The sequence below is a fragment of the Marmota monax genome, unplaced genomic scaffold (assembly GCF_021218885.2).
Source record: "Marmota monax isolate L192 unplaced genomic scaffold, Marmota_monax_Labrador192_F-V1.1 WCK01_AAM20220418_F8-fsc00024, whole genome shotgun sequence".
In the NCBI taxonomy this organism is placed as follows: Eukaryota; Metazoa; Chordata; class Mammalia; order Rodentia; family Sciuridae; genus Marmota; species Marmota monax.
The window spans coordinates 33,022,281-33,091,787 of NW_026695224.1; the positions used below are offsets into that span (position 1 = coordinate 33,022,281).

Genomic DNA, 69,507 nt, shown 5'->3' on the forward strand with positions numbered 1-69,507 from the left:
TCAGGTAGCCCTCAGCATCTGGGAATCCCTGGGGTTCAGGGCGAGTCTGCATCTCCCCCCCCACCGTTCCCCGAGGGAGAACCCCCAGGCCAGGAGTGACTCTGAGGGCTGTGATGGTGGCTAGCGGCTCGGCCCCCAGCAGCCCTGGATGTCACTCGCCACTGACTTTCAGGGTGGGCTGCTTGCATCTATCAAGCAAGCTCCAGGCTCAGGACCCCCAAGTGTCCCCCACATTTGAATTGGCAACAGAGTTGCTACTTCACGCCCGTGAGCCCCCATCTGCTCACGATTCAGGTCTGTAAAAGAGCCAAGAAAGGCAGACGCAGACCATGACACGCACACAGTGGGGACCACAGCGCTGCAGCGCCCCCTCTCCCCCCTCCAGCGCCCCACCCACCCCCGGCCGGCTGTGCCTCGATACACAAACATGCTCCTGCCCGAGGACACTGTCCCCACCAAGCACCGAGATTCTCGCCCAAACGTCCATCTGTTACCAGTCAAAATGGACCATCAAGGCACTAACTGGGATGGCCTGAGCAGAGGCCAAGCGGCCCCAGTGGGGGAACTCCTTCCTGCAGGACAAGACATCCCCAAGAACTGCGAATTCCAGCCGAGTTCCAAATGTCTGTGTCTTTGGATATCATTGATGAGAAATGAACAAACTTGAAGACTGAGTTGCTAATTTGACACTCAGGTTGAGAGGTCATCTCCCAGAAATCTTATCTGTGGCCGCAGAGGGACCTTCTTGGCACGGCGTGTTCTGGTCAAGCCCGTCCAGGGCTCCATGGAGTTGCCCGGCAGGAGAGGGGAGGTCCGAGGCTCACACCCCGGGGAGGGCCGTACGCGCTGCACCAGGGATGTCCGTGTCCAGGCTCTGGAAGCCCCGCCGCCTAGGCGTCGTCCTCAGGGGCCTCACGGAGCCCTTCACTGTGGCGAGTCTGCCCAGTGATCTCCAGCAGGGCCCTGGCCTCAGGATCAACGTCGAGGATGCTCTTTTTGCCCTGGACCTTGGGGAGAAGGGGAGAGGGAATTCATGATGTGCAGAGAGGCGAGCAGCTCCCAAGAACTGGAACCGAGCAGTGGTTTCCGGCCCTGGGTTGGCTCTCCAGAGAGGGACCCACGCTCCGCCATTGCTGCGGAAGCCCTGAGGCCCCGCCCAGGGTGCTGCAGTCTCCAGAGTGATGAGGGGCTGCGTGGGTGCAGAAGGGCCCAACCAGGCAGAGCCAGGCAACCCCAAGGAGCCCAGGCCTTCTGGTCTCACAGATGGGCAGGGAGGACAAAGGGACACACCTCGGGCAGGGCCCTGCTTTCCGGGACAGGGCCCAAAAACCAACTGTGCCGTGCGCCTGCAGCGTCCCCAGAAACCAAGCAGGACCAACCACCCCCGTGGGGAGGAACAGAGGAGCCCCACCTTCGAGACCCTCCACTCACCAGCTGCGACTCTGGGGGGTCTCCCACCGCCCACACCTCCATCTTGTCAAAGCGGAAGTTCTCCTTGGAGGACAGCTGTGGGCTGTTGTACGTGGTGCACGTGGGCTTGGCCTTGCTGTGTCCCTTCCCGAAGTCAGCATCTACCCAAAGCCCGAAGTAATCGTGCTGTCCTCCCAGGCCCTGCAGAGGAAGCCCCAGGGCGTCAGCGACTCGGGGTCCCCCCTCTAGGCACGGCCCAGCGCGCAGCGGGAGGCCAGCCCGCCTTTCTCCCAGGCTGGGCCCACCCCTGGCCGACAGCCTCTGCTTCTTCCTGCAGCTGCCACACTGAAGCAAGGACAGCCAGGAACCGTGGCCACCCCAGTGTGGAGCCACACGCTGCTCCATGAGCCACCGGCCAGCCTGGCTATGTGCCAGCCGAGGGACAGGAGGGCAGGGTGCCTCGTGACGGGTCTGCCACCCTCGTGGGCCACCACAGGAGCCAGGAGAAAAGGGCACATTCACCCTTTGCACGCACCACCGAAAGCCCAGCAGAGGCCACAGCCTTCCTGAGGGGACCCTGGCCCCGGACAGGACAGACAGACACAGTGCACGTGAGCACCAAAAGGCACAGGTGAGCATGCCTGGTGGCAGAGGTGACGCTGCGTGTCAGGAGGGACCCACCCACCCCCACCCACCCACCCCCACCCACCCCCACCCCACACACTGCAGCGCTCACCAGTCCGTTCGGGATGGTCTGCTGCCCGCAGTTCAGGTACATGAAGTGGTCGTTGTAGCCCGTGTGCCGGTACACGGCCATGCTGGGGGAGACGGAGAACAGGAAGCACCGCTCGTCCCCTGGAAGCCACAGAGCAACGGACACCAGGTCACGGTGTGCGCCAGGCACCAAGAGCGGCAGACACATGGCTCCTGCTCAGGAAGCGCAGGGAAGACCTTCCCGCCACCCTCCAGGGCCCCAGACTGGCACACCCCTAGTGCTTGGCCTCTCTGGACCAGACGGTGGGTCCAGACCTCGCACTCGTGGCTGTCCAGGGACCCAGCAGGCTGGGCTGGGGTCCAGGGACTAGACTGGCACCGAGTAGGATCATGATTTCTGCTTTGGGGACATCCTTTAGCTCCTGCCAGGGGGACCCAGGGAGGAATTCTGCCGGCTGTTTGCCAGGATTGGTTCAGGCCGGGCAAGGACCCAGAGTCGGGAGGCGCCTGCCTCAGGAGCAGGGGCAGGTGGCCCCCAGGACGCTGCGGAGCCTGCTGGAGTGTGTGTGTGACGGCGTGGGGCCGTCCCCACCTAAAAGACCTCCATCCTGGAGAGAAGAAAGCTGCAGACAGAGCCCCCCACAGCGCAGGACCTCGGGGAGGGGAGGGACAGCAAGAGGCGGCACAGGTGTGAGCACACGGGCCATTTAAAGAAGCGCTGGCCGGACATGGTGACACAGGCCTGTAATCCCAGGGCTCGGGAGGCTGAGGCAGGAGGATTACAAGTTGGGACCCAGCGGCATCAACTTAACAAGTCCCTAAGCAACTCAGTGAGACCCTGTCTCTAAGTAAAACATAAAAAAGTGCTGGGGATGAGGCTCAGTGGCAAGCACCCTGGGTTCAATCCCCAGATTAATAAGAAGCACTGGTCAAAACCTTGGAAGTGACCCCTGCCCCACCAGCACTCAGCACTGGGGCGGGATGAGGGGCCTGCCTTGCCCACAGGAAGCTCTGTCAAGGGACCACCCCAGAGCTGCCTGCCACGTCCCAGTGCTGGGCCCAGAGACTGCACCTGGACACTGGACCCTGAAATGCCTGCGACTGTGAGAACCACCGCCCAGGCCTGGGGGGAACAAGCGCTCGGCAGCTTGGAGGGAGGGGTGCCACGAGGCGGAAAGGGGTCACAGGAAGCACGTGGACGACATAAGGGGGCATCCAAGGCCCAGGGGACCATGGGATGAGGACATTCTTGAGCAGGCCGAGTGCCAGCAAATAATGCCCTGACCGCCAATCAGACAGACGGTGGGGGCCTCAGTGGCCAGGGTCAGGGCCTCAGGCAGCACATCAACAGCCAGCAAGGGCAGGAAGGACGTGCTGGACAGAGGTGGCGGGGCCACAGCCACTCATGCAGGAAGGACCCCACACAGGGATGAGCCTGGGGCACAGCAGGGGCCAGTCAGTCCCCCTGAGCACCTGTGGGTGTCCAGGTGGGGAAGGAAAGACTGAAACGGCACCTGGGACCACACAGAGGCCTGGTAGGCGCCTGTCCTCGGCAGTCGGGAGGCAGAGGGCCTGGGGCACTGGGAGCTGCCTGGTCCCCCCGCTCCTGCCTCCCCTCCTGGGCACCGGGCTTTAGAGCAACGTCACTTTGCTTTGTGGTCCTGAAGCTGTCCCTCGACTGACACTTACTGGGCCCTGCTAGGAGAGGTGCCGGGGCCACGGCGTGGGCCATAGCTGCAGGGACTCCCCCTGGTCCAGCTGGGGCTGCTGACAGGGGAAGCCACGTGGAAACAGTGGCTCCAGCTCATGGGGAAGACCCCAGGGTCGCTCTGCCTGCTGGAGTGGACCCCACAGGAGGGCTCCTTTCTGGTTCTCACCATCGAGCACCCGGCCGAGCTGTGAACACGATCAGTACATGACCGTCACGGGCTTCTGGGAACTGAGGCGCAGAGACCCAAGCACCTCCCCGAGGGCCAGAGTGGGGACCAGGCCCGTCACCCAAGCCTGGAGTCTTTCCAAGAGCACCACAGAGTGATCCCAAAGAGAAGTGCCATTCGGCCGCTCCCCTCTCAGAGCTGGAGGTGCCCAGGTGGACACTGCCCTGAAGGGGACCAAAGCCCAGGGCAGGGCCACCGCAGGCCTAGGCTGCCCTGGGCTGGAGCTTCGTCCCGCGTTCCAGGGCAGAACGAGGTTGACGTGATGCCTGGTCTGTGTAACTTCCGGCGTTTCCCCCACGTACCACCCTGCAGGGCACGAGGCTCTTCACGCCCCACTGAACCTGGGGGACAAAGTCAGCGTGTGTGGACCACTGAGGCCCAGCAGTGGACCTGAAGGTGTCCTCATGGCTCTGTGGTCATCTGTGGTCCCGACTCTTGGCCTGTTCGTGTCCTAAAGCAGAGCCTGAGCCACACAGTCACCGGTGGGAGGACACCCCACCCCAGATGTTGAGGTACGGAGGCTGTTGTTTCCAGAAAAGTCCATGTGGGGAGAGTGCCCACCAGTGTCAGAACTAGCACTCAGAGATGAATCAGATTCTAAAAACAACCAGATCCAGGGGACAGAGGCACCAGCCCTTCACCTACTGGTTCTACCCCTCCCCGATCCCAGGGACACGGCCGCTGGCCTCTGACGAAGCTCCCTGGGGATGCTCTCGGCAGGTTCTCCCGGGGAAGGGGAAGGTCTGCCCCAGCCTCTGGCACTGGGCGAGCAGCTTCAACCTCCACCAAGTCACAAGACCAGGAGGCAGCGCCCACAGAAGGGAGGAGGGGACAGGAGGGCGGCCAGTCGGTCCAGGCAGCAAAAATGTCCCTCTGAAAGAAGAGTCACCTGTGGGTCCCTCCCAGACATCCGCAGCCCGACCTCTCCCACGACCTCTAGACCTGGTGGGGTGGGTGACACTGGGCCTCTGTGTCCTCTCCTGGAAGCTGGCCCGGGGCTGCCCCTGCGTACTTTACCCCATGGCCAGGACCGGAGGAGGTCTGCGCACCAGAAAGGTGTCCTGGCTTGTCAGGCCCTCGTGTCCAGGACACCGGAGAGGCCAGGAGAAGGCCTGCCAGCGCCCCGCTCCCCACGGCGCACAGCCTCCAGGGCAGCAGCAGCAGGCGGGCGCCCCCACAGCTGGGCTGCCCCGGGGAGTGCGGTCACTCAGGCTCACCTTGGAACTGAGGCTTGACCTCCCAGGGGCAGGAGGCAAAGCCACCGAACACGTGTCCGTCCTGGTCCTCGAGGAGAATGAGGCAGGGCCCCCGGTGCGTGATGTGCCCGCACAGCTGCGAGAAGCTCTGCCCGTGGAGCTGGGAGGAGAAGAGCAGGCGCCAGTGGTGCCGCTGCTCCCGCGCCAGGTGGGAGTTGAGGTAGATGACCGCCAGGACGTCCAGGACGCTGTCAAACTCCTGCCCGGGGCCCACCTGGCACTCGGGCACCAGCGTGGCCAGATCGAGGGACGAACACAGGACCAGGAAGCCTTGGTGGATGACCACTCTCAGGAACGTGGCCACGTGGGGTACCCTGAACACCCAGTCCTCGACCGTGGCTCGGTCACAGGCATGGTCCAGCCAGTGAGGCCCCAGCGGCCTGCTGCCATCTAGGAGGGGGAAAGTGGTGTCACTGGGCCAGCACGGCACCTTCCAGCGACTAAGCCACACAGAAACAGGAGCTGGGGACCGAGCGTGACCCTGGACACGGGAGGCGGCTCAGCTGACTGGAGATGAGCCCGAGCACCAGGCACCCAACTTCAAACCCTGGTATGGAAAAGACCGGAAAATAGCTCACAGCTTCTTGTTTACATTGATTACATGTCGGAATCCACTTGTCCTTCCCACTATTTAAATGTGGCTGCTATAAAATTTGGGAATTCCACGAGGGGCCTGCTTTATTTCTTCAGTGCGTGGTCTCAACGATTTGAGTTTGAGACCCCTGTCCTCTCCTTCCCCACTGAGCTGCCCACCAAGCTGCACCTCAGCCGCCCACCTCACAGCCAGGCCCTTACAAGGAGGCCGCGTCCCCCGTGCCTCAGCAGCTGGGACCTGTGAGGGCTTCAGCCCCAAGGGTCAACTGTCCAGGGTGGGGTGGTGGCTGGTCACTCACGGGGACCCTCTAGTTGATCTGGGAAAAGCTAATGCTGTTGTCCCTCTCTCACCTACAGAGTGAGGTGACACGGTGATGTCACAGGACACACCTGGGCCTGAAGCAGCCTCGGTTTCCCTGTGGGCACAATGGACGTGATACCAGAACACCCCTGTGTGGTCACCGCCAGGTCCAGGGAGCTTTGTTTTTAAACTCACTAGTGCGTGTGAAGCCTCCGTTCACAGCTATCATCACTCCCAACCCAGGGGAACGTGGGGTCTAAACTCAAATAATGGTTTTCCTCTAACTCCTGCCCATTTTACTTACCAGGAAATGTAGAAACCCAACTACTTAATCATCCTCTTCCCAACTTGTATGAGGCTGCAAATTCCTATCATTTCTAATCAAACTAGTTTTCAAATACATTTCTCATTACCTGTTCATTACCGAAATCTTAAGGATAATTTTAATTGTTTGATTTAACTTTTTCTAGTTAAAAGACAACTTAAGTTTTCTCTTTTTATGATTCTTCTTTTTAAAACTATTGACTTTGAAATAACAAATAATTGGGCTGGGGATGTGGCTCAAGCGGTAATGCGTTCACCTGGCATGCGTGGGGCGCTGGGTTCGATCCTCAGCACCACAGAAAAATAAAATAAAGATGTTGTGTCCACGAAAACTAAAAAAATAAATATTAAAAAATTCTCTCTCTCTCTCTTTAAAAAAAAAACAAATAATTCACCCACAAGATACTGATATGTATATCTTTCCACATTCCAAATACCTTCCTAAATATTTGCAACATGACTTATTTTTAAATTGCATTTTAAAACCTGGCTTTATAATAAAAGAATAACATATTTATAAAGTAAGTCTACTTTGCAGAGAGACTTCACCATGAAGTTTTTTAAAATCTCAAATCCCAAGTAAATCTAAATGTATACTGTTTCTCACCCAACGGTAGCAGAATACATGCTTCTCAAGTGTATGATGGACAATGCCCCAAGTAGACCATATTCTAGGCCAGAAAAGATGCCCCCAGTAAATCATACAATGTATGTTCTCCAACCATGAAGAAATAAAATTAAAAATCAGGGGGCTGGGGATGTGGCTCAAGCGGTAGCGCGCTCGCTTGGCATGCGTGCGGCCCGGGTTCGATCCTCAGCACCACATACAAAGATGTTGTGTCCGCCGAGAACTAAAAAATAAATATTAAAAAAAAATTCTCTCTCTCTCTCAAATAAGACCTGAGGATGAATGTTTAAAAAAAAAAAAAATCAGTAGCCAAAGGCAATTTGAGGAATTCACAGCATGTTAAAATCGAATGACACTTCTAAATAGCCAATAAGTCAAAGAAGAAATTGTAAGGGACATTAGAAAACACTTAAGATGAAGGAAAACAAAACCTAAAACTCACAGGTGCAGCTAAAGCAGTGTTCAGAGGGAAATTCATAGCTGCCTATGCTGACGCTGCCTACAGTGAGGAGAGATCTCAAATCAATCATCTCTACCTGTAACTTAAGAAATCAGGAAAAGACGACGAACTAAACCTAATGCAAACAGAAAGAAGGGAACAAAAGACTAGGGCAAAAATATATGGAATAGTAGAAAAACAGCAGATTTTAAAAAAAAATCAATAGAATCAAAATCTGGTTCTTTGAGGAGATCCACAAAAAAAAAAATAAGAGAAACATTGTTCACATCAGCAACAGAGGTGGGGCCATCGCTAGAATGATACAGAAATCCCACGACACTCAGAACACACCCAAGGGCTCACCCACCCTGCAAGGCCACAGCCCTGGAGACCCCCAGTCTACCACCAAGGCCAGCGTCACTGAGGATGGCCGGGCACTTGCCTGGAAGCTTCATCTCAGACAGCAGGTGAGCAGCCAGTGCCTGCACCCTGGTGGGGGTTCCGGGGGCCTTCTTCCGGGTCCAGCCCTTCAGCTCCTGCCTGTGGGCCAGCACATGCTCCACAGAGCCAACCAGATCCTCTGTGAACTGCAAGCCCACAATTCCACCTTTAACAACTGTCCACCACGACCCAGACCCCAACCACACCACTGTGGGCCGGCCAGTTCTCTCCAACACCCCACATGGACTGCAATGTGAGGCAGTCACCAACTGACACAGGTCCTCATCCTTCTAGTGGCACACAGGGCTGATAGGAAGTCCCCAACCGAATAGGTCCTCATCATTCTGGTGACACACATGGCTGACCTACAAGTCCTGCCCCAGCCTTTGTCCAGCAGTTCGGACCCTGGACACAGGGTACATGGCCTAGGGTTCCCCAGGAGCAGAAATCTCAGCCAAGTCCCCACCCTAGTTCCAAGCCCACGGCCAAGACCACTTAGGGGGCCTGCGTCCTCTACCTTCTGGAGGTCTCTGGCTTTCACGGGACCTTCCTTGGCAGAAATCATCTTCAGAATCATGAGACTCCTCTCCTCAGAGCTGCCCTTCAGCATGTGGGACAGCGACACCGTGAACTGCTCCTGAGAGACGCCCTTGCTGGGCCCCTGAGCCCTCCCAGTCGGGTGGACTCTCTGCATACCGTCATACAGTCTGGTGACCATCTCTGGGGGAAGAGCCTCCCCAATGCGGTTCTGCTGGGGACAAGTGGGAGAAAGGGCTGGAGGGGCACAAGGTCAACTTGGTAGTGTCCCAGCGCAGTAAGCTGGGGGCTGGGACCCTGATGCTCCCAGCAGCTGGCTCCCCCCTGCCCAGGGCCCACCCTCACAGGGCCCGGCGCACGGCTGCCTTGGCCACCAGACTCCTCCACTCTGCTCCTGCCCTGCCTGCCATACTGTCCAGTGTCCCCGGTTGGCCACGTCTTTCCTGCTTCTGCCCATCACTCCTCCTGCTTGTCACTCCCTTAGGAGATCATGTTGGTTAGAGCCTTGTGCTGCTACATCTGAGCTTATTCACCTACGAGGCACGTCTGTGCAGAGCCAATCTGGCCTCCACGCTAGGGGTTTCCGAGTGCCTGGGTCCGCTGCACTAGCCCAACTCTTGTGCTCAAGATGCCTTTCTAATCACTTCCACTAGACTTTGGATTTCTCAATCAGCACTTTAATGATGTCATTGTACAAATACTGTTTTTCTTTTTGGCTTCGACATCAAATGTGATTTGACCAGGGATGGCAAACAAGCAGAAAAGAGCACAAGTCATGAACAGAGTCACAGGGTCCAGCGCAGGGTCGGAGTGCGGGGCTCCCACCAGCCCCAGGAGCACGAGCCGTCTGTCACGGCGTCAGTGCCTGCAGCTCTCCTGGGCGCTCTCAGGAGACTCCTGTTTCTGTCCACTTCCAGAGTTCTGTCGCAGAGCACTCTAGGCCCTCCCCAGACATGGCACTCAGTGGCCAAGGTCTACAGGTCAGCTCTTACGGCTCACCACCTCAGCCGTCCACTACGGTCAGGTCCTGGCCTGCCTAGTCCTCTCAGCTCCATCCGCATGTGCCCAGGCCCACTGGGTGCTCCTGGTCTGGAGGAGACACACAGGCACACAGGTGGGCTGCGCCATGAACTGGAGCCGCCAAAGCCTCCCTGGCCAGCCTCCTCGTCTGCAAAATGTGGGTGGGCCCAATGCCCATGAGACCCACACTGCCCCCCTCCCGGGGAGACGCACTAATGCAATCTTTGGTCAGTGTCCTGCCCAGGTTGAGCACTTGAGGGTCCTACGGAAATGGCCAGTTTTACCTCCCTGAAGGAGACCCTGGACCGTGAGTCTTCAGTACAGCGTCAGGAGCACTGTAAGGGGCACAGGTACACCCGAGGCACTGAGGCAGCCCTGTCCCCAGCTGCCACCCTGTGTCGGGGAGGGCGGCCAGGAGACTCGGCTCCAGGGCAGGAGGCAGTGGCTCCCCTTGCTCAGGCTGAAACGCCCCAAACTCTGTGGAAGTTCCCATCTACTCCTAGTTCCTTTCTTCCATACAAATACGACTATAGTGACCTCAACAAAAGAGGAGGGACCCTTTAGATGTGACCAATGGCTGCTCCGCAAGGCAGGGCAGAGGAGCCACAAGGGACACCACACAGCCCTCCGCTTTTCAGAGGGTCCACTCCTTAGTGCTCCCCTCTGCCCCAGGACCAGGGTGCACAGACCCTGGGCCCAGCTCAGCACGGGTGCCAGCAGCCGTCCTTGCCTTCAGCGCCTGCAGTGAGAAGGACCTGGGCAAGGCCTCAGAGCTGTCCTTGTCCAACGACAGAGTGCCAAACAGCGCATCGACCTCCGCCTGCTCCTCGGGAAGGAACTGGGAGTAACACTTCTGCTCCGCGCGGCTCCTGCTGTTCCCCATCTCTCCTGGGACCCAGTGGGTTCTCTGCAGAAGGACAGAGACAAGTTAGGGAAAGGTCAAAGTAATCATCGAGGCAGTGACGACTCTGGGTCCAGCCAATTCTGCTGGAAAACGCAGCTAAAATGCACTGGACCTCGAAATGGGGCTTCCATGTGGTAGACATTAATAGTTGGCACCAGCCGTGCCCAGAGGATCGCTGTGATAATGCACTGGGTCAGCAAAGCGAAGGGCAGGGACGGTGCCTTGTGTGGCCGGGCCCTTCAGGTCCCAGCCAACAGGCCTCTTTCATCTGAGGTATCAGAGGGGCAGAAACAGAGGGGCAGATACTGACACCCAAAGGCAGGTGACCCGGGGGCCTGGTTCATTGTCACAGGCCTGGAAGAAGCCAGGTGCCAGGGGGGTCCATAAAAGGAGCAGTTAGAGGGGGCTGGGCTGGGGCTCAGTGGCAGAGCACTCGCCTCGCACATGTGAGCCACTGGGTTGGATCCTCAGCATCACATAAAAATAAATGAATAAGATAAAGGTCTGCTTTCATCTATAGCTAAAAAATATCAAAAAAAGAAAAAGAGCACAGAGAGGAAAACACCTCTTGAAAGGTGAAGTAGGTGACATTTATCCCCTGTCCCGGCTTCCTGGGAACTGTATTGGTGAGACCGCCAAGGTGACAAACCCTTCACCAGCACAGGCAACTTGGTAAGCGGGGTCTGTGCCGCAGGAAGCAACCTCCCAGGAGGCTGGGCCAGGAGGAGGCCATCCCAGCGGCAGGGAGCATGACGAGTGTCCCCATCAAGATGTGACGGCCAAAGGTGGGTGCCCAGGGGTCTCTTTCCTTTTATTGAGGTGAGAGCCCCACAACGCGACGCCAACCGTGTTAAGGAGATCGATCCAGGGGCACTTAGGCCATCGACGGTGTCGTCAGCCCCCACCTATGGGGGCCCCCACCTGTGGGTGCCAAGGCACGCCCATCAGCCCCGCGGCACCCTGCTCCTGCCACTTCCCAGCCCAGGCAACCACAGCTCTGCCCCTGTGGCTCCCATTCTGGATGGTCCCCCAGCAAGTCCCAGCACGTGGGCTTCCCCGCCTCCCACTTTTCACCCAGCCCTGCTGACCTGCCACCCAGCCAGGACTGGTGTCTGCCCTTTACCCCTTCCTAGGGCCAACTGGCACTTCACCATGTGAACAGGTCCTCGCTCGTGCAGCCGGGCCCTGATGTTCTCTTGGCCACTGTGAGTGGGCCGTGGTGAGCCCGCATCCGATCCAGCCATCTCTCACAGTCCCAAGGTGGACACCGAGCCCTGGAGCTGCTGGCTCCTAAGGTGACCCTGACTCGGAGGAACTGCCACACGGCACTCCACTTCACAGTCCCCTGCAAAGCGCAAGTCCTCCATGTCCCTGCCATGGTCCTCTTTTGACTGAGGTCGTCTGTCCGCGGGGGGCCTGCCTTGACCAGCTTCACTGCTAACACACCCGCACGAGCACGCCTGGGGGGGGGGGGGGTGCCTCCCCAGAGTAGGACTCGCGGGGCTTGCCAAGGCAGGCTGGGAAGGTCGCCCAGCCCAGTGTGCGGTGCCACTCACGTGCCATCTGATCTAAATGCTTCTGCTCAGGTTTCACAACAGCAGAAGAGCCAAGAAGGAAAACATCCGGCCTGGCCCAGTGTCCAGTGGCTGGAAGCTGGCCCCATCTCTGAGGCAAAGGGGCTGCTTCAGAGGAGTCCCACCCCAGGGCACAGCCATGCCAAGGAGACCCCAAGGGCCAGGGGGCAGGCCAAACGTCCACACCCAAGCCCCAATAAATAACACAACAAATAAATAAATAAATCCAGGGCTCAACCAGGAGAGGGAGCACCGTACCAACTTTTAAATACCCACTGAATGTCAGGGGTGTGCACAGGGAGGTTGGCCAACAGATATAACGTTGCTGACCCAAAAGGTGGCCTCCCACAGCAGGATGATTGCAGCAACCGTTTGTTTCAAATATCCAGAAGAGTGGATTTTGAATGTTCTCACCACAAACGTAACAGGACAGAAATCTCCCAACAGTGTCCAACCTCCCAACAGTGTCTGGGAGGAAAAGAAGGCTTCTGATATGCCCCTTCCAAATGCAAGCTCCCGAACTTTAGTCCCAGACAAGCTTTCTCATCAGACTTTCATAGGTTCACCTTGGTATGTGGGACAGCCACCGTCCTGCCACGTTGACCCATGTCAAATCCTCTTAGAGAAAGAAGCTTGCGGCCTCTCAACTGGAGGTGGTTTCTTCTCCCAGGGGACATGTGACAACGATGGGAGACATTTGGGTTGTCATAACTGGGAGAAGAGAGTCCTGCTGGCATTTGGTGAGCGGAGGCCCAGGATGCTGCTGACCATTCTACAGCGTACAGGACAGCCCTCACACCAGGGAGCCATCCGGCCCCAAAGCCCACAGGCTGAAGGTGAGAAGCTGTGGCTTCAAGGACGTGAGCAGGGGCCAACAGGATGGTGTCCCTCCCACCCCAAGGACGCTGGTTCACACCCTGCCCCTCTCTGCATGGGACTCCAGGCCCTGCCGTTATAGCATAGGCAAAGATCTGAGTTCAAATCACAACACTCCGTATGAGGACTAGGGGACAAGTCAATAAGCTCTTTTCAACCCTTAAAATGGAAGAAAGTCCAGTAGCCCACAGGTGACAGATTGCTCGCTTGACCAAATTTTAGTCAGGCTCTGCTCCTATCTGTGCTCTTCCATGTAAAAATCCACCTTTCACGAGGACCCTATCCTCATAGCCCATTATCCCTGTTAATTAACCAGGTTCTTCATCCTCCACCAACCCCTGGGTAACAGCTCATCACCCCGGCCTGTCTTCTGCAAAAACCTGGTTAGGTCAGGCCAGCCAGAATCCCCCTCCCTCCTGATGTTGCCTCTGGTCATTTTCTGTCCACTGACCCCTACCTGTTCCTTGGCTGTAAATTCCCACTTGCCCATGGGAGAAGACCCCCGTCTTGCCCCCTCTGCCATGTCCCTGTACCTATGGCCAGGCTCTTGAATGAAGCCTGGCTTGGCGTGCTCTCACAACCATCAGTGAATGATTTAACACAAGGTCAAAGGATTGAATAAAGCAATCCAGGGACTGGGGAAGGCCAAAGACGGGAATAGCTGGGCCCGAGACAAGCAGAGGCAGCTCCTTGGGTCTTGGTCTGGGAACAAGGGAAGCAGTCCCACCCTAAGGAACCACAGCGGGATCCCACGCCTCGCTAGAGAGACGACGGGGCCTTTTCTGGGCACACTTCCTGTTGGTGTCCCAGGACGCTCTGTGGACTCCTTTCTAGGCTTCTCAGGACCAGTCCTGTCATCATGAGGAGGCTCCACCCTGGCCGGCCAACCTCCAACCCTCTACCTCTGAGGAGCCATCACCCTTAAAGCCATGAACACGGCTCTCCCTGTCCCCTTTCTGGGCACACTCCAACCACTCCATCAGAACCCACCCACTTTAGGTCCTGTTTATGCCCAGAGTCCAGCACCCCTCTGCAAGGGGCAGCTGAACCCAAGCAAGGCGTTCCTCTGGCCCAAGGCTGGCTTCCCTCCCGCCACCCTGGGCTCAGAGGGCTGTGTCCCGGGGGCACTTTGCTTTCCTCTCCTAAGCTATCATTTCAGTTATCGGCTCCAGGCCAAGAAGATCCCCGCACATCCTCCATATATCCCCACTCCTGCTGCCTCCACAGATGCTCCGCTTCCTTCCTGTGTCAATGCCAGCATTCTCTCTCGTGGCTCTCCCTTCCGGACAGCTGGCCTTGACCATGGGGAGGGCACTTCTAGGGACTTCTTATCTGATCGCACAAAGGGCAGAAGGCCAGTGTGCTTCCGTGCTCAGAGGACCACACCGGAGGCCCTCCCTCCCTCTGAGCTGTCCCCGGGCACCCTCCAGGGGCCTGGACAGGCCCGGGCACTCAGGGAGCGGCAGGGCTCAGGCCCACTGGGGACACGCTCCGCACGCATCCGCACCCCAGTAGAGCCCGGCCCGCGCTCCCGCTCAGCTCACCGACCTGAAGGACCCCGCCTGCCTTCCGGTGGGTCCGGTGGGTCCGGCAGCAGGGGTTTGCTCGGGGGAGTCTCCCCTGCCTTGTTCCCTGGCAACGGCGCGGACAGGCGGTCGAGTGCCCCAATCCAGGAAGCAGGATCTGGAGGCGGAGCCCAGGGACGAAGTCAGCCAATGGCGAGGCGTCTCAGGGGAGTGGGCGGGGCCGGGCTCCATGGACCGGGTCCGCAGGAAGGAGCGGCTGCGGGCGGTCACTGGGAATTGGCTAGCAAGGAGAGGCAGTGCCCGGCCCGCAGGGCTGCTGGGGAGGAGAGGCCCTGGGCGGGGCGGAGCGGAGGAGCTGGGCGAGGGAGCGAGGCTGAGCTGGGGGCTGAGCACATTCCCGGGAGGAGAGAGACCCAAAAGGGGACCCAGCTGAGGACCTTGCTCTGCTAGCCTCCGAAGACAGAGTCCCCTGTCCTCCACACCCCACCCTGCTGGTCCTGAGGGAGGCTCCTTCCCGAACTAGAGCCGTCCCCGGGCCTCCTTCCACCTTTTCAATTGGTTTTATCTATCATCCCAGCTTGGTGAGTAGCCAGGAAGGTGTTCACAGTCGTCACTGATGTGGCCTCACTGTCCAGAGGGCAGGACAGGATCTGTCCAGTTCCTCCCGGTGGCACAGTTTGGTAAACACTCCCTGACCTGTGTGTGCCCTTCTTCAGCTTCACCACCCCTTCATCCCAAAATGTTTTGACACATAGCCTCCATTTCTTCCCCTCTGCCCATTTCTTAAGCCTACTGAAAGCCTGTCTTGGGGACCCTGTCACTGACTCCAAGGGGCACTGAGCCCTGGCATGCAGCATGGCCTCTGGGCGTTCCTGCCTCCTCAGCTCCCCTTTCCTGGGCTTCCGGGGTGCTCATTCCTTGCTCCCATCTTCTCCCAGTCCTGCTGGCTTCAACTCCTTCTGCTTCTTCCTTCCCCTCTTTCCACCCCCTGCATCCTCCTGAGATAGCACCCTTTCCCCCCCTACCTCTGTGTTGAGCACTAACCTGCCGGTCCAGCAGGTTTGCTCACCTGGACTCTGACCCCATAGGTCCACTGTAGGCATCTCACACTCAGCCTAGCAAGCCCGGTCAGCCTAGCAGTCCCTAGACTGCATCTCCTGTTTACTTCCAACCACCTCCCATGGCCCAACAAGAGACCTGGAGGGTGCCTCCTCCTCTCCCAATTTGATTACTAAATCTGCTTTACCTCTAAGATATGGCCTGGTCTGCTCACTTCCCAAGGACCTGGTGGTTCAGGCTGGGCCTTGGTAATGGCCTCCTTGCCTCCTCCAATACGCCCTCCTCCACATGCTGCTGCCACTGGAGCACTTCACACTGAATCCCAGATCCTGTCCTGCCCTCTGGACAGCGAGGCCGCATCAGTGACGACTGTGAACACCTTCCTGGCTACTCACCAAGCTGGGGTGACAGATAAAACCAACTGAAAAGCTAGGAAAAGGAGGAGCAGGACTGACTTCTCCATAATGACCCCTTTGAATGACAACACTTCTACAGAGGACTCTGCTCTCTAAAGTCACCCACCAGCAGAAAGTTGCTGTTTGAAATTCTGTGGGTCCAAATGACCCAGCGGCTCTCCCTGGAGGACCGTGGTAGCAGTGACTGGAGTGGCCGCCAGGGTTCTAGCCCAGAGTGACCCCTTGCAGGCAGTTTCTGGACATCCTGAACCACAGCATCTTAACTCAGAGGTCCACTTTGCAGAGACCTGAGGCTGGCCCTTCGCACACAGCCTCATCTGAACTTGACCTGAGCTCCGACATGTGGAAACTCTTGGCCTCTTCAGGTGAGTGGCCCCAGTTAGCACACCTGACAGCATAGGAGCAACCCGGGGTGCCAGGCAGTTTGGGCTGGGACAGCTGTAAGATCCACGGAGGCAGCACTGTCTTCTAGTTTACTTGTGTGTGTGGCACTCCCACCACGGTGCAAGGGGTGACGAGCCAGAGGTAAGCACCACTGCCCTGCCTGGCACTCACATGCCTCCTCCATCGCCCAGCCCCCACCTGCTGAAGGAGTGGGAGGTGCTGGTCCCCTCCTGTCCCAGTTCCACCTGGCCTGGCTCCAAGGATATGCCTTCTGCCCCCAAGGGCGTGCCCGCCCTGGCCACCTGGGAGGCTGCCTGGCTCCTCAGCGCCTTGCTTTGCCCTGCTGCCCTCCGCTGCCGATTGCTTTTGCTGTATTTATTTCCTACGTCTCCCCAAGAGAATGCAGGCCCCCAGCCAATGTTCCTGCCAGGTCTGCTGGTCTCCTTAGCAGAACCAAGGCGCGGCCATTCAAGAAGTAAAAAATGGGGTGACCTCAGGAAGCCAAAGGACTCTGGCTGATGCCCATGCTTAGCCTGGGCCAGGCTCGGCCCTCCTGTGACTAGGGCAGGAGAGGTCACCAGAGACCTGCCATCCCCAGCACTTGGGCAAAGCCTAGGGGGCCCAACTTTTCCTGCGAGATCCAATGAAGGGGCAACCAGGGATTGAAGGTTTGCCTGCACTTGGGGTGACACTGACACCAGTGGGCGGTCCTCGGGGACATCAAGCAGAGCTTTACAGTCAACAGTGAAGCATGGTTTTCCATCCTGCCACCTGATCACTGCACACGGGATGGAGCGTCCTGTGGGGGGCTCCTAGTCCAGCCAATCAGCTGCTTGGGGTCGGCTTGGTCACCTACCCAGGCACCCCTGCTGTCTGGCAATCAGATGCTTCCAGGCCATTTAGGTTAGAACAAAAACAGAAGCCCTTCCTGCCTGAGGGCTGCAGGCCTGACTGCCCACCACTTACAAGACATGGCCGCTCCTGGAGAAATCCTCTGACCCAGGAGCCCAAGGTACCAAGAGAAGCAGAGTGACACGTCCCCAAGCCAGCCAATGCCATCTCACGTGTGCCAATGACACAGGTGAAGAGCCCTGAGTCTTCCCCTCTGCTGGCTCCAGATAGGTGTCTGTCACCTACACACAGGACTCCTGATGTTCAAGACACCTGGTACTGGAACACGGATCAGGTCCCTGAGTCCTGCCTCAAGGCTCTCTGCAGTGGCCCCTGGAGCAGCTGTGGTGCAGATGAAGAGACAAATTCATATAAGTGGAGATGTGCTGTGGGGGCGGGGAGGAGAGAGTAGTGGCCTCTCAGGTGTGGACAGTAGGGGCAGGAGCTTATGTGGAGGGAGCCATTGCCAGCTGCGTGGCCGTAACAAACAGCTGACGCACCCTCCGAGGTCTTTGAATTGGGAGAGCTTTAAAGTATTTGAAATTTTGCCTATGAAGACTGTCTTTTTCTTCTTTTTTAATAGCCATTGCGCTATTCCAGCCACTCCCAGGGGAGTCCCCACATGCTGTAGCTGCACACGGGGGCTGGCCCCAGGTAGGCTGACTTTGAGCACTGATCTCTCCTTAGAGCCCCAGGGTCCTGGCTTCTGGTCCTGCCAGCCATGGGGACGCCCCTGCTAGCCAGCCTGGCAGGTGAGACAGAGTCCAACTCAGAAGGGCTGAGCCACCCACTAGAACCCTCTGCAGCTGGGCCCCTGCCGTCTGTCCCCACACGCCCTCCGTGCCCATATCTGGAGCCATCCTGGGATCCTCCAAGTTTGGGCTGGCAACGCACTTGGGAGACCCTCACCCAGCAGGAAATACAGGCGAGGTTGCCTTCCAAGGGAGGGACCCTCAGTACTGCCCCCCATGAACTTCTGCGATGGCAGAAGTTACCCACAGCTGTGCCATGTGAGCTATAGAGAGAGAGCAGAGAGAGACAGATGTTTTCATTTCATTGGAGGTAAGTTAGTTTTGATTCAGGTTTAGATAACCACATGTAGCTCACAGCAAATCGCACAAAGCATGCTGGACCCTATGCAGCATTTCATAGTAGAAAATAAACATTGAAAAACACACACCCACCCACTGGGACGGCTAATACTTAGTGGGAATAAGTGTTAGTGCAGAGACGGAGAAATGGGAACCCTGACAGTGGGAATGTTACAACGAACAGGAAAAATCTGGCAGTTCTTCAAAAAGCTGAGCAACTACAGCGTGACCCGGCAATTCCTCTCCTATGTTCACCCAAATCTGAGCCCAGGTATTCAACACTGCGTAAGGAGGGACACAGCACGGGCATAGCAGCCCAAAGGCGGACTCACACTTTCCATCAGATCTGTATGGACTCTCTGTGCACGATCACGCCTGGCATTCAAAAGGTGCTGAATGAAGGACAGACAGGCAGGAACACAGATGCACCTGGGAAACAGGACACTGAGAGGGGCCACACGCGGAGGGCCACTCAGGGATCATTCCACTCACATGACCTGTCCGTCACACAGAGCCTTGGACAGCTGACTGGTGGCTGCCCAGGGCCGGGGGCGGGAGGAAGAGTGGGAGCACCTGATCCTGGTGGGGACCCTTGGAGGTTAGAATGCTTCCCGACTAGATAGAAGTCACCCCAGGTGTGAGCGAGCTAAAGTCACTGAAGTGTACATTTTAAAAGGGTTGATTTTATCTTATGTGAATCTCACCAAAAAATCCTTAAAGAAGAACACAATTTTTTGAATCCCTCCCCCAGACAGTGGTGCAAAAGGCCTAAGGCCATGGAGACGAGGGGTTCCTGGGAGAGATTCAGAGGTGGGATTCCATGTCCCCTGAGGCCTTGGTGGCACCTCTCGGGGGCTCCAGTCAGCGTCCATGGGTCTTGTGAGGCAGCTGAGGGGCAGGGGCAGCGAGCAGGGTCTGCTCCTGGAAAGTGCCCATCTGTCCCCCAGCATCTGGCCCAGGTGGGAACCTGGGACAGGAACCGGGACAGGAAGGCACGGGGCCTGGAGTCAGCACAGAAGGGGCCTCCAGGGCCTCCCGGGTGACAGGAACCCAGCCGCGAGGCTGCAGGGACCTTCACGCAGGGCGAGCAGGGAGCTGCCAAAGCACCAGCATCCACAGCAAGGGGACCTGCCTGGGCAAGCCCGGCGGGAGGGGTGCAGAGGACGCAGGGAGGTGGCCCTGAGCCTGGTCAGATGGAAACAGGCAGCTTGCCACCTGAGGGACGAGCTCCACCCGAAGACCCAGAACCCGGCGGTGTGCTCACGGGGCAAAAGGGGCGGTAGATGAGTTAAGGACCTTGACATGAGATTGTCCCAGGTGACTCAGTGGGCCCCGTCACCACAGGGGTTCTGATGGAGGGAGGGGACAGAAGGGGGACGGAGAAGGAGAGGTCCAGGTGGAAGCCAGACACAGAGGGACGGAGACAGTGGAAGATGCTGCACTCTGCAGGAAGACGGAGGAGGGGTCCCAGGTGGGGCTGGGGCGGGGGTTCTCTAGAGCTCGAGGGGGAGTGCGGCCCTGGATCTGAGGCTTCTGACCTGCGGAACTCTAAGAGAACACCTTAGCATGTCCTCTGTCACTAAGCTTCAGACCCCACCAGCCGTCAGAAACTGACATGCCCCAGAACCAGGCAGAGGTATTCTGCCCCCACCGCCTCATCTCCCCGTCACTGCCACAACCCAGAGGGGTCGGAACTGGGGCTGGTAGAGAATCGGAGTAAAGCCGGGTTTGGTGGCACAGGCCTGTAATCCTAGCACCTAGGGGAGGCTGAGGCAGGAGGACCTCCAGTTCAAAGCAACTTAGCAAGACCCTGTCTCAAAATTTTAAAAAAATAGAAAGGGCTGGGTATGTGGCTCAGGAGTTAAGCACCCCTGGGCTCAATCCCTGGTACCAATAAATAAATAAAAGAATTGGAGCAAATAAAAACACAGGATGTCAGCGAAGTTTTATTTCAGTAAATAATGAATTTTAATATCAACAGTCCCAAACATTTCATGAGACATAATTACACTAAAAATATGATTGTGGTTGTTTATCTGAAATTCAGATTTAAATATATGCATCCCGGTTTTATTTGGCAACCCTAGTCAAAAACAGCAGCTGCTGGAGAGGAGGGGCACAAGGAAGAGAAACCCCCCAGCCTCCCACTCCCCACTGCACCCCATCGCCCCCACATAGTGGAATCCAGGCCCAGGTGTCACCCTCTGGGACCACACTTTTTAAATTAACACGTCAAGGTCGCTATCAAGCTACAGTGACCCTGGGACCTAATTTCCTAAGAACAGACAGGGAAAAAGTCATGGGGAGGGTCTAAGCTCTTCCCAGGAGACAAAGGGCCCCCCCCCCCACTATGCCCAAGCACCATGGGAGACAGCAGGAAATGCAGCCGGTGCCCCCAGGAGGACGTCTTGGGCCACGTTCCACAGGATTTGTCACTCAGACCAACTGAAGACAAAGGTGCGGACTCTGCCTCTGATGAGCCGCCCCCGGTGCCCTGCCTGGGTCCCTGCCCGGATTAGGGGCCACTACAGGGCAGGAAGCAGACCCTTTCCTTTCTGAACCACAGGGCTACGCTTCCTGACCCTTCTTCCTGCAGAGGTGATCAGGGCCATCGTAGCCATGTGGCCACAAGGTGGTGCTCGTGGTCACCACAAGACACAGGGCTAGTGTTCTAAGCCAAATACAACTAGTAGACGTGGTGGCTGTAGATGTGATACAAGAGCCCCTGCGGGACCCCCACCCCATTCCAGCTGCCGTGCACGTCTTACGTCACCCTGACTCGTGTGTCACTGTCCGTGAACCAATGCTGATACATTGCCAGTCACTCAAGGCTGCGTCCTCTTCAGACCGCCTCAGTTTCCCTCTCCTGATGTTCTTCTTCCGTTCCAGGATCCCAGATGTCATTTAGTCATTCTGTCCCCTTACGCTTCTCTGGGTTGAAGTTCTCTCAGAATGTCCTTGGCTGTGGTTGCCTTGGGGGCTTTGAGCAGTCTGGTCAGGTGTTTTGTAAAGTGCCCACCACTGATGGTATGAGCTGGGGGACGAGAATCGCGGAGGCGAAGTGCCTTCTCATCACACATCAAGGGTCAGCATGGCAGACGTGACTCCCCCCCATGAGCACTGACCTTGATCTCCGCGGTGACACTACTCCCCCATTTCTCCCTCTGTGCTGCACTCTGGATGCCTTTTGAAGGTTTATTTTGTCTCTTTTGAAAACAACTTCCCGTCCCTGGCCCTAGAGCCACCAGCTCCGTTAGGATGCGGGGGAGGGGCTAGGGCACGGGGTGCAAAGAAGAAATGGAACCTGGCAGGAAGGGCCCAGCCATCTCAAAGTTCAGAACCTAAAACAACCTGGCGATTTCTGCTTCCTACCTAAAATTACCCAACGCAAAACTCAGCCAGCCTCCTTGCAGGTGTGATGGGGACTCCAGGGAGGCAGCTGGGGAAGGCAGAGTGAGAAAGGCACAGTGTCACTGTCCTCTAAGTAATCAAGAGGCAAAGCCGTCAAGATGGGGGCCGCCTCTCTGCGCCTGCACTTGGTGGGGACCTGGGCCACAGCAGGTGCTCAGCCCAGGGGTGAATGGATGGCGGCTCTCGCCCTGCCCCACCCACATCAGCTCAGTTCTGCCAGGCAAACCCAACAGATCCCGCCCACGGGGTTCAGCACTTTCTGTAATTGCCCACTGTCTGGGGCAGACCCCTCGCTCAGGCCCCACGTTCTGGCCCAGGGTCTCCACCACCCCAGGATCCCAGCTCAGCTTGGCTGCCCTTCCATTCTGCCCAGAACAGGCTCCCACTCTCTTCCCGCCCTTCCCCGTCAGACTCGGTTTGAATGCCACCCACGCCTGACCTTCCTGCCCACTCCCCTCCACAGAGGAAGAGGTGAGGGGAGAGAGGCGGAGTCTGTGGCCGACTGCACAGGACAGGAGGGCAAGACCGGCCTGTAGGAGCAGGGACAAGCCACAGGAGCCCAGGCATGGAACACGGGCCCCACCTGGAACCCCTGCCGACTTTGCTGACTCCTCTGTGTTCCTCTGATGGCAGCCACACGGTCACTCAAGTCTGTGTCACTCAAGCTGCCTGGCAATGGCAGTGCCACCTCTGGCTTCAGGCAAGGCTGGCTTTGTGCTGAGTGTCACCAGGAGTTCAGGCACGTCTCACAGGCTAAGGCTGTTTCTGCTTTTGTGGTGTGCGGGTCCTCCGTCTTCCTCTAAAGCTATAAAAGGTGTCAAGATCTCCCGTGGCTCATGCCTGTGTGCACACACTTGCTGGAGGAGCTTGTGTGGCTTAGCTGAGCCAGGCTGCTGCTCACCTGTGCCCTGCTGGGCGGGGGTGGAGGAATGACCTTTTACGGCGACAGCAGCCCAGGGCTCCTGAAGGAAGCCGGTTTCCTAAGAGGCTTTGTGCAGCTCTTTCAGGTCTGCCCTTCAGGCAAGGCTGGCTTTGTGCTGAGTGTCACCAGGAGCTAGGTCTTTCCAGAAGGACCAGTGTGTCTAAGGCAGCAGAGTCAGGTGCCCAAGCTAACAGGAGCTCATCCTCCTTCCTGTCCACCATTTAAAATGAAGAAAGACATCAGGGAATCTAATCACTCGGGAAGATGAGCAGAGAGGCAGCGGGCTGCATGACATCAGGTGCAGCCGGATGCAGCTGCCGTGTTGGATTTCAAATCTGTAATTAGGGAACATCAGCTCCCAGCCACCGATCCAGGCTGGGTGTCAGCCTGCGGGACCTCATTTACCTCTTCGCTCCGTGGGGCACCGTCATCCCCACTTAACAGATTCAAACCAGGCTGGGAGGAGGCACCCCTTCCCCTTGATCAGCAGCTCATCCACAGAGAGGCACAGCCCCTGGGACTCCGCCCTCGGGAACTCGGGGCTGGAGGGGTGGACGCAGCAGCCGCGCGTGGCTGCTCTGAACTGAGCCAGGGAACATGTGTGAAATACACACCAGAGTTCAGTGACTTCTTTTTCAAAGAATGTAAACTGTGTCAAATGTCAAAGCTGTTTCAAAACTTGAAATCATTCTAAGTTCATGGAAAGTGGCAAGAGTTTGCAGAGGTCACATATGCCCTTCATCCAGCTTTGCCCACAGGAATAGGGGGACAGCTTATGTGTTTGTCACACAATATCCAAACCAGGATGGGGTGGGACACATGGCTCTACCCCTAGGTCATTCCATCATGAGTGTTGAACTGCAGGACCACAGATGCAATAAAGATATAGAGCTGTCCCACAGACAGATGAGCCAGCCCTGGATACACTTAAAACAAATTATATGCTAAAATATTACATTGAAAATACTGGGCTGGGTCAGATAGATTATTACAGTTAATGCCCCACATTTCTTTTCCTTTAACTGTGAGTAACAGCAAGGTGAGGCGCCCACAGAGAGCTTCTGTCTCCCCCAGAGAGCTCTGGCTTAGGAGTCTAGGTCCTGCTCAGCCAGGGTGGACAGCTGCTTGACCTCCCCAGCGTGGCACCTCAGGGATCAGGCCTCTCAAGTCACAGCACGAACATCTGTGCATTCAATGCATTTATTGAGTACCTACTATGTACTAAAGGTCAGGAACACAGAAGAAGGAGACCCTGTCCTTGTAGAGGGAGCAGAGGTGTCCTGTGTAGTCCACACACAGGACATGGAGAGGGGTGTCTATGGCCCAGCCAGGTGGGGGGCCTGGCAGCGAGGCGAGGCCCGGCTGCAGCACAGCACAGACACACTCACAGTGGCCCCGGTGAGACGGCCCCTGCAGATCAAAAGCAAAGGTAAAAGTGCTGCTCAGGAAACCCAAGTTGTCCTGTCCCCAAGCAGGGGACCTGCAATCCCACCCTCAATGCCTACCAGTTCTCATGCAGAGGACACCGGAAGGAAGTGACTGTGGCAGAAAGAGCCCAGCCCCCAGAAGGTGCCGCACCCAGGATGACTGTTCCTGGCAGAGCCTTTGAGAGCCGCCACAGAACCCAGCACCCAACCCCCAACCCCCAACCCCCAACCCCCAGAGCAGGTCGCCCCAGGGCTCAGCCCAGCCCCACCCCAGCTCACCTGGAGGGCTGTTTAAAAAGTTTTGACCTGAAGTTTTGAACCTGCAGACAAGCAGACCAACAAGACAAAGCCACGTGCACAGCCTGGACACCAGGCCCCTTAGCTCCTTGGAGTCTGTGTGGGAGCAGCTGGGCCTGGCCTGCAGCCTCAGCATGCGGGATCCATGGCTTAAAAAAAAAAAAGAAAGAGAGAAAAGAAAAAGACACATTCTTACTAACCACAAATCACGCATCATCAGCACCCCATGGGGGTGCTCAGGGGAGTTCCAGGAGGGAACTTTGTATCCAGTCTCTGGGCTAAATCCTGTCCTCTCCAACCAGCACCTCAAGACAACACTGTTTGGAAAAAGGGTCACTGCAGTGGGGGTGGGCCCCTACCCCTGTAGGACTGGTTCCTCATAAAAGATCAGACACAGGGGAGATGACGCCAAGAGTCCCAGGCAAGCACCATCTGCTCTCGAGGACAGGGGCCTCGGGGGACTCCAGCTGCCCACGCTTTGCTCAGAGCTGGCCCCAGAGCTGAGAGGGGGCAGGTTCCGTGAATGCCAAGCCCCAGGGCTTCCGGGGCTTCGGTGCTCTGTATGGCCCCAGGAAGGAGAAGGAATGGGGTCCATATCCAGAGCTCAGCTGTGAGCAGCTGGGGTGGGGCCCAGCATGGGGGCTTCAGGCTGTCCCAGCCCCACTCCCTGCTCCCCTCCCCTAACCCTGAGGGAGGTGGGCAGGTGAGCCCCACCTGCCACTGGGGGAGGGCGGACAAGTGTCCTCCTCAGGGTCCTCTGCAGGGCTCCTGGCTCAGTCAAGGCACCTGGGAGCTTGTTAAACCCAGACACCTGTGCCCAGACCTCCACCCAGAGGCCCTGGGGTGGCATCTACCGTCTGGTTTTTTTGTTGTTGTTTCTGTTTTTATTGTGTTTTTTTTTTGTTTTGTTTTGTTTTGTTTTGTTTTGTTTCAGTTGTAGTTGGACACAATACCTTAATTTTATTTGTTTATTTTTATGTGGTGCTCAGGATGGAACCCAGCGCCTCCCACATGCTAGGTGAGCCCTCCACCACTGAGCCACAACCCCAGCCCCGCACCCCCACCCCCATGGTCTGTTTTAAGGAACCTCCTGGACCCTGGCCCCCTGTGCACTCGATGGCCTCCAAACTAGCCCCTACACCCGTGGCCCGAAACAGGGCATCTCCTTCCTGGCCCACAAACGGGTACAGTCTCCAAAGCCTGAAAGAAGATATCAGAAAAAGGGAATATCTCCGCCACCCCTGGTTCTGCTCCCCAGAGGCAGCAGATGCTGCAGGCTTTGTGTGGATTCCCCGGAGTCCTGGGAACACGGTCTCTCCCACCCACAGCCCTTGAACACAGACATGCTACCTGACAGGTCGGTGGTGTTGACTTAGAACAAAGCAGCCCGCCCAGGAAAGGAACATCAATCGGGCACCCACGGAAACACCTGTCAATCAGCAGGATCTCCTGACTAACGCCTGTCAATCAGCAGAACCCCCTGGCCAATCCTGAAGTTCAGCCAGCTCTCTTGACCAACTCCAGCAGGACAAGGGACCAAGCCCTTCCCTTCCTGCCAGGGGTATCAGCAGCTGGAGACGGGGTGGTGCCTGCACCAGGTCTGGCCTTTCCCACCTCCTGAAGGGCGCCTGGTGTTCCACGGCTCCTGCATATTTGGAGACACATCTGGCTCCAAACCTGTGTGGACCAGTGCCTGGTCCAGGCCACAGTGTGGCACCCCCAGGGAGCCAGGTCTGCATCCAGGCCGGGTGATAGGCATCGGCATTGAAGTTTGAGAAGCACTGGCCCAAACAGAGCCGCGCAGGCAAACGCATGCGCCACCCTCCCAGCCCATCTGCCCACCCTCCTCGGAGCAGAGAGGAGAGGTAGGCGTCCTCCTCTGGGGCTGAAGTGTGGTTTTCTGGGGTCAGTCTGTATCAGCTTCCTATAGCTGCTGTAACAAAACACCACAAACCAGTGCCCTGAAACAACAGAGACTTCTTTGCCTCACAGTCCAGGGGGCCATGAGTCCAAATCCAAGATGTCCACAGGCTTGATCCTTCTGAGGCTGGTGAGGGAGACTCTCCAGGCTGGGCTCCCAGACACAGTGCTCCAACCTCAGTGGTCAGGGCCTCCTCCCGGCCTCCTGCAATCTCCGCCGGCCACCACCCCGGGCTGTCTTTTCTTCCCCCAGGAGCATAAGCAGATTCCATGCAAATCCCCACCAGCACAGATCTGCCCGTCTCAGCCCAGCCCACCCGAGCCGCCCCACACCGCCAACAGGAAGGGGCTCTCCCAGGACTCCTCAGGGAAGGCCGAGCAGCACTGCCCCAGCTTAAGCCCAGAGAAGGCCACGGCCTCGGAGAGCACAGTATACTGTCCCCTTTGTTAGCACTCAGAGCTCCCGAGGACCCCTTGATACGCTTCCGGCAGGACCCCACCACCAATGACAGCCGTGGCCCCTCATCATTATTAACCACTCCCAGCTTCCCACGGTGGCCCGTGGCCAAGCACAGGCGGTGCCTCTCTGACGCGTGGATCTTAAACCCATTGATTATAAAGAAAAGAATGGCCCTCGGGTTCAGCCATGGCTTTGGGGCCAGGGCTTCTGTGGATGCTTGGAGGAGTCTCCGGAGAAGCTAAACCTGCTGCACAGATGTGAGCCGACGCTCAGAGAGAGCCAGTGACCTGGCCACGGGCACTTGGCCAGTCAGGCGGGGCCAACTCTGCAGCCTGGATCTCCTGACCCTAAGCAAAGCCAATCGCAAAGCCGGCCACCCAGGGGCAGATTAGAATTCCCCTACCACCTTCTGTTCTTTGAGAAAATGTGGATTTGTTGCTGTTTTAGACACAGCAGTGCACAGAGAACTGTGGGCCATGCACTGTTCAATCACCTGGCCAGCAACGACTCGCTCAGTCTCCCACACCAGTCCATGGGCATGTTCAGGTTCATCCAAGTCCCTCTGCACATGCAGACCCCAGGTCCAGGAAGGCTTGCAGGAAGGGCCAGGAAGGGCCAAGCTGGGATTCACACCTGGGCACCGGATTCCAGAATCCCCACACTTAGCCACTGCCCCAGGTGGCAGGTAAAAGAACGGAGACACCAAGGAAAGGGACACGGGTTGGGCCTGTGGTAGGATCAAGACTCACTGAATTAAGGGCCCAAAATCCCGTGGAGCACAGAACACCGTCAACCCAAGCAGCAGGCAGGGCACGAGGAGCCAATGATGAGGACCACGCGCTGCAAACCCACAGGGACTGGGTTACTGCTCGTCTTCAGTTTTCCCATCTGTAACATGGGGTTGATGATGTGGTACCCCCCCCTACCTGGGGGGGTGTGTTCCCAGACCCCAGTGGACACCTGAAACCAAGACGTACCAATCTGTAGGTACTCTATACTTTCCCCATACATACTTACTTATAACAATGTTTAATTTATAAACCAGACACAGTAAGGGAGCAGCAGTGGTAATGAATAGTAAAGAAAATAATCATAACAGTAAGCCATAATAAAATCTGTGTGAATGTGGTCTCTCTTCTCAAAATGTCTTCTACGGTACTCTCCCCTTTTGTGGTGGGGAGAGACGTTAGGATGCCCACAAATGAGGTGAGAGGCCAGTGGCGTGGACAGAGAGGCTACTGAGTCAGGGTTACCAGAACACAAGCACCTCGATGCGTCAATCTGATAAAGTCCGCTACTCAGTGACTGACGGGTGGGTAGCAGATACGGGTGTGGGTCCACTGGACAAAGGAATGGTTCTGTCCCTGGTGGGACGAGCTGTCTTCGTCATAGTACTCAGAACGGCATAGAGTTTAAGTTATGAATTGTTCATTTCTGGAGTTTCCGGCCTGCAGTTGACCTCAGGTACCAAAATCACAGGCACCAGGGTCAGGGTAGGCGAGACCACGGCACCTCCCTCCTGCTGCGTGCCGAGTGGAGCGCCCGGAAGGGCAGTGGTGCTCCGCCAGGGCTCCACCCAGGTGGAGTGGAGCCTCTGTTAAGCCAACGTCCCCCACGACAGCCCGACCACCCTCTGAAAGTTGGGGTGAATCTGGGATCATTCAGGGCCTGGACCGGCCTCTGCCCAGGCGGAGTTAGTGACATCCACCCGGGACCACAGGGCTCCCGGTGACGACCTCGACTTCTATAAGAAGCCACCTAGAGGTCTCGACCGTATCTGTGCTCATTTCTGTCATCTCAGCACGACAGGCCTCCCTGTGCCTCACAGGGACAACATGGTATCTCCTCTGTGTCAAGTAACGGGCCTGAGGCCGAGAGCTGGACACGTGGGGGCTGGTGGGGAGCCTCTGCGGATCCGTCTGCTGGCACCTGGAGCCTTCAGGGGCTCTGGGCACTCAGGAGAGGCCCAGGTCTGAGCCCAGCTCGGGGGGCCCCCTGCATGATTCTGAGCGCAAGGTGACCTTCCTGGCCCGGGTTCCGCGCCTGACATCTAGGTAAACCTGGACTTGCCCCCATCACAGGGCTGAGGAGCGAAGCCCAGCGGGGGCCAGGAGAGGGCCACAGTGCAGGGCCCCGGGTGGGGGCTTCCCTGAGAAAGGGGGTTAAAGGAAGCAGGTGTCAGTGGGAGCAGAGGAGACGGCCACAGGCTGGGCCTGGCAGTCCCCTGAGGCCCTGTCCACTGCCCAGAGAGCAATGGAAGTCATTCACAGAGGACACTGCGATTTGCATTTTGAAAGGTCACTCTGCCTGCTGTGAGAGCCACAGAGAAGGGACAGCGCAGGAGGTGGGGGGTAGGGGTGGGGTCTCAGGGGCCAGGAGCCACATCCTAGCAGCCCTCTGAGGAATTCGGTGCAGGGACATTCTGAAAGCCCTGCCAGCCTCCTGCCAGCCTCCGAGGGATTCTTATTTGGATTAAATAAAAGGTAAAGTTCCAGGTGCCTCAGGGGAAGCCCGAGGAGGGTTGCTGATAGGGCCCCCCCGCACCCGCAGGGAGGAGCAGCCTCTCCCTGTCTCCTCTCTGCCCTTGGGAGAGGAAGTAACTGTCACAGGTTGGAAGAGGAATACCTCTGGGCACCCCGGCATGACCTGCCCAGGTCCACGGTGTCCGCAGGTCAGGACCCGAGGCTGATGCCGCCCGCCTACCCGGGACTCTGCTTCCTCCCCTCAGACCTGGCCGGGTCCTGGGCATCCCCCTCTGTGCACCCACCCCCTCGGCCTCCGCCCAGGGCTGGGCCAGCCTTGACCCCAAGTGGACAGAAGCGGAAGAGAGAAACACAGACAGGACAGGCTCGCGCAGGGGAGCGTCGGGCTGCGGGTTTGCCGGGGCCAAGTGCCCCTTTGCCCACTTGGCCTGCCGCTCATTCCAGCTCCGCCAGGCCATCAGCAGGACATTGGGCAAGGGCAAGTGAGGACCTTTCCAGAAGCCTGGGTGTTCCTGGAGGACCCTCGACAGCCGAGAACCTGGCCCGCTTCTGACAGTGACTCTGCTGCTTGGCACTGAGGCCACCTGCGAGGACTCTCCCCTCCTGTGTTCCTGCCCAGTTCGCGTCCGGGCCAAGGCCTTGCTCCAGGACATCCTGGCCGTTTCCTGTCCGAAGCTCCGCTCACGGGGAAGCTGGTGGACACTGACGATCTTGTCTGAAGGGAGGGACCGGGGCCGGAAGGAAGCCACGTGGTCCAGAGTGCAGGATGCTGCCTGAGGACAGCACGGGGGTGTGGCCGGGCAGCAGGCCCTCCGCACACCTTCAGTCCCTGCTTACTCTCTCCCTGAGAGACCACAGCCTCCACCCGGGAGGCCGCAGACCCCCGGCCACAGACCTGCTGCAGCAGCGCGGTCTCCACACAGTGTGTCCACGCCAGGGCCCATCGCAGCACACAGTAGGAGCACATCTGGCCGTGTGGGGGCTCCGTGCCAGCAGAGCCCGGGGATCCCAGGAGGCCCCTGCGCCCTCAGCACACCTGGCTCACGGCTCGCCAGCCGGTGCCCTCCCTGGGCTCGCAGCTCGCCAGCCCAGCAGCGCGTCTATCACGGTCCCTCCAGGGAAGCCCCTCAGGGACTCGGGGGCTCTCACCCAGGGTGTTCCTGGGGCTCCTCCCGGGAGCACCCTCTGCCTCACAAGCGCCAAGCTCTGGGACGTCAGGCCCTGGCCCGGCCACACTGTGCTCTGGGCGCAGCGAGCCCCGGTGCCGTTCAAGGAACCCAGGGGCCTGCTTCCGGCACCAGCTCTGCACTCGGGGCCTCGGGGGAGAGCTGCCCGGCCTGCCCCCACCTGCCTCCCTCCACTGCCCGCCTCTTCCTCCCCTCCTGGGACCCTGGGCATGAAGGGAAGCCCCCCAGGAAGGCCGGATTCCAGGCTTCTCCTTCCACACCACGGGTAAGGCTGGGTTCCCTCCCGCCTCCCGCCAGGGTAGCCAGCGCCTGCCTTTAGTAGATGTTCCGAAGCTTGTCACTGCGCACGGGGGTCTCCTAACGGCACTTACTGTGGGCAAGCCTGAAAGACTGGGCGGTGGTGACGGCTAAAGAGTTTGAGGAATGTCATCACTGGGAGAGAGACTGACAGATTAGCTGGCTGCTGACCACAGGCCAGGCTCCAGAATGGACTCCCAAACAGAGCAACTGGAAACACTGGAAAGAAACCGTGCTCACTGGGAATAGCGAACAAGGATGAATGACGATAATCGGCATTACTACACCCCAGATAGCATGTCTGACTCTCTCCCTTAATCCTCATCACTAACTTGGGAATAGAAATATCATTCTCATTTTAAAGCTGAGGAAAGGGATTCAGAGGGGTTAAGTGATTTTCCCAAGGCCACACAGCTTTCAGTAGAGATGCTAGGACACAGATCCAGATGTGTGTCCACTCAGCCCGATGTCCTGTCACCCCAAGAGCATTAGGACAGCTCAACCTATCACCCTGTCCAGCAGGGACACAAGCCAGGAAGCCAGGAAGGGGTGACAGATGCAGGAAGCCTGGTGTCCGAGATGACAGACAAAGGGTCTCATGATTCCTTGTCACCTCGTCCCAGCCGGTGGACTCCAGGGGGAGAGAGACCCCGGGGGACCTGCTGACCAGAGGGCAGGACTGAAGGCAGCCAGGAGCACGGACTGGCCCATGGCCTGAGTGACCAGGAAGAAGGTGGGGCACAGGCAATTCCCTCAACCCCCCACCTTCCACAGAGCCCAGGGAGGAGGACAGCAGCCAGCTGGAATGTCCACTGCTGGACACCACACCCCAGCCCCGGCACTTAGCCCAGCATGAGACCCTCACAGACACACTGACACACACACACTCAGACACACACATGCAGACACACACCTCACAGAACCCACACAGAGACACACAGGCACACACACTCAGACACACACATGCAGACACACACCTCACAGACACACACGTGCATGGGCTTTTCCTTCCCTTTTTAACTGCGGCTCATAATGTAAGGGTCAGGCGAAGCGTCGGAGAAAGAGACCACCAAGTGACCACTCATGCAATTGGCAGAAGGGGATTTATTGAACCAGCATGCTGGGGCTCCGTGCCCACTCAAGAAGGGAAAGCAGCCCAGAGCCCCGAGCAGGGGCTGAGCACTGCTTAAGTACACTTTTTGGGGAGGGCGGAGGGCTTTGTATACATCAGAACAAATCATCATGAGGCGCGGGAAAATTGAACAACTCCTAAACATGATTAGTTCATTCATTGGCGGGAACAGGTCAGGCGGGAGTGATAGGTCATTTCTAAAGGGAGTACACATTCAAACTGATTGGTTTTAGGGCCTAAAGGACTACGTGACCAGTTACACAGAGCCCTTCAGTTATTAAACAACCAAACAGTCAGGGGAAATGTTTACTGGGCGGTTCTAAGCATTGTCTTAACAGCTACAGAAATTTCAGGTGTTGCAGGTAGCATAGAAACCTAACAATACCTCCTTTACATTTTAACTCAGACCTTGCAGCTTAGAAACTCTTACAACACCCGGTCTTTTGCCCTTTAACTTTTACGCTTTAACTTCAATTTCTTTTACCCTTACAATAAGGGACGGGCGGATCATGAAGGGCACTGGCCCATGGAGGACAGAGTGGCCTCAGCTCATCGGTGAGCGAGCTGCACCAACAGAGGCCTCCGTGCGCAGGGACCTCTCCACAGGGTGCCAACGGGCTTCTCAGCACCCCTCTCTTGCTGCAGATGGGACCCCTTGCTGCGACCCCAGCCCCAGCCTCACACCTGTGCCAGGCCCCCTGGGCCCTTGGGCTGTCAGCTCTGTCTGGCCAGCTTCGTGGGGTACTCCAGCAGAGGCCCAGCCCGCCCCGAGCTCTGCCCTCACAGGGAAGCCCCAGGATGTCTTGAGAAGGGGTGTGGCCACTGCACCTGGCACTGAGCCCCACCGTGCGGCTGGCTCTGTGTGAAGCCACTCTGCTGACCCGGGTCCCAGGGTCACTGGGAGCAGAGAGGGTGGAAGATCAAGGCCAGGGTCAGGGCCGGGCAGGGCCCGCAAAGCCAAGAGGGGCCCAGGAGGCGCCAGCCCCGCTTTCCCATCTGCGCTTCTGTCTGATTCTCTCTCTCGAGGCTGGTCCACCCAGGGCTCCATCTCCCCTCTCACACCTCAGTCCCATGGCCACGTCACAGGACGGAGAATCCTACTGGCCCCGCTTGGGGCAGCTGTGCAGTGCAGGTCCAGGGGATTTGGTGGAGGGTCCTCCGTATCAGCGTGGCCCCACGTGGAAGCAGCAACTGAATTGGCCCAGAAACCCCCAGGAAGCGCCCCCAGGAAGCGCCCCCAGGAAGCGCCCCCAGGAAGCGCCCCAGGAAGCGCCCCCAGGAAGCGCCCCAGGCCCGTCTCGCAGCCTCCCACAGGAGACCCCTGGAGTGCAGCGAGGACTGCCGGCCAACCTGGACCTGCAGCCTGTCCTGCTGAGCTGCCCACCTGAGCCCTGGCCCTAGAGGAACCCCGTCCCCCTTGTCATTCCTGTCTCAGTGGCAGACAGAGTCCTCACGGAGCTGTCAGGACACCCGACAGGCATCTGTGCGTGGCTGGCCTGAGAGGAGGCCTCCTGCGTCCCTCCGCCGCTCCGTCTCTCTCTGTCTCTGTCTCTTCCTCTCCCCTTTTCCCCCTATGTCTCTCTCTCTCTGCGGGTTTCTCTCTGTCTCTGTGTCTCTTCCTCTCTCTCTCTCTCTCTCTTTCTCTCTCTCTGCCCGCCCCCACACACACACCATGGACATTTCCTAAAACTCTTGGCATCAAGCCTTATCTCTTTGGCCCCTGAAAATCTGACTCGCCCCGGGGAATTCTCCCGGGGACACTCAGAGCTGCAGGTGACAGAGAGTGCCTCCCCGGAGGGAGCTGGGTGGCCGGGAGCTCAGTCTTTAACACTTCCTTCCGCCCCCAGAGGACTGCAAGGAGAGAGCTCCACAGTCCTCAGGGACAAAGGCCCTGTGTCCAGCCAGGGGCCCCAGCGACCTCTCGCGCATTATGAATGGCGACCTCGTCGCTCTCCGAAACCACTACTCCCCGATTCAGGCTCCCAGCTGCAGGAGACCCCCTCGGCCCCTTCAGGATGCTGTGGCCCCCCTTCATGCCACTTCATCTCAGGCCCTTTGGGCCAACCCCAGGGAATGGCCAGCATCCCACCATGGGCTGTGGGTGGGAGTACAGGGACGTGCCCATTGTCCCACCAGTTAAGCCACCAGCAACTTTAAGCAGCTGCAGCGTTCAGTCCCAAGCACGGGCCCTTCTGCACACAGGGCCCTGGTGACGGCGCTGGGAGATGGCCACCCACAAGGCCAGGCCAGCTGCAGCTGTGGCCACCACCTGACCCCCAGCACTGGGGACTCAGCCCAGGGGTGCTCACCACTGAGCCGCACCCCCAGCTCTTTCTATTTATTTTTATTTTGACAGAGGGTTTCACTGAGTCGCTGAGGCTGGCCTCAAACTTGTGATCCTCCTGCTTCTCCCAAGCCACTGGGATTACAGGACTGTGTCCCCACGCCAAGGCACCCTGATTCTTTGACTTGGGAAAGATGTGCATTAAGTAAACACTTGCTAATGATTTCAGGCGTCCACTGAAGCTGGACACAGAGTCACCACACCCCAGCTCCCCCACTCCTCACGTCCACCCACAGGAAAGTGCACCTTCATGAGAGAATGTTCTCAGCAGCCCTCGCAGTCGCTCCACCTGGAGAGCTGCTCAGTGCCCATCCGCAGTAAAAAGGGTGCCCAAGTGGGATCTCCCAAGACAGTGGAAGCCACGCAGAAGGACTGACACCTGCGTGTGACAGAGCTGCTGACCCAGGACACGGCCAGATGCAGAGCGAATGGCTGCCAGGGGAAGACAGGCAGCTGGCCTGCCCTGCCCTGTCAGGAGCTGACTCGGGCACGGAGAGCAGAGGGGGCTGCTAACGCTCCTCCTGACCTGATGGGGACATGGTTGCGGTCACCATGGCCGGGTCTACTGCACGCTGCACTGTGTTCCCTGCCCTTGATCCAAAGTAAAAATGATGGTAAGCCTTTCCCCAGACACGGGAGGGGAAATCTCAGCAGGGACAGCATGGACTCAGTGCCCTGCCCCCGAGGTCTTGTCCTCCGCCTTCTGGCCCCAGTGCCAATGGGACTTTGGAACACTTGAAGCCTGAGATGACCAGAGAGAGCCGGCAGCTCAATGCCTGGAGTCATGGGGCCTCGGCATCCTCTGGGTCTTATTGAGAGTCGCTGTCAGGTTCAACCACAGTGGACGAGCCCTACTGTGTGCTGGGTTCTAGGGGTCTGGAGGGAGGAATCTTCACCAGCGCCCAGGGGGTGGGCGCTCCCAGGAAGAACCAGGAGGCTGCGATGGGACAGGGCAGTGGCCACGTGCAGAGGCCTTCCTCTGTGACCCCACAGGGCGGTGTGGACACCTGGCATCCAGAAGGCAAAGGGGCCACGAGGTCATCCCTGGGGTGGGATCAGAAACTGAATCTGGGGCCCAGCTGCTGACGCAGAGTGAAACCCGAGGACACAGGGCCCATGGCCGCTGGCATTCACTTTTTAAAACCTGGGGAAAAGGGTGAGTCGTGAATGATGGACCAGCCACCTTGTCCTTCCTGGCGCTGGGCTCCCAGGGCCCCCAGAGCACTCTGAGATCGCGGCCTGGGTCCTGGCTGCTGGGCGCCCCGAGACGCGGGTCCTGCTGTGGCTACCCAGGGGGACACAGAGCACAAACAGGTCCTGCAGACCTGGCCCTTCCGCCTGCCGTCCCTGGCCACCCCTCATGGGCTCATTAAACACTCTTTCTACTTTCGCTCAAGTAACAGGTAAAACTGCCAGTTTGGCCTTGGAGAAGCCTCCGGACCACCCATCCATGTTCCCCAGTTCTGATGTTACAAAGCCCACGCAGAACACCCCCTGAAGCTGTCTCCACACTCCCTCCCCGGCACTGTCACACTGCCACTACTTGGTGGCAAAAGTGGGAGGAGCGCTGATTTACTGCACACTGTCTGTGACCCCAGTGCCCCAGACCCGGTGGGGAGGTGGACACCGGGCCTGTCCGCACAGAAGGAAACAGTCCAACCGCAGCAAGGAAAATGAATCCCCACCACCAGGGCAGGGAGGCGGGGCCTGGACGGGGCGGGGCCTGGACGGGGCGGGGCCTGGACGGGGCGGGGCCTGGACGGGGCGGGGCCTGGCGGGGTGGGGCCTGGCGGGGCGGGGCCTGGCGGGGGCGGGGCCTGGTGCGGGCCAGCAGCTGCCCGCCCTTCCACTACCTGTCTCCGCATTTCCTCCCAACTGCTGAATCCACCGGAGGATTTTGCTTTAAATGTGCAAAAACAAAATTTGGTCTCTCCCTAACTGCGCCCCTTTTTGGAGATGGTAGAAAACTCCTAACTGGGGTCGGGGCTACAGCTCGTGGCAGCGCGCTCGTCTAGCGTGTGCAAGGCACTGGGTCTGATCCTCAGCGCCACATAAGATAAATAAATAAACAAGTAAAGGCGTTTTGCCCACTTACAACTACAAATAAATAAATAGATAGATAGATAAATAAAAGGAAACTCCTGACCGTGCCACTCGAGGATAATGGTCCTGGCTTAAAAGCCTCCCTGGGGCTGCGTCCAGGCCAGCTCCAGACTTGGCCTCCACCAGGGCTGCTCTCCCTCCCCTCCCCTCCTGGCTGACCCCGGGCCTGGTGCTGGAATGACTTTTGAAACGAGGGGGGTGAGCCCTAAAGCCCGGCGCTGCCCTTGCCGCGGACCCTGCGGCTTCCCAGGTGAGGATGGGCTCTCCACACAGACTGCATCCTTGGCAGGAGCCCAGGGCCGCCGAGCGCTCAGCTCCCAGGGGCTTGACAGGAGTGACTCTTGGGCTGGGCGCCATCGTTGGCTGATTTCACAGGTGGAGAACGTGAGGCTCCGGAGGGTAAAACCCTCAGGCCTGGAAGTGGCAGAGCCAGGATGTGAACTTGCTGTGCAGCAGGGCGAGGAGCCGGCACAGAGGGTGCCGTGTCTGTGGGTTTTCTCGACACTGGCACATGGACACTTGGATACTCTGGGGGCATCCTCAGCTCTGTAGGCTGGCCAGCAGCATCCCTGACCTCTCCCTCCCAGAGGCCAGCAGCCCCTCAGCCCTAGGTGTGACTGTCACAAATGTGCCCAAACATTGCCCAGGGCTCCCCAGGGCTGAGACTGCCAGGGCTGAGACCCCCCGGTGGTGGTGCTGGGGCTTCCCAGACACACCAGTGAGGAAGATGGCGGGAACGTGTGCATCCTGATCTGTTTTGTTTTGCAAATGCTAAGCTATTTCTTGGCATAGAGATGCACTCCATGGTTTAACTGAGTACCTACTCCATGCCTGGACTGAACCCAGGGCACTTTACCACTGAGCCACATCCCCAGCCCTCTTTCTTTTTTTTCATTTAGAGACAGGACTTGCTAAATTGCTGTGGCTGGCCTCTAACTCGTGAGTGATCCTCCTGTCTCAGCCTCCCATGTTGCTGGGATCACAGACGTGCACCGCCTGCCCGGAGGTTTGAGGACCTACCCCAGGCCTGCAGCTGGTCTGGGAGCTGGGGAGATACAGTGAACAAAACTCCTGCTCTCCCGGAGGCGACTTTCTGGAGGGAAAGACAGGAAGTGAACAAGTAAATAAGCACATGGTGTCAAGTGGCGATAAGTGGCATGAAAGAACAAGCTGAGGGTCACGGGGTGCTGTCCTCTCGAGGGCCGTGAGCCTCCGGCCGGGGCTCTCTGTGACACTCACTCCCCTGGCACCAACAGCAGGTGTGGCCAGCCGTCCCCAAGACCGGGCTTTGTGGTGGGGTTTCTTTCTCTCTCTCCCTCTCATCCAGCGGCTGCCCAGCCCCCAGCGCCCCGGCTGGACGGTCAGGGCCTCCCACAGCATCTGCTCAGGGTGCTCATCAGTCCAGGCCGGCCCCAGGCCCAGGGTGCCTCCATTGCAAGGGTGGGGTGCTCAGCTGGAAGGGGCTTCGCGGGGGCCCCAGGAGGACAACCCCGAGCTTGCTCAGAGGCTCCACGGCGCCACGGAAACAGGCACAGGGACCCGGGCAACTGGAGAGAATGTTCTGGACTCTGCCAAGGGCCTGGCAGGAGGGAGAGGCCTGGAGATAGCTGGGTGCGCGGGTCTCCTGCAGCCACCTGGAGCCCGGCTGCCTCCCACGCACCTTGTTCCCTGGCAAAGGGCCAGCGTGGGGCGGGGGCTCCTGCTCCCCACACCCCCTCCTCTGCGTCGGCAGAACAAGGGAACGAACGGGATGAGATGCCACTCACCTCCCATAGATACCCCAACCTGGGATTTCGTTGGGGACACCCGGCCACAGCAGCTGCCAGCCTCAGAAGCACTTGCCCCTCCCTGGGTCGAAGTCCCCACATCCCCCTACTCTCTCCTTGGCACCCAGGCACCTCTACTTGCCAGACCTGGAGGCCCTGGGGAGGCCAGCACAGGGCAGGGCAGGGCAGGCCTCAACTCTGCAGGGAGGCAGAGACAGGGAAGGGGGCAGACACATGCAGGTCTCAGCCAGAAAGGTTGGGGTGACCATGGGACTTGGGGGCTGAGATGCGTCCCGTGAGGCAATGGGCACGAGCCCCACCAGGGGAGCCGGCTTCCCGGAGCCACTGCTGAGCTGCAGAGAAAGCCGGGTGCTGTCCTCCTGATACCCAGCCCGTCCACCAGCAGGGAGTAAAATGAGAGCGACCAGCAACAGACCGCGGCTATGACTGCCAGGGCCAGGTTGGCCAGTGCCGGGATAGCTGGCTGGCACCAGGCTTCCTTTGGGATGAAGGGAAAGTTCTGGAACCAGATATTGGTGGTGGCTGCTCAGGGTTGTGCATGGACCAAATGCCACTCACACCCACCTCAGATGGTCAAAGGGCAAATTTGTGTGACTCGTATTTTATCACAATAAAAAGTTTAAATAAGGCAGCTGATCTCCAGCCCAGGGCAGGCCTGGGGACACCGTGCAGCCCCCATCAGAGCCTGGCCTCGGAGGGCAGTTTGGCAGGTCAGATCCCTGATTTGAATGGTCGGCCCTGAATCTGTCAGAAGTCCACTCACGGAAACTGGAATGAGAACGTGCCTGCCGGCAGGGTCCAGGCAGAAATAAGAATTAAAAACAAACAAATTCTGGAAGCAATCCAAATGCCCTGTTAGTTTTCTATTGTTGCATAAGAAATATTCACAAACTTGGTGCCTAAAACTCCATCTCCCCGAATCACCGGTACCTGCCCTTCGTGAGGCCACAGTTCTGTGGTCAGAAGTCCAGGCAGACACGTGGGGTCTCTGCTCAGGGCATGGAGAGGACAGGCCCAGGAGGTCATCAGGTGTGTCCTCACCTGGGCCCCGGACCTCTTCCCAGCTCACCCAGACTGTGGGCAGAATTCACTTCCTAGCAGTCGTGTGACCACTTGGCCAGGAGTCGCCCTCAGCCCCTGAAGGCCACTCCTGGACCCTTTCCTTGTGTTCTCCACCACAGCTGCGGAGGATCCCCCTGGTCGGCTCCCTCCTTGAATTCCCCTGATTAAGTCAGGCCCACCAAGGATAATCCCCCTTTCTTCAAGTCAAGGCCACGCAGCATGCCCCAGCCACATGGTGTCGAAAGGCTCCCTGCACACCTAAGGGGAGGGCAGTGACCCACACGAGGCGATTGTCATTATGAGGTATGACAGAGGTCTGCCTGCCACAGTGATGGCACACACAGGCGTGAGCAGTGGGCACATGAGGTGAAGGGAAGGACCTTGAATGGGACCCACTGTGCCCACCATGCCCACCATGCCCACCCTACGTGCCTTCTTCTTTAAAAAGCACTTCACTTGCAGCCTGCCTGGCTCAAGTCCGCAGGGTCTGATGCGTTCCTCAGCTAAAGACCAAAATGCAGATCTGACTCCGGAGGTGGGAGGTTGACCCTCACACAGACCAGATCCCAGAGCTCAGGGAGACAGGGACGATTCCCCAACCAGAACATTTGTGAGAACAGGTTCCAGTTAAACCAGCATGGCAGCTGGGCATGGTGGTGCGCACGCCTGTAACCCCAGCGACTCGGAAGGCTGAGGCAGGAGGTTCACAAGTTCAAAGCCAGGCTCAGCAACCTAGCAAGGCCCGAAACAACTTAGACGTTTCTGTGTTTGCACATGAGCCGCTGGTGGTCACGAGCGCCCAGCCGCGCCCTGCATACACCACACGTTCTACAGCAATCTTACAAGAGGCAGGCTGTTGGTACTGCATTATTATAATGAAACCGAGGCTCAGAAGGGTTTCATGGTCTGTCCGAGGTCACACAGCAAGGGAGCGGCAGAGCCAGGCTTAGAACCCATTCGCTCAACCGCTATGACACACTGGCTGCTGCTGCTACTCATTTTGGTTTTCTTTTAAATGAGAAAACACATCTGTGCGTCCTAAACGCAGCTAGTTTGCAATTGTCCTACCATGTGGACTCCATGGGGAGGTAGATAACAGGAGGCATCCTTCCTGGGGAGACCGAGTCTGCAGAACTCACGCCTCCTGTGTGCATGAGCTGTTCTCCGGCCACCTCTGCGTTCACGTTCACTCGACAGCACCTGGGACCCAGCCGTGCCTTTGGGAGGAGGCTCTGTGACCCGCCCTGAAGCAGGCGAGAGCACGTGCTGGAGTTGCCATAGCAACCCCCATCTGGTCGGGATGCAGGAACCAGCTTCTGTCTCCAGACTATTGTGATTTGGAAGAGCCTCCTCTCCACCCATTCAACGGATACCGAAAAGCGTCATCCAGCGGGGACCAACTCGGATGCTGCCAGGACCCAGCGACCCAGCGGAAGGATGGAGTCAGCTCAGTGCATCCCTGGGGCACCCCATCTGTTCAGGCAGCCATAACTCAGGCCTGGCCTCGGGGTACTCTGCAGGAACATAAACTCCGTGTTATTTGAGGTCTTCACATTTGCCACATAGACACCAAAAAAAGTTGAGAACTGGATTTTTATGTGAAAACTTTCCATTTTTAAACATCTAGAACCAATGCAAAATTTGAGGTGGGGCCTCCGGGCACAGCTCCACAGGTGGCACCCTGCACTACTTCGGGACACCAGTTTCGTGTCAGTTGTCCTGCATGACGCTGTGCAGCTCACACGTACAGTCCTGACTCCATTCCTGCCTGACTTTTGGCTGACTCTTTGGCCATCTGTACTTCCTTTCTTCCTTTCTTTTTTGGGGGGTGCTGGGGATCGGACCCCAGGGTGCTCTATCACTAACATCCCCAGCCCTTTTTATTTTGCGACACGGTTTCATTACGTCCAGGGATGGCCCTGGACTCCTGTGCCAGCAGTCCTCCTGCCTCAGCCTCCGCCTCCTGGGTAGGGTGCCTCCACGCCCAGCAGAACAGGTGTACCTGACACCAAGTTCCCATCCCAGGTGAGCAATGGGACGGGCCTCCCTCTGGTTGCTGGGTGTTTGTTTAAAAAAGCACCTCGACACCTCTGTGTTCTTCACAAAGGGAAAACAGAAGGAAACCCAGCAAACTCCCTCCCACGACATCACATCGCCAAGGACTCACCGCACGTGCCCCTGTTGGCTCCTTTACACATGAGCGAAGTCCCATAGGCAGAGCCTCCACACCCCCGGGCAGGACCCTCGCTGCCTCTGCAGCCTCCCAGGAGGCACAGCGGGCCTCCACTGTACCTGTGCTTGGGTGCACATGTTCAGCCACCTGCTCAGCAAGCCGCCTTAATGCTTCAGGGTTTACAGAAGAATCACTGCTCTGGCCTGAGCGCCCCACAGGTGGCTTGATACACCCTCGGGGTGACATCAGACATGGGAACTGCTGGGGACACACCAAGGAGCAACGAAAGACACATAATGTCTGCTCGAGTTCTGCCCGAGTTACCATAAAGGGCCCCTCTCCTCCCTGCCCCCCCCCCAGGGCAGCTCTCCTGGACCGTCCCCAGCGGGGCAGAAGGAACAGCTGCCTCCGGGCTCCTCGGTGGGAAGGGTTCTCTCCCAGACTCTACCTGCCCTGGGGAGAGCCTGGTCCAGCCCGGCCGCCCCCTCCGCAGCCCTCCCAAGGTGTCTCCAGACTCCTCAGAGACCATATGGGGGGCCGGGGGTGCAGGAGCAGGGCAGGTGCACAGGACAGTTGCCACTCAGGGCGGGGCGGGGGCTGGTCACCTCCAAGCCCAATTCCAGGATGAACTTTAACTTATTATGTCAGCAAAGACCCATTTCAAGGCCACGCGGACCTGACCCGGCCTGAGCAGGCCCAGGGTCTGTGTGGCTTGGGGAGCTGGGTGGGGGCCTGCTGGTTCCTGCAGGTGGGACCTCCAGGGAGACCCGCCCCAGCCATTTGCTTGAGCTTCTCCCATGGCGAGGCCCAGCCCAGGGACGGGGTGAGAAGGGAGCCTCTTTGCCAAAACCTGACCCGCCTTCGATCCTCTTCTGGGGTGTCCTCAAGAGCCTGGAAGCTCCCAGGAGAGGCCGCTGCCTCGAGGGACCTCCTTGGGCCCCTCACAGTGGCAGGAAGGTGACACCACCCTGCAGGGGCGTAGGCAGTAGTGGGGGGGGAGCCATTGGAGGGGCGAGGGGTGAGTTCTGGTCCGTGGCCACAGCGCACCGCCACAACTGTGCCCCCGACATGTCAGATCATCCTGCGCCTGGCCTGGGGACAGGGCCTGACCTGGCACAGCAGGCCCAGCCCCCTCTGGAGCCCTGGGTGGCGCCTGGCTGCCTTCCCAGCTCTGGACGCTCCCAGTGTCCCCCTTCACGTGGCTTTCCCTTTTCTCTCGTGGGTCTCCAGATCCCTTCTCATTCCTGCCGTGGGACTGAAGGGCCAGCCCCCCTCCAAGATGAACTTTGACTTATTATAGCAGCAAGATCCATTTCAAGGTCACATGCACAGGCCCTAGGACTCTAGTCAGCCACTTTACTGGGTGGGAATAATCTTCTAGAAGAAGCAGGTCAGAACGGAGCTCCGAGCCACTTTTCAAAAGACCACTCTGGGGTGGGGTCACCTCCTGCCCTTGACCCTGGGGACACAGGACCACTGTCCCAGGGGAGAGGGAAGTACAGTGGGGATAGGGCCACACAGACTAGGGGGGGCACACAGCCTCCACCTGGTCCTCTTGGCACACTCTGGGGGACACTGGGGCTATGTAAGAAGTCCCTAGCCCTCAGGCCCAAGCCAGACGGGCCACAGATGGGCTCTGACCCACAGCCCCTCCCTTCAGCCAGTGGATACCAGCTGGCTGCAGCCCCCAGCCCCCGAGGGGGCTTGGACGTGTGGGCGGGTGGTCTGCCCACCTCTCTCCCTGTCCCCAAACCAAGGGCAAAATCAAATGCTTGCTGCTACACAGGGTGGTGTTTGGGAGGTGGTGTTCTACCCAGCAGGGGACAGTCAGGTCCCAGCTCAGCAGCTGCCAAGTGACCGAGACCCCGCACACGGACCCAGGCTCCACGGGGCCAGAGACCCCACACCCAGGAGCAGGTGGGCAGCTCCAGGCACCTGCGAGAGGCACCGGGGACAAGACCAGGGGCGCTTCTCCGGCTTTGAGGAGCCCCCGACCCCTTCAGCAAGGCCCATGCTGTAGCTGTCCTGACACAGGATCCAGCGGCTACAGGCTGGCCACCCGGCGCTCACCTCTGCAAACCGTTCAGGGGCCAGTGTCCACCCCACCACCACCCCAGCCCTCCACTCCTCACTCCCAGGTGCCCAGCCCAGGTGCCCCTACACAGGGAGGCTCCTGACCTCCGGCCCCAAGCAGGGTCCTGCCACCTTCCCACAGGACCAGCCTTTCCACAAGGGGACTTCTCCACGGCGGGGACAGCTGCCTGCTGGGCTTGGCCTCCCTCAGGGCAGGCACTGTGTGCACTTGCTGCTGGCCGCCCACCGGCCAGGGCTGACACAGAGTGGGTGTTCCAGAACCTCTGTGCGCCACCTCTGGTCCTGCTCACAGGAGGAGGCTGCTGGAGGCAGAGCAGCCCCCTCCTGCTCGGCCTGCCCGGACCCCAGCCCCCTCTGCAACCCCCAAAGAGGTGACAGAAGCAGGTGCCTGAGCCTGGGCCCTTGTCCCCTTGTGGGACGGAGGCCTCCCATGGGCTTCCGAATCCCCCAGGGACCCTCACCCACCGCCAGGGACATACCCAGTCCGTGTCCATGCCCTGGCTATTTGGCAGCACCCATTTCTATGCTTGTTGAGAATTAAATAAGCTACTAAACTCGAACGTGTCCAGCCCCAGTAGATCCCTGGATGCCTATTAAATCCCATATGACAGCCGTCAGCCTCGTTTCCCCACATCCTTACTGTACATTGTAGCTGAGCACAGGTGGCAGCTGTCACCCATCCACACACGCACACGGGCAGCAGTTTGGCTGATATCACCCTGCGGTGTTTCCTCTCCCCCTCCTCCTCCCTCCCAGCCCCTAGTCCCCCTCCTTCACTCCACCAATCTCCACTCCATTTCACGAACCCCCCACCCCCAACTTCCTATTCCTTTTCCTCTCGAGCTTCCACAGACAAGAGGAAACATGACTCTTGACCCTCTGAGTTTGGCTTATTTCACATGATGGTCTCGAGTTCCATCCATTTTCCTGCAAATGACTTAATTTCATTTTTCTTTATGGCTGGTGAGACTCCATTGTGTGTTTATACCACGTTTTCTGTATCCATTCGCCCACTGATGGCCACCCACCCACTGATGGCCACCGGGGCTGGCTGCACAGCTTGGCTGTTGTGAGTGTGCTGCGGTAAACACGGCTGTGCACGTGTCGCTGTCCTACGCTGACGCTACTTCTTTGGGGTAAAGGCTGAGGTCGCCCTTGTTTTCACGGTAAAGAGACGGTAAGACAAATCGGAAAATGGAACTCTTTTTGAAAAACACAACGCATTTATTTCTGTAAACTGAGTGCCGGGGGCGTCTTCACAACCCCCGTCCAGTACAGTTTTCTTCCCCAAAACGAAAGGAGCAAGGAAAGAAGGAAAAGGAGCTACGGTATAAAATGTGCTCATGAAGAACCAAGCCAATCTCGTCTTTCCTCAGGACAGAGCAGAGCCATCCTGAATCTGTGGGGTGGCCTAGGACGCCAACAGCCTTCCTGGAGGCGGTGGGCGGGCCCTGGGCGGCACCCCAGCCAGGCTGCAGAGCAGGCTCTCCCCGGGTCCCCGGGTCCCCGTGCTGCACTCCGGGCCTCTCTCCCTGAGTCCTGGTCACTCTGGGAGCCCCGGATAGCTCCCTCCCTGGACTCAGACCTTTCCCATGCCGTGAAGGCATTTGAGTCAAAAGAGTGGGACCAGGTAGGGTCAGACCACATGGCAAAGTCACCGCCAGGCAAGTTTTAAGGCAAATTTTATCACTTCTAGTTCGGTCCGAGCCAGACCTAAACTCCTCTCCGTGAGACTCTGGATGGTGGTGGGATGAGGGCCCAGCGCATGTCCCAGGAGCCTGAGCCCGCGGATGGCGAAGGAGTGTGCTCGTGAAGGCTGCGGTCGGCCCAGGCACGGCGGCCAGCTGGGTGGCAAGCAGGAGCCACCAAGGCAAACCAAGACGGTGCCCGCCAGGGAGCGGGGGAGGGACACCAGGGAGGGGGCCACCGCGGGCACTCCTCAGGTCTGATGACCTGCATGACCTTTCTCAAAATGGTCTTTCTTTAGAAGGAGAAAGAGGGGAAACAAGAAAAAGAAAATCGAAGACGGAATGATCCATGAGCTCCATGAGGACACGGGGCGGGAGGGGCGGGCGGGGGCTCGGCAGGCTGGGGCGGCGGGCGGGGCCTCGCATCCTTCTCCTCTCCTGGCGGGCGGTGGGGGAGTGAGGCCGCCGTCCCCTCCCCGGCAGCAGGCGGGTGGCTTTGGCAGGGGCGGGGCGGGCAGGGCTACTCGGCCTGGGCGTCGTAGTTGGCGCCCCCCGCCTTCTTCAGCTCGCTCTTGATGAAATCTTCCTCCAGCTCCTTCCGATCGCTGATCACAAACTCTTTTGCAAAATTCTGCAGAGACAGGTAAAAACACAGAGCTCGGGTCAGGTGCTGAGCTGGAAGTTTGCCCCAGGGTGGCTCACAGGGGACCAGAGAGGGACGCAGAGGCAGAATCCTGCACAGGAGGTCAGAGAAGGGTAAGTAGGGGTGCTGCGTCCCCCTGGACCATGGAGCTGGGCCACACGGGTGTGACTTCAGGCTCTGTCACTCCTGGCTGTGTCCCCCTGGGCAAGTCCCTTCAACTCTGCAAGTGGCCTTCCTCATCTGCACAGACCCAGCTGCTCAGGGGGTGACGGGTGAGGCAGGCAAGGCTGGCGGTGCTGCCAACGGCCAGCACCAGGCTCCCCAAGAGAAGGAAGGGACGAAGAAGAGAAAAGGGGACGCGCTGGTCTGTGGCTGCCGCCCCTCTCCTTGAGTCAGTGCCCACTAGGTGACATCAGCATCATGTTGCCTCGTACCGGGCTGGGAAGAGGCCGGCACGGCTGGCTCTCAAAAGCTGGCTTTGGCCACTGTGAGTCACAGTGACACAGGGGCTGGTGGTCCCAGTCTGGGTGTCCAACCTGCAGCCACATGCAGTTCCTTGAGGGCAGCAGCTTTGTTTGCATTCATTCAACAAACACAAGGCCAAGCCACAGGGCCTGGGGACAAAGGGTACAGTCACCCTGGCCCCTGGCCTGGCACATGTGAAGCACTCAGAGATGCTCCTGATGTGAACAGGTGAAGCCAGGATTCTGTCCTACCAGGTAACCCCGAGCCCTGCAGACACACAGCTTATTCTATATGTGGATCCTAAGACTTCAGTGGCCATAGGAAACCTCAGGACACTGATAGAGGACTACAGAGAAAGCCACCCAAAATACAAATAAGTCCACAGGTCAGAAAATCACCCAGATAAAACTGTTTGTAAGGAATGAAGGTAGTTAGGTGTGGTGGTACCTGGGATCCCAGAGACTCAGGAGGCTGAGGCAGGAGGACTACAAGTTCAAGAACAGCGTCAGCTACTTAGCAAGGCTCTAACAGACTTAGTGAGACCCTGTCTCAAAATAAAAAAAGAAAGAACGTAAACAGTGGCCAGCAGCATTACTGGGCGCTGTGTGTGGTGCGCTGTGTGTGGTGCGCTGCGTGTGGTGCGCTGCGTGTGGTGCGCTGCGTGTGGTGCGCTGTGCGGAGGCCGAGGTTGACCCCCACCACCAATGCGATTCTCAAACCCCGACGTGACCCAGCAGAGGGGCCCTGGAGTCCTGTCCTGAAGAAGCGAAAGCGCACGGCCGCAGGAACACTCGTACCCAGACGTGCACAGCCCGGGAGTGGACAACCGGGTGCCCGCAGGAGACGCAAAACATGCCTGTCCACGCGGAGGAGCGTCACTCAGCCACAGAACGGAACAAAGCCCAGCCCATCGCAAGGCAGCTGAGCCCAGAACACGCGCTGTCACCCAGTGACACACCAGTGGGCGAGGCCACCTACTGTCCGGTTCCCTTCACGTGCCCTGTCCAAAACAGGTGAATCCACGGAGACAGAAAGCAGTCGGTGGTGACCAGGGGCTGGAGGTGGGGACAGGAAATGACAGAAATGTTCTAAAACTGGATGGAGCCGCACAAGTCTGCGATTCACTGAGTCACTGAATTACACAAAAGCACACACTGATTTGGTGATACATAAATTAAAGCTGTTTTAAAGAGATGATCGATATGATCGATGCCATTTTAAAAAATATCCTTTGCAGGGATCAATATTGTTTCCATTTAAGGGCCGAAAACCAAGGCTGAAGGCTGCACCCCTTGCTGGGGTCACAGAGCCGGAGGGTCTGCTGGGTGCAGAGCGGCCAGCTCCTCTGGGTGGTAGAGGCAGCTGGGAACAGGACGGGGCTGCACGTTTCAAAACGGTTAATTTCATGACAAGTGAACCTCATGTCAGTTAAAAAACAAAACACTGCCATCCCCAGAAGACCAGCCAGGAGAACCCCCAAGTTTTACAGCTTACAGACCAACCACGTGCCCAGCAGAGCACCCACAGAGAGGGAGGGGCGGTCAGTGTTTGCCGACAGGTGCCAGCCACAACCCCACACCTCCGCCACCTGACCTCCCTGTTAGCCTTTTACGGTTTTAAGATAAGGGTCAGGGGCTGAGCCAAGACTCACCCTACCCACAGAACTTCCTGTATACCTTTCCTTTCCCTCCCACCAAAAGCTGCTACGTGTGCATCTGTGACCAGCAGGAGAGAAGGCAAGGGGGCCTGCGGGCCAGGAAGGACACTGAGAGCCTCTTCCCCACCAGCTCGGCTCAGGGAGGGGCAGCCCACCCCCTCCAGCCACGGCCACAGGAGGTTCAAAGTTCCCCTCCTGGAGACAGCCACGTATCTCAAGACTAGGAGCGCTGGGTGTTTGCGGCAGTTAACTATTAAGAGACTTAGATTAGGGAGGAATAAGGTCTAAGAAATCTATAAAGTGAAACGGGCTTGGAGCTGTGCCCGGCTCCCCCTGAAACCCCAGCGCAGGGAAACCAGGTCGCGACCACGGTGAGCAGCAAACAGCAGCGGGGTCTAGAAGAACTGAATAACAATAAGTGTAAAGGAACAAAATTCCCTTTTAAAAAACCACCAAGTCCCAAGACCACAACACAGAAAGCAACCCAAGCCCCGTAGCCAGAAAAACAGGTTTAAATATAAAAGATTAAAAAAAAAAAAAACAGGTTCCAAGTTACACAAGCAAAAGGGCGTAGGAAGCAACCCTGTGCTCTGAAAGCCCCAGGGCCACGCTGTCCTCTCCACAGAGAACAGGGGGCGATTCAGAGGCCCAGCAAATCCTCCAGGGCCCGGACCAAGGAGGGCCCCAGCGTCCCCTGCTCTCGGGTCTCCATTGTCCTCAGGGAAACAGCAGAGTGAGGCCATGGGAGAGAGAGTCCAGCCAGGGACGGTGACGGTGACGGTCTGTGATCCCAGCAGCTTGGGAGGCTGAGGCAGGAGGATTGCAGGTTCAGGACCAGCCTCGTAATTTGGCAAGATGCTGTCTCAAAATAAAAAGGATTGGGGCTGGGGCTCGGAGGCTAAGTACCCCAGTTTCAGTCCCCAGTACAAAAAAATATATAAATAAATAGATAGAAAGACAGGGGGTGGCCTTGCTCTGCTGAGCGTTTTCTATAGACCATGCCGGGCATTTGGACGCCTCTGAGGCAAGGGCTGTGTCCATGGCCAAGGTCCCAGGGAAGCGGAATTCTCTTTAGGGGAGTTCGGCAGCCCTGCCTCAGGGGAGGCCTGCCAACCCTGTTCACACCGGAGCCGGTCAGCACAGCAGCCCAGCTGGGCTGACCCATCTGGGCCTGCGCCCCTGTCACGGGGCAGGACCCAGGGCCCACTGCAGCCCACGCTGCTCTGACGCTGGGTCCAGGGAAGGTGCCTGCAGCTGACCAGAGAGGGATAGGCTTCCTCCACATCCCCCGTCTCGACAGCAGCACAGACAGCAGGGCAGGAAGGGGACCGGGGCGCCGCGTGGCGCTCCCATGCGGCTGGTGAACGGCCCTGCCCGCCTCCCCTCCTTCCACCTGAGTCCACTCCCCTCCCGTACCCTCCAGCTGCCCCCGTCTCTGTGAACTGCCCACCCCTTCCCACCCTTTGTGCCCCGCAGTGACCTCAGCACCTTTCAACCAAGGCGTCTCCATCTTGATCCACCACCCTCAGGATTGGCTCCCACTGTCACCTAGTGCACAGTCCAGCCACACACAGGGACAAGCAGGCCAGAGGCGCCCGGAAGGAAGAGCATTTGGCTCCCAACACAGCCTAGGAGCCAGGCCCAGATGCGGCGCCTGCTCCTCTTCCTCCCACAGGGCGCAGGCCTCTCCTGCCCAGGAGGCTCACGGCCCCGAGGTGGACAAGGCAGACTCAGTGCTTCCCGCTCAAGAGTGGCTCTGGACATTGTCTTCAATGTGTCTGATGGAGGCACCGACCTCAGAACCCCTCCACCTCCGCTCCCACCAGCCGCTCAGCCGCGCCTGGACGAGGACTCAGAGAGGGGTGGCCAACGCCCAGGGAGTGGGCTGATCAGCGCGTTTCCAAAATGAAGCAGAAGCTGAGAGGCGACAGCGCAGGGCGGACGAGCCTCACGGAGACCAGAGGGGCCTGACGGAGACCAGAGGGGCCTGACGGAGACCAGAGGGGCCTGACGGAGACCAGAGGGGCCTCATGGAGACCAGAGGGGCCTCACGGAGACCAGAGGGGCCTGACGGAGACCAGAGGGGCCTCACGGAGACAGAGGTGCCTGTAGGGAGCCTCGGGCCTGTGCCTTGGCCGGAAACCACAGAGGACGTGTCTGGCAACACGGCCACCTCTGGCCACGCTCACACCTGCTCACACATGGCCACTGTCCCCGGCACCCTCAACCTGCCACCAAACAGCTGTGGGGCCAGAGGCAGGTGGCGAGAACCAGAACGAGTCCTTATTCAGCAGAACGTTGGTGTCTAGAGCATTGAAGACACACAGGGGACTTAAATGTCCTGGTGACCACATTGAAAAATGTGGAAAAGAAACAGGGGGCACTGAGTTTAGTGGCATTGTATCTGACCCAGTGCAGCCAAAATGTCCTCATTTCAACACGTGACCAATGTGTGACATCACCGATCGTGACAGCCAGGTGTAGGCTGGACACGAGGAGCGGGAAGCACAGCAGCACGGGGAAGGGCCTCTCACCCCTGAGCGTGGAGCTGGTGGGACTGGGCAGGCAGGGGCTGGAGGGCCTGAGGGCCCAGGGGGCTGGGAGTGGCGGCGGCTTCCTCTGGGTGGCTCTTCACAAGAGAAATTAGAAATATGCAAATCCACCGAGCCTCGCACCTGCGATGTGAGCAATTTCCTCTCGGTAAATGCATGTTGGTCAACGAGAAGAGAGAGGGAGCCCAAAGACACAGCAACTGCACGGCAGGGGCCCTGGGCACGAGTCCCAGGAGCCAGGCCTGTTCTCTCCTCTGCCATCCACTGTGCTCCGGATGTCCAACTGCCCCTCTCCTGCCCACATCATGGCCGCAGGGCGGCCCACAGGACCTGTCTGGCGCACTGCCTCTGTGGCCTGGGAGGACTGTCCTTGTTTTGCCCAGGAGCACTGTGACCCTCTCCTGCAGTTTCTAGTCAGTTTCTAGTTTTTACCACAGGGACTTTTCCAAGGAGGAAGGCCCTCTGGCTAAGCATGACTCACCAGCTTAGGCCTCCATCAAAATGGTTTGGAAGCACGGACTGCCACACTGGGGCAAGTTTGTCCCCACCAGGTACATATATGCTCAAACCTCAAAGTGACAAAACAGACCTCAGGCTCCTTTCCTGCGGAAGGAAGGTGATCTGGCAGAGGACCCGGGTTAGGCAGCAGGGCTCCGTGCCACGCCGAGCATCTATTTGCAAGACTGTTTGAAACAGGGCGCAAATATTTTCCTCTGCTGGGTTTTAAATCATCCCATTGTTAAAGGGCTCCCGACTGCTGGGCTCAAGCCCAGCCTTAGTCCTGAAGTGTGCTGAGCTGGGGGGCTTTGGACCAATACAAACAGGGACGGCTGTCCCTGCAGCCTGGCCCTTCCCAGGGACTTGACCTTCCCAGTCCTCAGTCTCCTCCTCTGTAAATGGGGACAGTGATGGCGCTTGCCCCCAGGGCCATGTGAGGGCCTGAGGACTGTGCCCAGGACTGCGCACTGGTCAAGTGTGGAGTACACAGCAGGTGTCCCATGAGGCCTGGCGAGCCAGCGCCACCCTCCAGTCTGCAGGGACCTGGAGATAACAGAAGCTCTCCCAACTGCTCGGAGCGAGGCCCAGGCAGCACGGTCTCCTCTCTCTCCTGGCCTCCTCTCTCTCCACCCCGACACCTGCTGTTTAACAGGGCAGTCCCCAGAGCTCCTCCGCAGGCCGGGGCAGTGATGCTGGCTTCTCCCACCCTGGTGGAGAGAGAATCCAGCCGCAAACCCAAAGCTGGGCCCAGGGCACAGACGGGAGAACAGGGAGGAACCCACCAGGGCCCCCGCTGGGTCTTCCCCTCTGCACCCATGGGCCCTGGGGCCTCCTGAGCAGTGGGCAGGGCCTGGGGTAGGGAAGTTCTGGGAGGAGAGGGGGCGCAGGGGTCTCTGAGGTGTCAGGAGCGCAGGCGAGGAGAGTGGTCCTCACCCCACCCGAGGGCAGTGAGAGCTCACAGGTCACTCTCCCCCAAACCCATCCACGGAGCAGCTCCCGCCTGCGGGCCTCTGGCCCCCTTTAACGCCTACACCCTCCAGAGATGGTCAGAATCGAGCCACGGTCGGTCGTCTCCGAGACGGGAAACGAGAAGCGAGGGCTCTGGTGCTCTGAAGGAAGCCTTCAGTGGCCGTGGGCCCCGGTGTCCATCTCTGTTAAAGGCAAGAGCCAGATGAAAGGACCGGCCAGCCTTTCCCCAAGCCCCTGGACACGTGGACAAGTGTCCACCATGGACCCCAGGATCCAAGGGGCAGCGGGGGACTGCGGTAGGACAGTTAGCTCTGGGGTCAGAGCACAGCCCTCAAGCTAAGGCTGTGAGTGGCTCCAGCCCAGCCCTCGCAAAGGAAGTGCAGGAAAGGACCCTCGCCGCAGAGCGCGAGGAGGCAGGAGGCACAGAGGCACACGCTGCCCACCGTTCACGCCTTCTCCCCCAGCGGGGAAGACGGACGACTGCCGAGGCCCTGGCGTGCCCAAGAAAGGCCGTGGGTCCCTGGCATCCACCTCCTGCCAGGGAAAGGCCGACCTCCCAGGAGCAGAGCCCCGAAAGTGCACAGTGTCCCGCCCCCACGCCCCACGCCACCCACCTCCCCTGTTCTAAAGTGCCCTGGTGACTGGCTGAGGCCTTTAGTCCCGACCAGCGCGGTGTCCTTGACTGAGAAAGAGCAGGTTCTTGATCAGCATGAGTCAGCACAGATGAGGGGGAAACAGATCAGAATGGCACGGACCAGCATGGACAGATCTGGGGACAAAGGCACCCGCGTGGCCCTGATGGCTCAGAGGGACATGCCCCTGCTGCACTAGGGAGGGAGAAAAAGACAGAACAAGGTACAGGTCACACTTTGGGGGCACAGGGCAAGATCAGCAAAGGGCGGCAGGCAGGTGTGACACCCCCTGAGCAGGGCACCCCGAGCCTCTGGGCAGCTGCCTAAACCCAGCCCTGGGCTTTCCTGAAGCCAGATGTCCACAGAAGCCGGACTTCACCTGGCCACGGCTGAACTCCTTCACCTGGCACACGGGCGGCGGAAGGGCCAGAAGCAGGCTCCACGCCCTCCTCCTGTGCCCACGGCAGGGAGCACAGGTCAGTCCTGCCACGTAACCCACAGGGTCCAGACCTGGCCTCAGGACCCTTCCTACCCCAGTTGGAGCTCCAAAGAGCCCCCGCCTGCTGCTCAGTTGATGATCTGGAGACTAAGTCCAGTTTGGTCTCCAACTCCTGCCCACTACCGTTTCTTATTCCTTAGCCACACCCACATTTGGGAATTGCTCCCAAATCACTGAACAGAATTTTTTTAAATGTCAACACATATCCTCAAAGATGTTCACCGTCTGCCAGTGAATGCCAGGCTGTTTCCAATGTCAACACCACCTGAGTAGACAGGTGACCATCTTCGTACACACCAGGCACGCGCCACCATGGGTAGAGTCACATCCCACTACGGAGACCGGAGGCCGGGGCAGAGCATCGGCACCGCCCAGGCCAAGGTCCTCATGGGAGGAGCGCCCCCACCTTTCCAGGGCACAGGGTGGGTGCTGCGCTGCGTCCACTCACACGACCCGGGTGGGCCACCAAGACCAGGCACTAAGCACCTGCGCAGCATCGGGTAGGGGAGGGACAGCCTCTGCCGTGACAAGAACGACCCGTGGCCGGGGCCCCGCAGCAACGAGCAGAGACCCTGGGGGTCCTTTAGTGCGTCCGTTTGAGCGTTTCTAAAACCCAGAGTCCCCCCAGTTCTGCAAATACACACAGATATGAAGCCCAGCGTCCTGGGAGAGGAGCAGCGCAGGAGGCCTAGCGGCCGGGCTGTTCCAGAAGGGAGGTCCAGGGACAGCCGATGACCAGAGGAGGACCCCCGTGTGCGCCGGGAAGGGGACGAGGAAAAGCCCCACGGAGGACGGAGGACGGAGGACAGAGTCTTCGCCATGGGGCGCTGCACACTCGGGTGCCCGGATGTGGGGCGAGGCCTGGCTCTGCTCCCGTGCTGCTCGCTAGGTGTGCGCCGCTGGACAGTGTCAGGAGGCCAGCTGTTGCTGTGTGACACGGCCAGCCCCACTTCAGGCGGGCAGCCCAGGGGCTGCAGTGGGCAAGGGGCGGCCTGGCCGCAACCCCCTGGGCAGCACTTTGCTCTCTAAAGCCACGGGATGTGGGTTTGGGGTCCATCTGGGCATGCTCTCTGGGGGGACATTTCCTGGGCCTCCCACTGTCCTCCCAACAAGCCCTGTTCCCCGCCATCCAGCCCCACCTGGACACTCCCCTGGCCCCAGGGCTGGTCCTCTCCCGTTTCCATCTGTGCCCTGGGGGGACTGCCAGCACCGAACCCCCAGTGACAAGGCCAGCACCGGGCCCTCTGTTCAGGGCTGCCCGCGCTCCCTGCCTCCAGTCAGCCAGTTTGTGTTTGAAGACAACCTACGGGGCAAGGAGACGCCCTGCCTGCGCCCAGGCCCCAGGAGAGGCCCACAAAGGACACGGGCCTTTCCAGGGACTGGCCTGAGGGAGCACAACAGCCCGGGTGACAACAAACAGCTGAGCCCTGTGGGAGCAGAGAAGAGCCCGACGTCCCAGGAGCCAGCAGCCCTGGTGCAGTAGGAGCCGGCAGCTCTGGGGCCCTGCGCGGAGCAGCTGCCGGGGTGGCGGAGGGTGTGGGCACCCGCTGCCCTGCAGCTCGACCTCCGCTTCCCGGAACGAAAGCAGAGCCTCGGGAAACTCCAGCCAAATAGAGCAACTCAGCAAAAAGAGGAGCCGCTGAGCTTCTCTGCTTCTGTGAGAGAGGCACAGAGAGGCCACGGGAGCAGATTCAGGGCCTCATTTGCTGGGCCTCCCGTGCCCGCCGCGGCACCCTGCAGGCGCTCAGAGTGCTGTGGGATAAAGCAGCCAGGGCTCCTGCCCCGGGGGTCACTGTCTAGTCAGGCACTTAATTAGAATCCCTGGAATCCTAACCACAATAGAAACAGTCCAGGATGGTCAGTTCTGTACCAGTCAAGGCTGGCGGGGGAGCAGGGCAAGAGTCGGGGTTTTAAGGGACGAATAGGAGTTCACCAGGCCCCCAAATGGAGAGACTCTTGTCACAGCCACTATCTTCCTCTAACCCCCTCCATGAAAATTCACATTCTTTGTTCCTAAGTGAGAACACAGAGATTCCAGAGATAGGATTACTCAAACAAGGGTCCTGAGGCCACAGGTCAGTCAATGGAGCTAAAATATCAAAAAAGTTAAACAGTGAGCCACCAAGTCCAATTTCCAGTTTTAAAATGTCTCACTTTTACAAAAGATCAAGAACTTGTCGCCTGAAATCAGACGTCAAAGGTCTGTTTCTACAGGACTTCTCAGAGCCTTGAACTTGCCGATAAAACCCGAGCCTGCGAGACAAGAGTTCCTGCAGCGCACGCCCTTGGCCTTGGAAGGGTTTTCTTGGTGAAGGAGCGCTGTGGGGACTGGCACTGCTGAGGTGACGCTGCTGGACTGTGCTGGGGCAAGAGGGTCTGGGTCCCGGCACTGGGACTGGACTTCCTTACTCCACCTCCTGGGCCTCGAGTTCCTCACCTGCAAGACGGGAAGACGGAGCCTGGCCTTGTGCAGGACAAGCGACAGGGTAGGCGGAAAGGCTCTGAGTGGAGGCCACAGGACACGATAAGCCACTGTTGCTAATGTTATCGCCACGCTGGGACACGGGAGGCCTGGAGGGGAGGCTGGGTCATCTGGCCACGGGTGAGTGGGAGGATCCTGGACAAAGCCTGTCCTGTGCAGGATCAGAAGTAGCAGAGCAGACCCTGGCCTGCAGCTCGCACCCCGTCCCCATAGCCTGTCCCTCACGCCTGTCCCTGCCGCCTGCACCCCTGGGGTGGGGGAAGCGGCCTCTGTCCTCCTCGAGCCGATCTCACCCAGGGAGACTGGGCTCAGGAATGAGCATGTGTTCAAAATGAATAAAAGGCGCCCGTGTCAGGCCAGGTGGCCAGACAGGCACAATCACCGCGAGCAGGCGGCTCAGCTCTCGCGGCCCGGCCGGCATTGGGCAGGCCCCACCAGTGGCCACCGCATGGTCCCAGGGTCCGGCAGCCCCAGAACAATGGGGCGGGAGTGTTGCCCTGGGCACCGCTGGGCCCTTGTTTGCAGCGGATGGCACTGGAAGCAGTCGTGCATGCTGTCCAGCCAGCCGTTCCCGGACTCGCGCCCAGCGTCCCTGGCCGGCCCAGCTCTCCCACGGACTCTGCTCCCGTGGCCTTGGGGAGCTGCCTGGCTCGGTCCTGTCTTCCAGGCTGTAGATGTGTCTCGGCCAGCGGCCCGGGGGGGACTCTGGAATTCTAATCCGGCCCCAGCTCTGCCGAGTGTCCAGTGTCGCCTGGGGTCTGGGGAGGTCCTACCACTGCTCTGGGCCTTGGTTTCCCCAGGTGCTGATGTCACTGTGTGGTGGCCACAGAGGGAGGAGGGCCTGCCTGGAGTCGGCACTGCTGGATGGGGCAGGGCCAGGCCCTTCCTGTGTCGCTCAGGCTGAGACTGTGTTGCAAACCCTTGGCAAGACACTGGGCAGTATGGGTGACAAATAGGACACCTAGCCCGGGGCTCAACACACGCAGCCACCTCTCCTGCGGAGACGGTCACAGTGCAGAATCACCTCCTGCCCAGCCCCCTCCCTGTGGGGTCTACATGGGAAAACCCAGAATAAGAGCTGCTGCTCCAGGTGTCCAGCCCCGTCCAGAGCGCTGACCTCCATCTGCCTGTTTAACCCCCACCGTGACCCCAAGAGGCAGCTACCATCTCACGCCTGCTTCTGACTAAGTGACTGAGGCTCAGAGAGGGCAAGCCACGTGTCTGAGGCCACACTGTAAGTGATGAGGCCCAAACATGAACCCAGGCCATCGGGCTTGAAGTTCTCCCCCAGGCCACTGCGCCACACTGCCTCTCTGCCAACGCGAAGCGAGGTCCTGTTAGAGGGAAAGTGCCTCTGAAAACAAACTAGCGCATTTGAGAAGAGAAAATCACTCAGAATGGTTCAGAATAGACCCGAGCACAGCAGGTCAACCCATTCGGCTCCTCGATTTACAAATGGGGACCTGAGGCTTGGGCAGGAGGGACAACCACAGCCAGACAGGCAGTGGCCCAGAGACCTGCCCTCGACTCCAGCAACCCCAACCAGGGCCCAGCTTTGCACACAGCACAGCGGTGTGTCATCAGGCTTTGCTGCGGTTAAGGTTCGTCACCATCTTGCGCCACAGGGGAGAGACCCACCCCAGACCCGGATCCATCTGGAAGGACCCTCAGAGAGCATCCGAGTCCCTGTTAAATAAGCAGAGGGGCGTGTGACACCAGCCAGTCCCGGCACGAGTTTACTAAGTGTGGAAAGAACCATTACAGCCCCCAGGGTCCCCTTGATGACTGGAGCATAAAAGGGAAGCCTCCTACAGCTCAGGCTGCCCTTGGACTTTCACCCTCTTCCGGGCAGCTGGGTGCCAGGCACAGCCCCGGAGCCTCGGCTCAGATAACTGACATTTGAAAATGCGGAACTGAGACATGCAGTGACAGTGGCCACCGCTGTAGCTCAGGGCAGCCTCCTGGCTGCTCGGAGCCATCACCCCTGCCTGGGCGGTCACCCTGCCTCTCCTGCTGCCTGCATCCCTGTGAACAGCAGGGTCACACGGGGCTGCCTATCACGAACCCCGTCTCCCAGCCCCACAGGTTGCCCGTGACGCCAGCTGGGCCAATGGGGTCCTCTTAAGGCACTGACTGGCACCCAGGGAGGAGCCCCCATCCTGCCCTGGAAGGGCGGCCCCAGCGGGATGGTTCTCCTGCTAGGCCCAGCCTGCTGGTCGACCCAGAGGAAGCCAGACCTAAGGGAAGACAGGGAACAAGGGGCTCCTGCCACACCCCCAGCCGAGCCCTGCCTCCCGGGTCCTGGGCCCAGGCAGCTCCCCTTTCTGCTTCAACTTCTTTGAGGTCACAAATGTAAGAATCATCACTCCTGGCCCACGGGAAGGTTCCCACCAGAGACTCAAGCCCCGGGGTCAACCTGGGTCGCTGCCCACTTAACCAAGGGACAGGAGTCCGGGTTCAGCGGAGGCTCTGCAGAGGCTCAGGGAGCATGGGGTTTCTTCGCTGGGGCTGGAAAGGGCCCGGGTCCTGCAGGCCCCAGGGCCAGTGTGCACCAGGATGCTGATCAGTGAAACGACTGAGATGTCCTCTGTCCCAGGCAGGGGGCCCCCTCCTGGGACCGCGTTCTGAACCACCCACAGGAGGGAGAAAGGGCTGCGTGTCCTAAAGTGCTGGTCAGAACTTTAGTTAGAAAAATAAGAACTGGAAACAAACCCAGAGCCAAGAGAGGGGAGCCTTCAGTCCCTCACAGCCCACTCGCGCAGTGGGGCAGCCGGCTACCAGGAAAACGTGGGTTACGAAGACCACGCAGCCACGTAACTGATGGGTTCTGTTACCTAAGAGAGGCTGCAGACTCGCGGTGACCTGCAGGCTGTCACAGCAGGGATGCGGGTGCACAGGGCAGGGGAGCTGGCGGGGAGAGCACAGTGTGCAACGGAGGCAACAGGAATGTGCTGCTGCTGCTTTCCTTTGTTTCTAAATCAAAGTTTAATTTTGGAAGAGCTCTACGTAGATGTACAGAAAAGTTGCAAACCACAGACTAGACTCACTGAAGGAGGAAAGGAGTCCTTGGCTCAGGTTTCGAGGGATCCTTCTGCGCCTGAGAGCCTCTGGGAAGCAGTGCTCTCACCCTCCCTGTCCATCTTCTTGGACCCACCTCCCTTTCTCAGGCTGCCCCACACCCTCCCTCCAAGGAGAGACCCTGGGGGCTCCAACAGTGTCCATTTTTTTAATGGACAGGATGAAACAGACTTAAGACACAGAACCTAACAAAGAGAGCTCTCGGGGCTCAGGCACAGGCCAAGGGTGCACCACCCCGCCCCCTTCCTCAGCCCAACAGGCTGTCCCAGCTGCCCAGTCCAGGGCACCTCTGTCGCTCTAGACACCAGACCACAACTGCGTCTCTCCCTCGTAAGGCCAGCAGGTGCCCACTGCCCAGAGAGGACAGCTCATGGCCACCGCTGGGTGTCGTCCACAATGTGACCGGGTGGTGGCTGCCACGTTGGTAGCCCTTCTCTGTGAGCTGGCTGATGTTTCTGTGACGTGACAGCCGGGATGGCCCACCAGGCACGGCCCCCTCGGCCTCCTGAACCAGCCCAGTAACAGCAGAGACAGAGACTGTGCCGGGTCCGGCCACACCAGATCCAGGAACCCACCCGCACTCCCTGTCCTTGTGAGGTGCCACCCCCCCCCCGGCCCCAAGGAACCCAGGACGGTTACCTGGACCACCTCCTTCACCAGGGTCTTGTCTGTGCCCGTCTTGGCGCGCTGCAGCCCGCTGACGTTCTCGCCGATCCACGTGATGAGGGCGAACTTGGACCTCTTGCTCAGGGCGTCCCCGGTGGTGAAGCGCACGAAGGCGAACAGCCGGACGTCATCTGTGCCAACGGCAAAGAGAGCGGTGCCGGGTTAGACGCCAGACAGGGCCGGGGTATGGGTGGCGGGTTAGACGCCAGACAGGGCCGGGGTATGGGTGCCGGGTTAGACGCCAGACAGGGCCGGGGTATGGGTGCCGGGTTAGACGCCAGACAGGGCCGGGAGCAGTGGGGGAGCATGAGCAGATAGAGGCCTGCAGTGGAGGTGGAGGCAGAGGGGACCTTACCACTGGCCTGGGCCAGCACCCTCCTCTAACCCCACCACCCACTTCACACGTCAGTGTGGGTTCATGGTGGGGAGGGAGGCGCACAGCAGTCACGTGACACCCCCGTGGTCGCTCGGGCTGCAATCTCCACAACCTCCTCAGGATCAAGGTCAAATTATGGATCTGATTTGGGGAACAGAAATTCACCCGCACTTCTTCCCTCAATCTTTAAGGCTCCGTTACTCGGGGAAGACCCTGTGGAGTCAGGAGGCCAGCTGCACCGGCTGCAGTGGGGCAGGAGAGCCTCGGCCTGGGTCCCCTGGGGACGCTCAGCTATGGCTAGACAAGCAGGCCCTGGTGAATCCTGAGCTGGTCACATACTCGTTCTTATTAAATGACCCGGGGGTGTCCCGTTGGTCTGCATGAGGTCCTGATCCAATGAGCCACACTCCTCTCATTAGAGTCGCTCCAAAACCCCTTCCACCATCCACTGCACTAAGTCCCCCATCCACTGCCAAAATGTCACTCCATGTTCTCAAGTGTTTTAAGAGTGCATGTGCGGGCACGTGTGTGTGTGTGTGTGTGTGTGTGTATGTGTGTGTGTGGGGGCATCTCTGTGCCAGGGCCATCCTGTGTCCTGCAGCATCCCTGGCTCCACCCACTAGTCCCCAGGAGCACCCCTCCCCCCACTGTGACAACCCAAATGCCTGATGTGCCCTGGAGGCAGAAGCATCCCTGGCTGGGAGCCTCTGGTCTAGACTTGTGTGTCCCTGAACCCTTGGGACCCTCGGGCTTCCCCCACAATGGGCTTCCCTGAGAAGCCGCACACCTTGCTCGGCTCAGTCCAGCCTACCGCAGCTGCCCACCTGCCCGGGGCCAAGATCCTCCCCACAGCTCCTCCCTGGAGGGTGCCGCACGTGCAGGGCTGCTGGTTTGGAGTCACCTGTCCTGTGTCAGCCATTGAGGTGGCTGTAGGACTTCTCAGGGATCAACCACACTGTCAAGGATTAGAATCCCTGGGAGACGGGCCTCAACCCTGGTCAGTGGGTCTGTGTGGAGAGGCTCCCAGGCCGCCGGTGCCTCCACTGGTCCAAGCCTCGGGCCTGGAGGGGCTGCCTCTGTCTGGTTTTTAATCACGCCGTTCTTCTTGGAGTCTTTGTGGGCCTTTCATGCCGAGTCCCACCCAAGTACACGAGTCACCTCCAAGACCCCAGCCAGCAGCCTCCGTGAAAAGGAGGTGCCCGGCTCCTCAAGGAGGACCCCCCCTCACCGACTTGCTAACGCAAATGGACCGTAACCACCCCTCACGCTGGGACAGCCCCGTGGCTTACAGAACACCCTGACACATCATCTCATCAGGTTGTCACGACAGCACTGTGCACAGGACGGTTCCCTCATCCACACCCACGTCACCCTTGGACAGGTCACACCAGAGCCCAGGGGCCATGTGAGGTGTTCAAGGAAGCCAAGGGCCTGGACGTCCTGGGTCCCAAAGCCCCTCCCTCGCCTCTCTCAGACCCTCCCGGTCTATCCTGGCAGCACCAGGCCTCAGCCATCACCCGGCCTCAGCCATCACCCTGTCACCCTGTTCTTGGTGGAGAACCACGAGAGTCGCCCAGTGAAACCCCGAGTCCCAGAGGGTCCAGCGCGGCCCCAGCATAAGCCAGACGCACAAGAAGTAAGTCACAGCCCTGCCCCCCAGGGCACTGGGAACCTTCCAGAACCACAGGCTGATGTCATGTAAATGATCGGAGGGACCTGGCTTACCGCGTGACTGTGGGGGCTTATCTGACAGCGGTCGGTGGAAGGGCTGCTGACGAGCACATTTTTGAGCAGCCAGAGTCACACAGTGCTTGCCATCGTCACCGCTCAGCTCCACTGGGACAGACGGCCTGGGCCTGTCTCCCCACCACCCTGCAGGGGCTTCAGCGCCCATCAGGACCGCCCGGGCAGCCAGAGGAAGAGCCACCACCCCTTTTGTTCTCTGAATAGACAGCAGCCTGGTCACTGCGCTGGGTCACTCTCCAGCACCCGTGTGGACAGAGAAATGTGGGACGGCAGCCAAAAAGCACAGCTGAACTTCCGTGTGCGTGTGAGCGCGCATGCACATGTGTGCACACGCGTGGACAAAACTGGTCAGGAGGTTCGGCCCTGGCTGTCTGTCGTCCCGGGGCCCAAGTGATGAGCCACCAGACAGCCCTTCCCTGGGGCACTGGTCTAGTCTAAAACAGCGGTTCCCGAGGGGGATCCACCAAAAATTCCACGGGAAAAAGTGAACTCTCAGGGGTACCCAGACCTACAGACTCAGAAACCAGGGATAGGGACTGGAAATCAGGTGGGAACAAGCCCCCAGGGTGACCCCAATGCCACCAAAGCTGGAGAGCCCCTGAGTTAGAGAAGGAGGAAGGGGAGGATGGGAGGGGCCAGCGGTGAGAACCACCCTCCAGGGCTGGTGGGGGAGGAGCCAGGACCAGGGGACAAGGCGCTGGCCAGGGTGCAGCCCCTCCCCCACCCCTTCCCCTGGGAGGGAGGGAGCCGGCAGGGGCTCTGGGATTAGCCTCTCAACACCATGGCCCACGGAACCAGCGGACACAGCGGCTCCTGAAGGTGGCTCCTGAGCATGACACGGGACCACGGGACCATCCGCCCACTGACTCCCACACCCAAGACCCACAGGAGACAGAGCTGCTGTGCAGGGTTCCCTGCGCCCTGTGCCTCTCGCCCACCCACCTGACGAGAAGCCACCCTGCAGGGTTGGCAGGAAGGGCTCCGTAGGCATCTGGACCCTCGGCTGGTCTACCAAGCCTCAGCCCAGGCCAACAAGGGGTTACCTTGGTGACATGGCTCCTGGGCCACCCTGACCCCACCAGGTTTACGTCACCCAGGACATGACAAGGGAAGGCCAGGAGGCAAAGGAGAGGAGGCCAGGCAGGACCCAGCTGAGCTCGGCAATAAAAGGGAACAGGAGAAGGGGGAGGACCACCAAGGAGGTGGGGGAGAGGTGGGGGGGGGGTCGGGGTTCCTGGAACTCCAGAGCCAACCATCAGGATGCGCTACACAAAATTCCCCCAAGACAACCACCAAGCTCCCGAGGACCCCCAGCCCCCAAACTAGTCGTCGCAGGAGGGGTGAACTTCCAGCCAGTCCCACACAGCACTTGCATCCAGTCCACTTGACTATGAGCCCTGTCTTCTTGCAAAAGAGATTCTAGTCTCTGCTGCTGTCCCCACAGCCAGTCCTATCAGGGGGACGCAATCCTGAGACTGAGAACCTGCCGCGCACAACTTTCTCAGGCTTTTGCAAATGCTTTAAATGATTTTCCTCATTCCGCACAAAGCACACACCAGGTGAAAAATAATTAGAAATAAGCAAAAGCAGGGGTCCCGCCGCCTGAGTACCCCACAAACTTTGGCACGAGTCTTTTTTTATCTTCTTAGCTACTCTTTCTGTGATGTCCCTTTCCCTGCTCTGCCTGGTTTGCGGTGGTGGACACCCAGTAGACACCTTACGAATTTTCTGGGGCCCACAGAAAGAAAAGAGAGAGTAGTTTCATAATTTCCACCCACCACTGAACTTCAGAGCAAGACAAAGGAAAGAGGAAGGGCCCAGGAGGAAATTGCTCCAGAGCAGACAAGATTTCAGCCGGCTCCAGAGCTGACCTTGCTCTTGCAGCCTCTAAGAGTCTGCAAACAAGCTCAGGAAAGGGAACGGCACACACACCAGAAAGCCTGCCCCTGTCCACCCAGCGCTCCCCGCAGCGAGCAGGAAAGAAAATGGGAAGAATTCTGACTTCCTGCCACCAGAGCAAGGCGGCAGCTGGACAGTGGTCATGCAGTGGCTGGCTCCCGGACGGCTGCCCAGGGGGCTGTGGGGCAAGGGCACTGCCCTGCAAAAGAGAAGGGGAAGAGGCCCTCTCTCCTCCCCCCAGAGGAAGCAGGGCTGGGTGGGCACAGATCTGGCTCCCCGGGGTGGACGCACATGAGCCAAAAGGCCTCCGATCGTCCCTCTCCTTGTTCAGTCCCTTAGTTTCCCAGATGGATAAAATCCAGAATGAAACAAAACACGCCCTCCAAGTGTTGAGAGAATCTTGAAAAATGTAAAAAATAAAGAAAACCCACTGGTGAAGAGACAGAAGCTCTGTTTTCACCCAGGTCTGCTCCTTGCAGAGGTGAAGGGAGACTGTTCCCCCCCCCTGTCCTGCACGTGCATACGTGGTCACCCCTGGGCTGCGCCTTGGCGCCCTGTACCTGCAGCCCGCCACTGTGTCCTGCCACCCCAGCAGCAGCCTTGCCAGTGACCCCCACTAACTGAGGTCTCATCACACGCCCATGACCCAGCTTTGCAAGTCTGACAGAGAGCGCGAGGAGGGGAGTGCGGGAGAGCCAGAGGACAGGAAGGCAGGCCTCCAGCAAGGCCCGGGGGAGCCGGCTGATCTGGATACCCAGATTACACCGGAACTGCAGGCTTCCCCCACGACAACCCACGGCTGGCTCGTAGAAAACGATCAGCTCTTACTTCCTAATATGGAAGTCAGCGTGTTCTACGTCTCCAGCTTCTCACTAAGGCGCACACGGGCTCAACCCCCCCCCCCCCCCGGGGACTCTGAGTACGACATCGAAACATCCACAGCGAGACGCTCAGGGCCACCCGCGCGGGAGTCGGGGTGACTGCGGGGGCGACTGTGGTTTTGGTGTCAGCGAATCCTCTGACAAACACTTACTGACAATCTGTGACCCAGGGACTTTGCCTAATAAGACAATCCCACTCTCAGGAAGCAGAGGAGCAGGCCAAAGAAGGCCGCAAGGGAACACAGAGATGCTATTGCTGGGACCGCGGTCACCGGGCACTGCGGGGACGGCCAAGACAGCAGGAAATCAGCTGCCTGGGCCCGGGGGTGGCTCTGAGGGCACGGGCCCGCAGGGCAAGGGCCAAGCAGCTCCTGTTGCTGCAGGTGGGCGTGGGGAGGTTCGACAGAACCCAGGCCAGCCGGCTTCCGCAGGCAGGCTGGGGCGGCCCCTCCAGGCTCTGCCTCTCGTTCTGACCTGCCATGGGCCAGCGGGCACACTCAGGTAGGTATGGGGCGTTCCAGAGGCTCCGAAGGACCCCCTGAGGACAGGGATCTCGCTCCCTGCACATCCTGGGCTCCCAGACAGTGCCCACCCCGCACATGCTCAGTTAGCAGTTCTGAGTCAACAGACAGCCCTTGCGCAGTGTCTCTGGCTTCTCTGGGGCTTTCCAGGCCCAGTTCCCGGCTTCGTTTCAGTTCAGTGGGAGGTGACGTTTCATCAGAACCAAACCGTTCCCCTCCTGGAGGTTGTAAGTGTGACTTCCACCCCCAGGAGCAGGAGCAAACAGGCTGCAGAAATGGCCCAATGTGGACAAAGCAAATGACAGGCCTTCCCAGACTGCCCCTTAACAGAAGGGCAGGCCCAGGCCGCACAACTAGCAGGAGCAAGGCCCGCACGAGGGGCTCTCTGTCACGTGCGTCCCGAGTGTGGGCCTTCAGGCACAGCCGCTCCCGGCCTGAAGAGCGTGAAGCCAGGAGCCCAGTGCAGGTCCAGCTCCTCCTCTCTCCGGCTGTGCAAAATGGCCCAGTGGCATCCCTCTCTGATGCCCAGTTCTCTAGGCAAGGGCAGGCCTCTCCATCTCTGCCTTGGAGCCCCGCACAGTGGGGACAGAATATGCCAAGGGCTTTCCTCTCCTGGTGTCCACGACACACTGGCCCCGGAGCTGGCCGCCCCAGAACGCACATTCCCAGGCGACTCATCTGGCTCTTACGGGATCCCCACATCCACTAACGCCGGCGGGGAACCTCCACTCTCCTTGAGGTTCTGCGGCTACGCAACATCTGGGCTCAGTGAGGCCCAGACGCAAACCCAGGGCGCGAGCAGCAGGAGCTGCGTCTCCATCCTCGTCCTGGGGGGACACACAGGGGCTGAAAGGCAACGCCAGTTGACAGAGTAAAGCCCTCGGGATGGGCCTGGGACACAGCATGCCTTGAAAATGGTTAGACAGGAAGAGGAACAGGAGAAAGACAAGGAGACCCGCCAGGTGGAGGCCTCTGTGGTGGGGCCAGTGGAGGCAGTGGGAGGCAGGCTGGGTGCAGAGAGGGACGACTACGGCCCGAGGCTGGTGAGTGGCTGTGGGGAAGGCAGGTCTGAGAAGAGGCAGAGCTTCCCCTGGGCATCAGCCACCAGGGGGTGTAGAACAAAGGCCAAAGGAAGAGGAGACCCAGCCCCTCACGGAGGGCCACGGACCCACACTGGGCCCTGCTCCGAGTGGTCTTCTGGCCCCTCAGTCACCCTTCGCCTCTTTTCCTTTACAGATGTGAAACTGAGGTGCCCTCCACACGCCATGAACCTCGCCCTCGCCGGGCCGAGACTCAGTGGGTTCTGGTACCTCCACGAGGTCACACTCTGTGACGCACTCACCAATCCCTGCCTGGATGGAGCTCCCGGTGGTCCCTGGCTGTGGCCAGAGGGTCTCCGGTGCACACACTTGTTGGAAAATGCATGGAGTCAGCCCAGAGGGGGCGGCATCCCAGGGGTAGTTCAGAGCAGCCAGGTTTGGCCAAGCCAAGAACAGACGGGGCAGCGCCCCAGGTCAGGCCATGAGAGCCCCGTGGTGAGCACAGGCCCCCGTCTGTCCCCTGCTGGGAGGGCCCAGAGGGTCTGAGACTGTGGGACCACCCAGGGGTCCCCCCAGGGCTGCCCAGCCTGAAGCCAGGTTCTTTCCCCACTCCCCAGAAGCCCCAGTGCCCCTGGCCTGCCCCGGGCAGCGGCTTCTTTTATTTGCCATTCAGGAATAATAAGCCCCATTTTATGAGCAGGGTGCAATTACAGCCAGAAAAAGGGAGACCCTGACTTCCAGGTCAGCTCAGATGACAAGGGGCTCCCTGCAGGCCCGAGTGGGGCAGTCAGAAGTCAAGCCCAGGAACGGCAGGGCGTTGAACAGCGGCACTGCCCCAGGACCTGGCGGGTCTTCCCCTTCACCAAGGACCAAGACACTGACACCAAAAAACAAAACAGAAAAAAGTGAAAAAGTGCCACACTCACCCCACCAGGGACGCAGGCACAAGGCCTGTCCCTCGGGGTTCAAGGAGAGAGCCTCATGCTCTGGGCTCGGCTCTCGCGGGCTGTGTCTGCAGGTGTCTGCAACAGCAGCATCAGGAGCCCAGCTCTGTGCTGTCCAGCAAGTGCCTGCACATCTCTGAGCTCAGTGTCCTCGTCTCTGAAATGGGGGTGACAGCAGGGCCTCCCACTGGCCTAGGGTGTAGGTTGAATGAAACCATGAGTAGACGTGTGGGGCAGGCAAGTGACATCCATGTCCCCTGGAGCTGTGACCGTGACCTCACTCAGCAGAAGGCACTTTGCGGATGTGGTTGAGTCAAGGATCTTGAGATGGGGAGACCGTCCTGGATTATCTGTGGGCCCAGGGTCATCACGAGGTCCTCAAGTGAGGAAGAGGGAGGCAGAGAGTCAGGACCTAGAGATGGCATCGCGAGGACGGGCAGCCACTGGCCAGGCCAAGGCACACGGTGGCCTCTGGGAACTGGCAAAGTCCCCTGAGCAGATCCTGCCCTGGGGCCTCCAGAGGAGCTGGCCAAGCCCAGACCAGAGAGATTCCTGGCCTCCAGAACCGCGAGGTGGTCGCTCTGTGTCGTTTCAGGTCACTAGGCTTGGGGTACGTGTCACAGCAGAGTAGGATCCCGATGCTAAGGCCTCGGCTGGCTCCTGGCACGAGGAGGCTGGCGGGGCCGCCCTGTGGTCACTGGCAGGTTAATTACTGGGGAGGAAGCCCACGCCGCACACAAGGCAAAACAAGAATAAGTGCCCGGGGGAAGGGAGATGGCCGCACTCAGTGCGGAACTGAGAACGGGATCTATGGCAGGTGGCTTTCAAGCTGCACCGATGACATGAAACTTTAAATGGCAAGAAAAAACCCCCGGCTTTCAGAAGCAGGCCTCTGGGGCCCTGCTGCTGGCCAGCTTCAGAGCTGGACAGGGAGGCTAAACGCATAAAATTAAGCAGAAAGAAGAACAGCGAAACCGGGCTCTCGGGAAGACCTGGGCCAGGCCCAAGGCAGCCACGTGGCCGGGTGGCAGCCAGGAGGCTCGCGCTGCAGACACTGAACAGGAACAGGATGCCGGGCCTTCTGGCGCGACCCAGCTCTCAAACGCTTCAGGGGACTGTCACTCCTTATCTCTTGTGCAGACTGCAGGGCTGTTCCAGGTGCAGAAGAACAAAACAGCCCAGGTTCCAGCCCAGAGAGCCCAGGCCCCCGGGCGCCAGCGTGCACCTGTGACCTTGGTGCTGCAAGGTGCTGCAAGTGGACCCCTCCTGACCCTGGGCCCCTGGGCACAGCCCTCCCCTGGCTTCAGAGCAGCTGGGCATACAAGGCCTCAGCCTCGGCGGGCTCTCTGCCCTGCTGTGGGCCTGTCTCTGAAACCTTGGCAGCTGCTGACCCCACAGACACACCTGGAGCCATGCAGACCTGCAGCCCCTGAGGGAGCCCCTGAGCCAGTGGGGGACACGAGCGGATGGCCGTGGTGCCATCCTCCTGTGGGTCCTCCCAGGCACACACACCCTACCCCACCCCCAGTTGCCAACTTACACAGGGCCCTCCCTGCACCCTACCTCCTGCTTTTGGGTTCACCTCCCAAATGCCCCACTGACACCCAAGTCCTGGCCTTGGGTTCAGCTGTGGGGGCCCCCTACCTAAGGACAATGCAGGTGAGAAGGGCAGGACAGGTGGGCAGAGGGTGGCCAGGGTTCGGGAGAGCCTTTCTGCCAGAGCTGTCTACAGGGACCCTGAGGCACGAGGCTGGGTGACTAGCCCAAGGTCCCATAGCTCACGTGTAGTCCCACCGAGAGTGGACCTGGGCAGTACAGGTCTCTTCCCGAGACACAGACATAGGATGGCATGCCAGCACTTGCTGGGAAAGCCCCTTGCCAGGCTACGGCCCCTGACTCAGGCCCCTCAAAGGGACAACAAACACGTCCCTGGGGGAAGGAACCTGGGAGCTCACTAACCAAGAGGTCAGGGACTCTCCACCAAGGACACCCCCCAGGGGACCCAGGTTCCCCACAGCACCTCCCCACGGAGGGAGGAACACGCACAGCACCGGCACATGCGGTCAACACCCTGAAGGTACAGAGGGCTTCGATGCAGTGGAGAGGGTGACATGGTGGCCACCTGTCACCCCAGTGGCCACCTGTCACCCCAGCGGCTGAGGCAGGAAGACCACAAGGTCCAGGCCGCCTGAGTACTTAGCAAGACTCCAAAATTCAACCAAAAAAAAAGAAAAAAAAAAAACCCGTAAAGTGCTGAGGATGTAGCCCAGAGGCGGTGCAGGCCGGGTCCATGCCCAGCGCTGCACACGCACACAGATGAGGGCTTCTGAGCAGGGGACCTTTACCCTGGGCTTTGACAGGTGTCTAGAAGCCCACGGGGAAAGCGTGGTGGAGGAAGCCCTCAGGCAGAGAGGGGACCCCAGCAGAGGACAGGAAGGGAGAGAGGATGGCGGCTCAGAGCCGGGAGACTGAGAGCAGCAGGCCAGGTCTGGGTGCAAAGTCCGCCTTCCCCTAACTGCAGTGTCCAGCAAGGGCTTGGGCTCTCCAAGGACACAAGGTCCCGTCAGTGAGGTGGAGAGAACGCCTGCTCCCCGGGTCCGGGCCTCGTTATTCCCTTACAGATGGAGAACCTGATGAGCCCAGGCAAAGCACCCACGCAGTGCCTGGATTTGGGCACCGTGAGGTCAGAGTTGTGTGTGCTGGGACACACATGGGAGGGCCAGCTGGCCAGCGCCGGCACCCCGCGTCGTGTCTAAGCACTTGGACCCGAGGGGGTAAGCCACAGAATGCTTGTGGGGGCTGGGCACACACTGGAGTGAAGCTCTGAGAGCCACCTCTGGCCTGGACTCC

At 59.1% G+C, this 69,507-nt stretch overlaps 2 protein-coding genes across 3 annotated transcripts in view; both read right to left on the minus strand.

Moving 5' to 3' along the window:
* Window positions 1-615: 615 nt before the first annotated feature.
* Window positions 616-14,638, minus strand: Meak7 (MTOR associated protein, eak-7 homolog). Of its 2 annotated transcripts, none has more exons than XM_046434608.2 (8): window positions 14,504-14,638; window positions 10,332-10,508; window positions 8,562-8,792; window positions 8,046-8,190; window positions 5,279-5,707; window positions 2,147-2,265; window positions 1,432-1,611; window positions 616-1,007 (listed from the first exon to the last, which is right to left on the minus strand). In XM_046434608.2, exons 2-8 carry the CDS (start codon window positions 10,482-10,484, stop codon window positions 891-893), a joined length of 1,374 nt encoding a protein of 457 aa, XP_046290564.1. In that variant the 5' UTR covers window positions 10,485-10,508; window positions 14,504-14,638; the 3' UTR covers window positions 616-890. The 2 variants fall into 2 exon arrangements, with proteins under 2 accessions (XP_046290564.1, XP_058431816.1); XM_058575833.1 differs by lacking the exon at window positions 14,504-14,638 and adding an exon at window positions 12,646-14,491.
* Window positions 14,639-44,622: 29,984 nt separating this feature from the next.
* The window catches only part of Cotl1 (coactosin like F-actin binding protein 1), a 32,755-nt gene continuing 7,870 nt past the window's right edge, over window positions 44,623-69,507 (minus strand). The window contains exons 3-4 of the mRNA XM_046434868.2: window positions 59,224-59,381; window positions 44,623-45,740 (exon numbers count right to left, since the gene is read on the minus strand). Of these exons, the coding sequence (XP_046290824.1) occupies window positions 45,630-45,740; window positions 59,224-59,381 (269 nt within the window). The 3' untranslated portion in view covers window positions 44,623-45,629. The remainder of the gene's footprint in view (window positions 45,741-59,223; window positions 59,382-69,507) is intronic.

Bases quoted from the DNA above. Each gene is read 5' to 3' on its own strand.
- Meak7 (XM_058575833.1), bottom strand. From the start codon at position 12,816: ATGCCAGCAGGACTCTCTTCTCCCAGTTATGACAACCCAAATGTCTCC. The intron at 8,191-8,561 runs GTAGAGGACGCA...GTGGGCTTGCAG, and splicing joins AAGCCAGAGACCTCCAGAAG to TTCACAGAGGATCTGGTTGG. The intron at 1,612-2,146 runs GTGAGCGCTGCA...CTTCCTCTGCAG, and splicing joins AGACCATCCCGAACGGACTG to GGCCTGGGAGGACAGCACGA.